Source organism: Struthio camelus, chromosome 1 (assembly GCF_040807025.1).
Source record: "Struthio camelus isolate bStrCam1 chromosome 1, bStrCam1.hap1, whole genome shotgun sequence".
NCBI classification, from domain to species: Eukaryota; Metazoa; Chordata; class Aves; order Struthioniformes; family Struthionidae; genus Struthio; species Struthio camelus.
The window spans coordinates 22,500,782-22,571,981 of record NC_090942.1 but is presented as its reverse complement, the minus strand read 5'-3'; the positions used below and the strand labels follow the sequence as shown (position 1 = coordinate 22,571,981).

Sequence of the window (71,200 nt, the reverse complement as noted above, 5' to 3'; positions counted from 1 at the left end):
TCAAGCCACAAGAGAGTAGAAAATTTTGCTTTATAATTATCTAGATTAAGATGCTGAAAAACAAAACAGCATATATTACAGTTGTAGCTTCTACTGAGAGGCAGGCCCCATGTCCCTAGGCATTCTACAGAACAGCTCTTTAGACAGACTGAGCAGCAACCAGCTTAACAATTAAGGCACCAAAATACAAGTATCTTCACGCTAGCTGAACTCTTAAACTCCTCCACAGTCAACGCAGAATTAGTATAGACCTTCGGAGGTCAGACAATAGCTAACAGTCAGCTGAAGAGTTAACCAGGCCTCCTGTGACTACCATGGGAGTTTCAACACTTGAATGTAGGGGTCAATGGGTCAATCTGCAGACTGAATTCCGTGCTCAGGAATTGCAGAATACATAAAATCTAAGTACACTGGGCAGATACGAGTGAAAGGATAAAGTCATGTCAGTCTCTGGTCTGTCTCACACTTCAACAATTTATGACAAATCTGAAAGTACCTAAACTTTCTCCCTCAAAGCTTAATGCGTCTTGCTGAAGACATTCTCCAGCAGCATAAGAAAAGCTCTACCTAAGCAATGACTAGCAAAGAACGTTTTCTATTAGACATAGTCTTGCCCAACCAAAAGTGGAATGAACATTGCTTTCTGTAGCAAACTTAACAATCCTCACCGGTATCAGATGAGATTTAAGATGTCATTTAAAAAAATGTCATCATTACTGGTAAGATTTGAAATAATTTTTACTGATAGCTTACAGGACAGGCCTTAAAAGAAGCCTGTCCTGCTAGCTCACTGCAATCTCCTCAGTTTTGTTTTTTTGGCGAGATGTTTAGAGGACAACATAGCATTTGGCCTCTATCAGCCTTAGTTTAGAAGTCCTTAAGAAGTTGGAAAAAGTAAAAGTGAGCGGCTGCAATGTTTGCTACTAAAAATCACAATATAATCCCTTGGAGAAAGAATCACTAATGTTTTTAGTAGACTTCCAGTTCTCTTATGTATTCTGAAATTGCTACACTTGCAGGAAGAACGTGAGCAAGCCGTGGTGCATTATATTTGAAGCTTTTAAAAAAAAAAAAAAATGGTTTCTGAGTAACCAGAAAAGAATCCTCTTTTACTTCTAAAATTTTAAAACTTCTCCTCCGTATCCTATGAAATAGAGTTACTAGACTACTGTTATGACACCAAACACCTTCTAGTGGTGCCTAAATAGTGGTAGTGAGAAGGAATCTTTGTTCAGTTTGCTGTAACATCCCTTTCCAGTATGCTTCCAAATCATTTTTGGTTTTCACGTTTACTCTTTTGCATTCACACAAACTTGGATTCTGTGACATACTAAAGCCCACTTAGGTTAAGGGATACAGATTAAAACCTTAACTTGCTTGATAAAATTACTACTTTAGCTTCCATTGCACTTAAGAGCTACACATTTTTGCAAAATTAATGCCAGCTTGAACATAAGAACTACATAAAAGAGGTTTTCTTACATAAACGTATATTTGCATACCTCTGCAAGGAGAGGTTGAAAAGTCAGTATGTCTAACTTCTGCTCCACACATTTTCTTAATCTGTCTGGTATGGTATAATATGGGAGAAAGCTTGGTAACTGCCTTCTGCAATTTCTAAAACAAACAAACAAAAAAGTATGTCATATCATTTAGTATTCTCAAATTATATGTGAAAGATAGCTAATTAACAAGACCTATCATCAAGGCTCTGAAAAAAACATGCCAAAACTAGTGATTGCTTCATAGTGACAATTAGAAACCTGCTACACTGGGAGGAAAACAAAGTGTGGAAATTACGGATTACTTTAAAACATCACGTACCCTGCTTCTATGCAGATAGCTATAAAAATATTCCCATAAAAATATCCCTAAGTAAATACTATTTGTAGGGATATTTTTACAATTAAGTACACGCTATATGTGTCATGGAAATTTACTTGCAAAAGGAAGAGTTCTTCCAAATAAAAGATGTTCCCATTCACACAAACTAATGAATCAGATACAGTTGTAAGATTGCTTGAGAAGTTCTACAAGGAGTTACTCTCGGAAAATGATTTCAGATTTTCCGTCCTGTTTTTTAACGACACTAACAACTGTTACTTTTAGTGCTGCAGAATAATCTAGCTCTAAAGTTTGTTTATCACCACATTATATAGTGGAAAGAGCTCCTATGAAGAGAGCTCTATACAGAAATATAATCAGCTGCAGTATAAGTATACAAAACAAAAAAACCTTGTCAGTAAAGTTCACAATTATTATCTTGTTTACAATGTACATATATAATGTACAAAAATGCCCAGTTTAACATTTCCTTTGTCAGTATTACAGAACAGAGATATTCATTACTATTGTGTTTGGCGCTGCTAAGGTTTTTATTTTTGCTCTAATTCACAGTACCTTCTGTATTTAGTTGCAACCACTGTTGTCTTCCTCTGCTGAGGTACTGAAATAATTTCAGGCTTTCTTGGAGAAAATGGTTCCACAGGTGCTATTATTGATTCTTCTTCATTAGTTACAGTTGTTTCAATATAGCGTCCAATAATAAAGTCAGAAAAATCAAGCAACAGGAGTTCTTTATTGTATCCAGGATTTCTTCAAGCAAGCAAAAGTTAGGTTCTTAAAACCATGATATTTTCCCTTCCTTTTCCCCAGCTGTAAGTATTTATTTTTTTTAATTAAAATGCAGTAACTCTTTTCTGTAACATATGAGAACCGATAATTTAGGGTAACTCCTCAACATTCACTCCCCACCTTGAGTGCAGTCCAGCCATCAGCTGTCTTACACAGCAAAAACAAACTTAAAAACCCCTTTTTCATCAAAAAGAGCCTAGATATCAAACAGCATCTCCTCCTTGACACGCTAGGTACAAAAATAATAATTCTGTCACTAGAAATATGTTGTATTTACTCTAACTGAAAGAGATAAGCCAAACATTTCCATTAAAGGAACCTGCAGTATATCCCTTCACTGTGTGCAGCAGCAGCAGCTTTCCCCCCCACTTTGCTCAAGGCTACTCAGAACTGAACTTAACTGCAAATATACCTAGTGAAGAAGGAAGAAGTGATTCTTTATCTTTTGAAGAACAACACTTCATATGTGCAAGCAAGGTTTGGGGAGTGACAGATGGAAAAGATCACAGGGAATCAGTTTCTTCAAGTCATGTTCTAAGGAACTTAAGACCAAAAGGTATTTGCACACACCACCTGCTTTGGAATCCCTTACTGAATTCATCCCAGCACAACCTAGAGCCAAATTCTCTCCTTAGCACTAAGGACACAGTCCAGTGCTGTCACTATGCACCTGAAATAAAAGTATCCTGAGAGGATTCCAGCTTATTTTTCTTTTGGCAGGAGTACCACCTTCCCTGCCAACTAACATGACCTACTCGGCGTAAAGGTAGCCCAGCTCAGTACGTAAACTAGACCAGTTGCAGACAGTTTAGATTTTTAGTCTCTATAGTCTAAGTGCAAAAGTCAGCAAATACTTGTTAAACCTTCATGCTGCATTCTATGGAGTTGTGTGGATGGTTTTTTACTATTACAAGTTTCTCAGAAGTTGTGACATTTAGAGTTCTACAGTGAAAAATACGTTGTTCATTATATGCATGCCTTTCTCTGCAAAGGCAGGCCCCACCTACAGATTACCTCTGAAACTGGAGCTAAATAATCCTCCTACATGAATTGCAACCCTCTGTGTCACCATTCAAAACGGAGCAGAAGAAATCTGAAAGTTGCTTTGCAGAATGGAAACACTTTGTTTTCCCCACCCAACTTTCATTTGATGATCACAAGGATCAACAGAGACGGTACACAGAATTCGTAGAGGCACGGCTCGAAATACCCAAAAAGTCTGTGAAAGTAAGCTTTCTAGCATGAGGCACCTTCTTGAATGCTGAAAGAGCTCATACAATCTGTGCAAAACTTTATTCTTAACCAACTTCAACATATACTTTTGCACAGCAAAGCACTCTTGTTTTTCAAGGGCTTTCTAAGATCTGAAAGCTATTTCCCCCTGTGAACAATACTTTGAGGGAAGGAATACGTTATTCCCCCAGCATAGCTGACCAGCATTCATTATCACAGGACAGAAGTTCAGAAATTTGGACAGGGGCTTGAAAATGATTTCAGGGTACTGAGACTGAAAGAAACATTACAGACAGAAATCTACAGGAAATCTGCACCAACTGTAGTGCTCATGGAGCAATCGAGTTTCCAAATAGAATATAACCAGCTGTAGGCGTTTTCTTCATCTTATTTCCATTTCTACTGAAGTTATCTACTCCCACTGTATTTCTTCATTCGCTATTACCACCGTTTTCTTCGGACAAAAATCAGAATCACGTGTTGAAAACGCTAACTACTTTCAAGCTCTAGTATAGAGATCTACATCATTTGCTAATATATACTGATTTCCTTTATACTACATCAAAGAGGAACTGTGCCAAAAATAAGGGAAGTATTAAGTTAGCTTTTAAGACTTGTTTCCGCTACGTTAGGTCAGAACAAAGAAATACTTACGTGGCAGTGCATACAATCACCATGAATTTTTTTCCACCCGGTGGTATGACAATTTCCCCAGTAATACTAGCCTCATTTATGGACTGTTCTTCCACTTCTTCTCTTTGCTCATTTGCTCCATTACGTGAATTTTCATTTTCTGCCATGGAAAAGTTTTCAGTTTTCCTTGATAAATTTAGATCCTGAGAATTAATTCCTGCTGTAGTAGATAGATTACAATAGGTTCTATTATCACAATTGCTATAGCTGGCATAGGCAAGTCCCAAAAACGCTCCAAGCCTCTGAGGAGTTAAACACTCAGTATTCAAACATTAAAATATCACTCTACCTGGAATGTCTCCATGCTTCATAATGGGTGTACTGTTCAATGACTCATATGTTGTTCCTCTGCTGTCACTACAGGAATTAACTGCAGCTTTTGAGACATTTTCTTCATTTATTGGAAGAGATGAGAAATACACTGCTGAATCGTTCTGGCATTTTTGAGGAATTTGAAAATGGAATTGCTTGTGTTTTACCCATCCAGCTAATCTGCAGCTGATTAAGGACTGTGGTACACTCCCTTTATTCCTATAAGCAGTTATGGAGTTAATTATATGATTAAATGCATAGTTAATGTTCTTGAGAAGCATAATTCTACCTGAAGTCAAACACAACAGTCTACAGTACGTCAGTTTACCATTATTTCATAACCACTATCAGAAACATATTGCTTGGCAAATTTTCACTCATGAGAACTAAAACCTCTCCTAGATGTTAATACTTACAGGTTAACACTCGTAAGAGAACCAGCAATAAGCATACGGAAATACTGTGCATTAAAAAAAGCTATTGTAACTTAAAATTCATCACAGGTAATTAACTTGTAGGAAAAAAAAAAAAATTAGCAACAAAATGGAGGCCGTTCAGGTCTGACCTCATTTAAGCCTCTAAGCCCAGAAGTAGAAAACAAAAATAAAAACCGAAACAAAAAACAACACACTGTAACACCACAAAACCCACAACCCATACCTCACTCCCAAACTCCCCCCCCCCCCCCCCCCCAAAAATCCCAAGGATACACCAAAATAGTTCTCCAGCATCCAAGCTTAAGGGAAGGGGGCGGGGTGGGGGGGAACCCAAAAGGGCTGCTTTTAGTGTGCAAGCATGCAGGAGTCTCCTTGTCCTAACATTCTGGGCAACACAGCATACCTGTAGCTTAATTTAAACATACCTACACAAAGGAAAGCATTTACTTTAGTCTTCATTCCAGGAAGGATTTTATTAGGATTGAAAAGAATCTCACAGGAGAGCCTCAGACCACTATCTGCAAGAGGTCTGCTCAATAAAAGACCATCCTAATGTCATTAAGCCCAATATAAAATCCTCTTTAATTCCATTACATGTGGGGGTTTCCTGAAGGCTATAAACCACAAGAACCAACTATGGGAGGCTTCTGTATGAAGGACAGGTGTACAGACTATGGAATGGTGGAAAGGAAGAAAGCTTAGAACAACTCAAAGGGCTTACTCTATCCAAATGATCATGCTTTTGGATTCCCCCTGCTTCAGAGTTCCAAAATTTGTCATTCTTGATACCTCCAACCCTCCTTTGTCTCTCATTAAGTCTTCATAAGGCTCATCCAGATTCACTCCATTAGACTGAGATAGTCTGTAAGAAGACAGAATTATATACAGTGAATCTGAAACAGACAGACTCAGGAAATAGCTTCAATTCAGCACAAGTTTAGGAATTACTAGACTAAAACATTGCCCCAGAATTTAAGAGGAAACACATGAGAGGGTACTTTCAGCTACTTATACTTGTAAAACCACCAGGTTACCTTTACTAGTTGAAGCAGCAATTCAAAAACAAGCCTTTACACAGCAACACAATACACCAGGGCAAAAAAATTTTGATTACAAGATTAAAACGATTCAGAAGCTAGCTGATCTTTGCTGAAGAGCTGAGACAAACGGCAACTGAAGCTAGTAGGTCCTGTGGATCTCTTTCAGAGCTGAACCAAGAGACAGCAACAAAGAGCCAAGTCCTTAGCAAGAGTCCTGCTTAGTACTGGAGCTTAGGAGAGAAGACGACTAGACTGGAGAACGCTGGCTGATTTCCTTTTTCTGTGATGTTTGAGCATGTACCCAAAGCACCTGCTTATCATGTCTTCTGCCTATGGCTACAATCTGAAGCAGGAAACTGAGGAAAAAATAATTGAAACAGGCTAAAAAAACCCACGAAGCATCCTTAAACACCACTGCACATACTACTGACAAAAAAGCCTATCAAATTGAAGTCACACACTTTTCTCTGAGGCAGCGACTGTAACCTCTCAGTCTCAGCTATGTGAAGAACAGAGTTTTAAAAGTGGTGTTTTTATCCTACGGTTAATAAGCTATTCAGTTAGAGAGCAGAATGGCACTAACACACTTGGAATTTATCTTAAAGACCTCTCCAATATTTACACGCCTTATGCACTCCTTAGTTACCTAAGGCATTAAAGTAGAACATTTCTGCAGCTACTCTTTATCAACTATGTCACAGTTTACTCTGAAAGCCCACGAGACGTCTCCCAGTGCAGTTGATCCTGCCTCAGTTTTTGATATACTAGAAAATAAGCCAAAATTGACAAAACAAGCATAAAGTCTACTTTTATAATTAGGCTTTAGTTCTAATTTTCTGGGGACAGTCCATCAGTGATTAAACACAGGTCCAACTGGAAAAACGGGTGAACAAACTGCAGTTGCGTTAAGGCAAAAAACAAACAAACAAAAACAAAATAAAACCCTGCGCTCCTGAAGCTACAATAAAGTTCTGCCACTGCAAGTGACCTTCATTAGTGAAGTACCATCTGTAACATGACGTACTGCTCAGGCACTTGACTCGAGATGTCTTTTACGTTTCTGAGAGGCCATCCGACTTCTGACTTGACATGAGGCAGAGAAAGGGATAGGCAACTATACCAAAATGACTGCTGACAAGATTGGTCTGACATGTTTCTAACCTTCAGAGGTAATTCCATAGCTCTCTTTCAATTCCAACACAACAGAACCTCTTTCAGTATTTCTCCTTCCTATGAGGAAAGGTCAGGTTAGACATTAAACATGCACACTTACAGCTAAGTATAACTGAAGCCTATTATATTGTACATTATCTTCAGTAAAACAGAGCTCCCTCCATTCTTCTTAACTGCTTTGAAGATCTATGTACTGCCTTTAGCCATCTTTCCTAGAGATGGAACAAGGCACGTTCCCCCAAAGACTATGGTTCCTAGATATGTGAATGAACGTCCTGCTCTCCTTTAGACTCTCCCACTGGTCCACGCTTTTTTTTTTTTTTTTTTTTGGGTCTCCCATATCAGACTCGACAATCTTGTCAAAGCTTATCAGCACCGAGAATGACAAATTTTACAGATAACATCCCGACTTCAGCACACTTGGGTGGTATTTGTGTTTTTCAAAGGACAGACACTTGAACTCATGAGCCACAAACTCTGGATCTTTCCTTCTAAACTGCTACCAAGCAGTTGTTTCTCATTCTACATTTGTGCAGTTGATTATTTCTGCTTGAGCACAAAGTTTGGCTTCTTCCTCATGCTGAATAACACCTATTTTTTCCAACCTCTTCTGCAATCTGCCTTGATCCTCCCTGGATCAAATTAGCCATCTGAAGTGCTTGCGGAACCTCTGAGTGTGATGATATTTGCAAACTTAACAAATCTCTATTATTTAAGGTCATTCAACTATTTTGTTTAGCATAGATCTGAAGAATTACTCAGTATGTTTCCTCCTGAAGATCTACATTTAAGCAAAAATAGATTAAAGGATACATCAATTTCACAGCAGTTTCACTGCAATAGTTTCATTCCGTTTTCAAGTAATGAGGTTCTCACTAGCAAAATAACACAGATTACAGGACGCACAACAAAGGATCACGGGCTTGGCATTTTTCTAATGAAACTGAAAAATTTCTTCCTTGCCTAGCTATATCACTGAGCTCCATTGCCACTGGTTTTCCTTTTCTAAGGAGTGTGGATGTTCCCACCTCCTCAAAGGAAGAGGAAAACAAACAGGTCAAAACATACTGCTCTATGATCTTCCCAATGATCTGTCATGCCTTCTAGCCAAACACTGGACAACACTAAACCACAGCATTACTTGTTTAACAGGCACTACAAAGTTTACATGTATAATTACAACTCACCTCTAGTTGTTAGCAAGTAGAAAGAGAATAAGAGAATGAACGTTACCCATTTTGGTCGACTGGAGCCAAACAGAGAGCTCTCCAAATATAACATGACTGATTACTCTCCACCACTATCACATTCACGAGATCATGTACACAAGGCGAATAACCATCAGGAAGTCTCACTGAATCCAAAGTGAAAAATATACTCTCATCTATTGCACCACTTCTTCCACACATGCTGGAAATACGAACCTGTAACAGTTTGTTATTTGGTCTTACTTGGTATTGTTTACTTAAGCTAACAGGTATACTAGCACTATGTTGTTTTCTGCAGCAGTCGTACTAGTATTACGCATTAACAGAACACAATCTAAATTTCAGTTATTCAAGGGAGCTCTAATCCCTCATCATTGTTTGTCTTTAGATTAAAAAAAAAAACCAACAACAAACAGAAGCATTTTAGATAAGCGTTAGGTTCCACTTAAGCATATGCTACAATATGTGCATTTGACTTCATTGTGATACCTATCTTGAAACTTAGATCTAATTTATACTTCAATTCTAACAATCACAAGAGGAAGGAAAAAAAAAACAAAGGTCATATGGTTGACAAGCAGATATTATTCAGGATATAAAATTGTCAGACACAGTAATTCATAAAAACAATATATGTATACACAGAGGGAATAAATATTTTCAGCAGAATAAAAAAATGGACAATTACCTTTTAAAGTGAAAAATATTTGGACAAACAAAACATAACATCTCATAGTCTTTAAGTAATAATATTCAATATTTATAAAAAATAAAATCTAACTTGAAAATGCATAACTAAAAACACAGTAAGCATCCAAAATAACAATCGATAGCCAGGAAGTGGCAGCTACTCATCCTGCTCTAACTAAAACAGGTATGCTTTTTCAAACAGCTTTGTTATTATAGAAGTACTCCTACAAATAGATGAGTCAGCATATTGGCTCTTTTAATTAAAGGTGTGATATGAGAGACGTACTAATATCAACAACTTAAGAATACCCCCAAAAACCTGCACATCACACAAGACTTCTCGCCAAAATCAACACACAAACACCTACTTTGTCCACTCGCTTATATCTCAAAGGTTTTACAGCAACTGCTTCACTGCTCCATGTTGTTGGGTTAATAAAATATTTAGCTTGCACCCAGTCACCTTTATAGGGCTCGAAACCTATATGAAACAGAACGTTTTTCAAGTGAATGCCTTCAGTAGCAATTAAACATTACTCCCATATGGAGCTACTTTAAGTTAAAAAGTCAGCCAGAACAATGCATTATTCAGACTGACTGAGATCTTAAACTTCTCTTTTCTACTCTTCCCATCCTCTGTAGGTTATGCCAAAGTACAAATGAGATGCCAGTGGAAAATATACTTGCTTACATCAGGACTATATGTAAATTACGCTCAGTGAGAATGAACAGGTATCTTTCTTCATCCAATCCTTACATTTCCTTCACTCATACGCTCTGTTAGAACTTTTTTGGGATGCAGACTACACATTTAGCAGAAGATACCTCCATATGTATTATATATATAGATGTGTGTGTGTGCATGCGCATATATATATATACATATATATATATATATATATATAAAAAAAATAAAGGAAAAGCACACAAACAAGAAAGCCTCTACATACCTTCACAAACATCTTCCATTGCAAAAAAAGTTTTCTGATTAATATAGCCACCATCCTTAGAGAGAAAGGTAATATTACCAATTAGTAGTTTTGTGTTCATTTCAGAAGCATGATAAGTAGGACTGGAATCTCCCCATGTGTTCTGGATTGCTTCTACCTAATAATACAAAAAAAAAAAAAATCCCAACATTCAAATAGCTGCTACTGTATAGGTTTATTCTATAAAGCACAAAGTAAAACATATTACTATTACAAATACCAGAATTTCAGCTGCTTCTGAAAGCCAAGCTTCTTATTAGACAATTTTACATTCATTTTAGCTGTTCATTCTGTAGACAAAGACACAGGCAGTAAACAGTAAATAACGTCCCTTTTAAGTATGCTATACGCTTCAGCACTGACAACTACTACAATTACATGTTGGTTTGTCAAATCTCTCTTCCTTCCTCTTGCCTTATGTCTATCCTAACATTTATCTTAACACTGACAGGGGGAACTTTCCTCTTGTCTTTCAGGTCTGAGTCTGTGTGTTTTGTTTCTGGCTTCCCCTTCTACTCGTTATCCCTTTTGCACTGAAGAAATCTTTGATCAGATAACCTTAATCAACCAGATGTTCTCACATTCCACATAACCTTACAGTCAGAAAACCAAATGTTTAAAAATTCACAATCAAAATAAGAAACTGAGTGCCGGGTTTGCCGTCCCCCCACTACTCCCCCCACCCCAGAAAAAACATCAGTCAACTGGAGCAAGTTCAGCAGAGGACCACTGCAACAGCCAGGCCAGAGCACTCGCCCTGTGAAGAAAGGCTGAGGGAGCTGGTCTTGTTCAGCCTGGAGAAGAGAAGTTTTCAGAAGGACTGAAAAGCAGCCCTGAGCACCTACAGGGAGGCCATTGAGAACACAGGGCCAAGCTCTTCAGAGCGCGGTCTGGCAGGAGGACAAGGGACAATAGACAAAGATTGAATCAAGAGCTGTTCAAACTAGATACAAGGAGAAATTTTTTCACTGTGAAAAATGCTGAGCATTGCAAGAAGCTGCTCAGAGAGGTTGTGCAGTCTCCCTCCATCCTTGGAGGTTTTCAAGACCTGGCCGGATAAAACCCTGAATCATCTGCATCTGACCTCAAGCTGACGCTGCTTTGAGCAAAAGGTTCAACTCGAGATAATCCAGAGGTCCCGTCCAATCCGAACTATCCTATGATCCTAAACGCTATATAGGATTTATTTAGTTTAACAAAGTAAATAATACCGCTCAAGACGGTAATAAATAGCATAAATGCACCTTTAATTCAGAGTTTGCAAACACTGAACTACATAGGTAACTATGTTTTTTTGTCAGTCAGTATTATATCGCATTGAAAAATGCAATTGTTTTATGGCACCTCTTTCAATCATCTGTTAAAAAGAAAACAAAAAACCCCCCTACCAGTTTGCTCTAGTCTGACAGACACGTCTTCAGATTCACCAAGAACACCCTAGAAGATGAAACTGCTTCAAGCAATTTGTTTTATATGAGTACAGTCTGGATAAGCAGTTACACAGAAAACCGCACATTAAACAAAAGAAAAATGAGGTTGGGAAGTTTTTTCACAACTTAATTTTGTCTATTAGTAAAACTGTAGTTATTCCAAGCACTAGCTCAAATGGCCTCCCTATCACCTCAGAGAAAGCCTGCTTGGGTCTGCAGCAGAATTGTTATCAGTTCAATGCAGAGACCTTTACACTTGATCTCAAATAAAGTAAAATGCAAAATCCTGAGCAAGGGTCTTTACAACACAGACAAGGCAAGTCAGCATCTCTGAACAGGACTCAAGGAGTACGCTGAACATGGGGCCACCTAAGATCGACATAGCCTTCCTGAAAGTAGACAACACGAAAACACCAGGCAGCAGAGAAGTTGAAATTGCACTTTCCTAGACTCTACTCAAGGCTGCTAGTTGGCAGCACTTTGGCTGTAGAGCTTGCATCCCTTTCCGAAAGCAGAGGAGTATCTTCTAGGTCACCTTTTTAATCAAAAGCACAAAACCAAAATAAGTAGGATCCACATGGTAGGATCTCAGTTTTGGAAGAAAGGCGATTGTGTTGGCGCCCATAAAACTTTTTGGTCATTTTGAATAATTGCACAAGATTTTCTTCCTCTGCCTAGGAGATTAAAAAATTACTTCCCTCCTCCCATTAAAGACTATGGTTGAAATACAGCTGGCTGTTCAAAGTATCACTCTTAGTGCACCTCAGATTTGTGCCACTGTATAGAAAACTATTCGAGATTTATTAGACTACAGAGCACAGAATGAGTTCAGCTTTTATCCAAGTAGTCAGAACATTCCCTTTGGAGAAGGCAGACCAGTGCTGTTCTCCTGAACTAGACTTTTTACATCATTAGAGAAAATAAAGAACTTTGGGAATCCTTATACAGCAAGTCAATTTAGTCATGATTATTCTTGCTCCAGAGTAATCTAGATTTATTTTATCCTCTTGTGTCTTCAAAAAGAAGCTATAGCATTTTCCCTTTATTTTCAAGGGCCCACAGACTACTGCTTACTCAGAAAGGAACTTTGTCTCTTTGCTTATTGAACTAAGTCTGCCTTGGGACTTAAGCTTTCTAGCCAGGCTTAGGTATAAACTTGGCTCCAAGCTGCTAAGCCCAATTAAAACCTAATCATTACCAGGAAACATCGTTTGGATGCCTACATGCCCTGTGGCTCTTCAAAAACAGGAAGAGGATGAATCATCGCGTTCATCCCTGCTACTCCTGAAAAGCCCCTCATCTAGTACATTCAGTGAAACATGCCACGCTTGCTAAAATATGCTACCTCTTTTGGAGATCCTTATGCGGTTCCTCAAGTAATCAGGTTTATGCATTTTGGGATGATAGCAATATTTCAATATTGGAAAAGCTGCCAGTCAGCAGGAAGGAGAACAAAGATTTAAATACTTAACTTTCAACTGCGTGTACAAGTATTGTTTTACTGACCAACACTGAAAATGCTTTCAAGATTTCCCCTGTTTAGTTTTCATGCAGGGAATTCATTCTGCTAAAACAATGACAAAATAAGAGGTTATCTCACGAGATGCTAGTTTTTTTTGGTAGCACTAAAACTTGTAATATATTAAAAGCGAGACTTTCACCTATATCTTCTTGAATGCTTCTTAGAAGATCACAAACTCTCCTCCCACCGACATTCTTCCCTTAGTTTCATTTAACCAAATAAAACTGTACTGGTTTCAAAATGAAATGGATTTGCTAAGAGAAACTCCCTCAAAATTCTGCATGTAAATGAAGTTCATTTTACTACTTAATGTTCCTCTCCTATGTAGTTTTAATTTTTAATTTGAAATATTTTATTTACTTCAGCCTTCAGGAATTGTTCTTGTTGCTATTTTGAGTAAAAGGAGGGACAGAGCACAACAAAAAAAAAATGGAAGCATGCAACATCTGAAATTCTCCTGAAATCAAATATATAAAACAGATGTCTAAAATTCAGATTAAAAATATAAGCAACCCTCAAACGATTGTTATGAACTGCTAATGTCTCAAAAATAGTTTTCATGAGATCAGTTGTTACTACCAAACCAGCAATGTGAGCTTGAAAAACATCTGTTCAAGCAACTTTACTGCATTTCCTCAATAGTCTATAGATTTATAAAGTCTATAATCACACAAAATCATAAAAGACTAACTCGATTTTTTTGTTGTTTTCTCCTCTATCTATTGCTACTTCAGAGGTCACAATACTAATCAAATTCATCTTATTAGACACAGTAGAATTACTTTCAACTCTACTATTAAAAATTTCTTGGAGACTTGCATTTATTTTAAGCTCACCCTCTAGGGAGGGATTTATCACATGCATTTCATGCAATGAATTTCATCCAGTCTGTTTGCCCCATCATCCTGGCGTTCATCTCACGCACAGAGAGACATCATTTTCAACTGAAAAGTAAGTTTATCATTAATGAACAATGATTACAAAACAGCTTTCAGCAGGTAGCCAGCATTTTGCACTGGTTTCTTATTTATACAATAAGCAGATATAGAACCTTTGCTAAGATTTACAGCTACAGCGATTGCTTGAAGTTACAGCTTTAAATCCCATGGATATTTTTAAAATCAAGGCAAAAAGATGAGATACATAAATCAAACAAAATGCACATCTGTTACAAACAAAATTAACATCTGTAGTCCTCAAATCACATCCGTTAAAGGGACAACACAGCAACCCAGGAGATTTTTGGAGTGCTCTAACAAATTTCTAACACAGGTGATCAAGGAGCCAATAAGGAGAGGAGCTCCTCCTGGACCTCATACTTACAAACAAGGAAGAACACGTTGGAGATACGAAGTTGGGGGCAGCCTTGGCTGTGGCCACAAGAGGGTGGAGTTCAGGATCCTGAGAGGAAGGAGCAAGGCAAAAAAGCAGGATCACAGCTCTGGACTTCAGGACAGCAGACTTCAACCTCTTCAGGAACCTGCTTGGAAGAATCCCATGGGACATGGCCCTGGAACAAAGAGGGGTCCAAGAGCGCTGGCTGATATTCAAGGATTATCTCCTCCAAGCTCATGAACAGTCCATCCCGACAAGAAGGGATCAAGTAAAGGCAGCAGGAGGCCTGCACGGATGAACAAACAAGGAGCTCCTGACTAAGCTCAGAAATAAAAATGAGCATACAAGACATGGAAGCAGGGACAGGTAACCTAGGAGGAATATAGAGACAGTGTCTGGGCATGCAGGGATGGGATTAGGAGAGCTAAAGCCCACCTGGAGTTGAAACAGACTAGGAATGTGAAGGGCAACAGGAAAGGCTTCTACAAGTACAACAGCAGCAAAAGGAAGGATAGCGAAAATGTGGGCCCACTGATAAATGGGGCAGAAGCCCTTTTGACAAAGGGCACAGAAAAGGCGGAAGCACTGAAAGCCTTCCTTGCCATGGTCTTCACCGGCAAGGCTGGCCATCAGGAATCCCTGTCTTGGCAGACAAGTCGAACATGGGAATCCTTGTGGCAAAGGCGGCCAACGATATCCTGGGATGCATCAACAGTAGCACTGCCAGCAGGTCAAGAGAGGTGAGCCCTCCCCTCTCCTCAGAACGGTGAGGCCACATCTGGAGTGCGGTGTCCTCTTCTGGGCTCCTCAACACAAGAGGCATTGATTTACTGGAACAAGTCCAGCGAAGGGCCACAAAGATGATTAATGGACTGGAGCACGTCTTGTACGAGCAGAGGTCAAGAGAGCACGGACTATTTAGCCTGGAGAAGGCCAGCAAGAAGCGCCAGTGTTGGTAAGTATCTGATGGGAGGGTGTCAAGAGGAGAGGGCTAGGCTCTTCTCAGGGGTGTCCAACGACCAGAGGCAACGGGCACAAACGGAAACACAGCAAATCCCACTTAAACACAAGAAAACAATTCTTTACTGTGAGGCTGGCTGAACACTGGAACAGGTTGCCCAGAGAATTTGTAGAGTCTCCGTCCTTAGAGATATTCAAAACCTGACTGCATACGGTCCTGGGCAACCTGCTGTAGCTGACCCTGCTTGAGCAGGGGAGTTGGATGAGATGATCTCCAGAGGTCCCTTCCAACCCCAACTACTCTGTGACAACATGTGATTCATAGGAGGCAACTTTTCCAGAGGGTAAATTCACTCATTTCCCTTTCATGCACACGATTCATGCAGAGTCATATTAAAGCATCCTTGTAGCAGCAGGAAGGGAAGACCTAATACAACACATTCTAGCCTCTCTAAGCTATTTGGGTTGTCACTCATAAGGCAGTCTACAGTGGTATTCGATCATTGCTTAAAGATATTCTGCTGGCTAAAACAGCAGCTCTTCAAAAACCAAGCATCAGCAACAGCTGGTGTTACCTTTTCCATTATAGTCACACAGTCATAGATGTGCATGTAAGCTCTATGTACATGTACAGCCTTCCACAATATTCATTGTTCTCTCCATTAGATGTTCATGCAGCAATGACACGAGAACAGTTACATGCCCTGCACATCACAGATGCACTGCAGGGGCCTCTTCACATGCATACATGCAACCCCCCAGATTTTCTAGTGTTCAGTAGTTTACAGTAGTTTTAGCTTGACTTCCAGACACCTAGCAAGTTAAAAGAGCTGAATCAAGTCCTCAAAGTTCGACGGGGGATAGGGTCGGAGGGAGAAGGAGAAGCAGCACTGTCCAACCTTGGATACGTCAACACCTCCCCTGACATTCAGACCCCGACTTACAAGCCTTCAAGCTATTTTCAAGAAGAACACGCACAGAAATCCAATCTAGCTTCATCTGCTCAAGCTTATCAAGGGAATATAAGAGCCAAGCCCAACAGGACATAAGCGAAAAGTAGTCCGAGAACGACAGGTGGAAGAGTATTTTAGAAAGATGTCTCTACTTATCATTAAAGTGAACAGCATCAGGACTCGTCAACAGACTAATTTTGAAAATTGTACAACGCGTAACTGAAACAGCTTGCATCACTGGGAGCAACGAACTGTAACTCACCCTACTGATACACTTCGCTCAACGTCAACAAAACTGCAATGTGTATCAACATAATACAAACTCACTTCTATAAAATAGATGGTTATGTCTGAAAACTGCTGACTAAAACATCTCTGAAGTTGAGATGAGACACAAAAGTGAGGCATGAAAAATTAGAAACGGTATATACTAATCTGTACAGGATTTTGACTTCCTTTCCCCAGTTTATATGGGACCATATACCCATAGAGTGTAGTAAAAAAATAGTAATAATGAACTCTTCCATCTAGTAACTTAAGTCATACTGTAACGGTGTATTAGAACTTTATTAGCAAGATCACCAGAAACATTAGAATAGCTTTCCTAATCATTATCTGAAATTTTAGGCCTGAAGCCATTCTGTTTGATTAAGTCCTTTACAAAACACATGAGTTAAAAAGATTCTTTATCATAAAATACTTACTACAAAATTAAAATGAACTTATAAACTACAGAAATATACTGAGATCAGCGCTGAACGGACAGCTTGAGTCCAGCTAGATCTACTTGCTTTGGTTTAAACTTTTGTTCAGGGAGAGTTTACTGCTAAGTACCCTAGTCCAGGCCTATACTCAAAGCATAATAGCTAAGCCCGCTGGACAGAAGCCAGAAAGGTGGGTTCTCTACTATGCAGCAGTTGGCAGCTGCTTCTGCGCTAATGTTAGCGTTTGAAATCCCAGAGTCTTATTTATGTAATACCCAAACTAGGAAGGGCAGATGGTGTACAAGAGCTAGACTGAGTAAGAGATGCTATTACAGCGACCTGAGAGTTCAGGCTGTATGATTTAAGAAAATTACAGCAGCTTCAAGTTGAAGCAACAGACTATCAAGCTTGAAGTAGGTTTACAGAAGTGTTGAGTAAAACCAGCACCAAAAATCTATACATCTTCTAAACAAGTCTCTGTGACATTCTTTAGTTCTTTTTTTTTTTCCTGCCCTAGACAACAAGAGGTTCAGAAACTTGTCTTCTTACTCCCTTTCATAAGCTTGCTTTTCTGCAGCGCCACTGTGCTTGTCTTCCTACCCGTTCACAGAGCAGCTTTATAAAATTGACTATGAATTAAAAAAAAAAAAAAAGTATATATAGATTTTTAACTAGGTATGATTAAACAAATTCTGATGTAGTTATTACAAACAATATTTTTTGAATTTGAGTCTGGATATGGTGAATATGAAACTAAGTATTAAAACAGGTAACACTTTAAGGGAAACACGTAAAAAAATCCACCCCAAAAACCCCCCACAAAAACACCCCACCTTTCCCCTATTAGGTGAGGGACTGGCAATTTCTGCTATTTTTGTACCATTCAGAAGTATAAGAACTATAGTAACTACCAGAAGAAAGTCTGAAAGAATTATTTCACAGCAAAAGTGAGACTATCACTTGTTTTCACCTCTTACCCTAATGGCCTTCAAGCCACTTGATATTTTGTCCTCTTCAACAGTAGCAGTAACCTTCTGTCCAACAGTCAACAGCATACTGTTCACGACAGCATCGTTTGTGAAGATTATCAAGTCATCTATCATCCCATAATCATGGCAAAATCTTGTCACTACTCCTTGTACAGTTTTTAAATCTTTATCACCTGAACCCAGAGAAAAAGCGTTAGCATGAAGACAGATTGGTTATTCACAGAACTACATAAAAAGTAAGGAATGCTATTAAAGTGCTATCACCGCCAGAAGTCATTCTCTTGTAAATCGTTGGGTTTTTTTTCAAGTTTGACAACTAATCAGTTTTGTGTTTAACTCTCTTATAAGTCATGCTTTCCACTAGTGAAAAGAGCTGGTTAAATCAAACAATTTTGTTTTCACAATGTTCTTTTCAAGCTCCATGAAAAACATACCTTTAAAAATTTAAGATTAAAAAGCGTGCAAGCTAAACAATTTCCCCCCAAAGCTAAGAGCCAACTATTTTCAATACTTTCCACAGCAAAAGAAACAGTTTGAAGCATTTTTTGCAATTTATTTATGGTTTCTATATCGCAGACAGTGGGAGAAGTAAACAAGCACTGACGCTAACAAACAGAACTCTTAAGAGTAGTTCATTTGATATCATCGTTAATACGCATCACAACTGAGAAGCAGTGCTGTTCCTTTGGAGACCCACGCGTTTCAAGCCTTACAGATTAAAAATACTAGCTATTTACGTATCACATAACTCAGCATTACTGTACTACTACTTCAGGCCTAAAGCGGGACTGAAATATGTTTATACCACTAACGGATGTTATTAATTACAGTCAAAGTCAAGGCTATTAATACAAGTTCTCTCTCTCGCTTTTAGTACTTCTAAGTAGTTTACTTTGAATAACGCAGTATTTGCAAGATACCTTTTCATTTATCCTAGTCAGTTTGTCTTACAGCTGACCAAAGAAACCTAGAGTTTATTTAGGTTGTCTGAAAAGCTCCTCTGAATTACTTAAAAATCCCCACATTCCCCGTCTCTCCTGATCCAATCCAAAAAAGGGCCACTATTATCCTACAACCTAAACATATTACCATTATAAATGTTAAAAATCCAAATGGTGAAAACTGTAATTTTAAAAATTTATAGTATTTAAAAAAAAAAAAAAAAACTAACAGCACTCTAGGAAACACTGCAAGTCTCCAGCCTTGTAAAAACCACAACCCTCCATATTTTTATGCACCTAATCGTAAAGACAGTGGTTTAGAAACAAACATTCCAGTGGGAGCTTGTGTAACAACAGCCATGTGATTCTAACAAAAATTCATATTTGAAAATAGCCAATAAGTTTATCACTGGACTTGTGATCAAGTGAACCATGCAACATGGAAACTTGCTCACAATTACACAGTAAGCAAAATCAGGCCCAGAACAGCATAAGTGACCTGAGGAAAAAGTGTTTTAGAAGTCTTTTTAGAACCAGATAGAGGAAAATAACAAAAAACAATGCCTTTTTCCTCATACACGTCTAATTATAGTGCTACTTTTAAAAGAATTATTCATGAATGTTCTTTTTAAAAAGTACCTTAAATGACCATCATTTTGGAACCCCAAAGCATGAGTTATACCATTTACAGTCCAACAGAAATGAGGTGAAAGAGGTTTATTTGTGAATACAGGATTCTAAGTGATCCAAGCCTGTCACCCACTATCACAACACTCCTTTTACACCTCACCCAACACTAACGAGTAACAGCAATAAGAACTACTCAGAAGATGTAATGAAAAACATCTTTTAGGAACACTGCCACGTGCTTTCAGGTCAAAAACTAGTCTTCTCCTGTTCCTCTACTCTCTTCCCTTAAGCAAGGACAGGCACAGACCAAGCCCTACACAGGCAGGCCACCAACACCCTCAGCACCAGAGCCACGCTCCACCGGCTTAAAGCTGCAAGTAGCTCCCACTCCCAGCACCACAAACCCACGCCGTGGCCGAACACTTCTACCCGAGATCGCCCACTTCCCATCTGGGCCTTCCTCGTCACTCGCACGCCTCCAAAAGTAGGAGAGCGTCTTCGACAGCAGCCGAAACATCGCGAAGCACAACAACCCCACCACCAAGACCGCCGCCAACGTGCGCCTAACGGCCGCGCTTCAGGCCACCACGAGGCCTCCAGCCAATCACCCGCCTCGCTCCTAGTCACGTGAGCGAGCCCGCCTCTACTCCCGGGCCACGGGGCGGGGGAGGGGGAAGGAAGAGGATAAAGGCTGATGTGGCCCTTCCCCCACCGCTGGCAACGCCTCTTTCCCGCCTCCGTCGCCGCTGGACGTGTCGGAGGCCGCTGGCAGGCGGGCCACGCGCCCCAAGGGCGAGCCCGGTGCGCTGTGGCGCAGGGCCCTTCCCCCCTCGCCGCAACGATGCCGCGCTGGGGTGGCGGCGCGCTCGGCCCCGCCGCAGGCCGCGCTGCCTTGTCCCTGCCCTCGGCAGCGGCGCCCGTCAACCTCTCTTCCCACCCACCCCCCCGGTCTTCCTCCCCCCCCTCCGCCCGCAGCCGGGGACCGTTTAAATGTTCAGTCTGTACCTAGTCAACGTTGTCCAATTCTGCGCAAGCCAATCTGGAGCAAATTAGGCTTTTCCAAAATATTTGTGACATTTAAAAGGCTTTGAAGGCTGTGTTCGTCTAACTTGCTGAGAACAGATTTGTCTTTAATCTCGGTGCCCCGGCTCTCTAGCTCCAAGGAGGAATGAAGGTTGTTCTGCAGGAGTGCCCCTGTAGAAGAAACTCTTACCAGGGAGAGTAGGTAGCTGCACATGGCAGCCGTTCTGTGTGAAAACCCTGTCCCTGAGCTCATTGTACATGACAGCCTTCCCAGCCTGGCTGCGCTCCTCAGAAAAACTTACTGAAAGCAAATGGTGTAGGCAGGAAAACCAAGTATTTACTATGGATGCCTTTTAAAATACTAAAATGATGCATTTGCTTATTACATCCATAAAATTAGAAATATTTAATATTTTTAATAGGATCAAATGGATAGGATGAATACTGACTGAACCTCTTGTGAACTCTTTGTAAATGGTGATTCCTGCAAAGGACAGTAAATCCAAAAAAAAGTTTATATTATACTAGGGATAGGAGACAAATCCGTTTGAAGCTACTGCGCCTCTCTTTTCCTCTTTGTTCAGTTCATGGCCCCCAGGCATAAGCTGGGAGCCAAGGGATTTTGAGGAATCAGCTCCAGAAAAAACGAAATACTTCAAAGAGCTGAGTTTTTAGAGAGTTGAAAATACTAAAAATGGAATACAGGTAATTAATTAGAATAGTGTAATATGCTATTGTGTGAAAGAATGCATTGGTAGTGCAACTATTAAAAGGTCAACAGAATAAGGAAGGAAATGTTAGTCAGCATGGTAAAAATAAACTCACTTGAGCTTCAGGTGCTGTGTGTTGTTGCATTTTAGATACAGGAACGTTGGCCTGCGCGTGGGCCTAACGCCAGGGGAGCTACTCCAGGACGGCGTGCTTTCTTTATTGTGTACTAATATAAACCTTACAAGTACAGCACGTTTATGTGCCTATTTTATCATGTTGTCCCTTGGCACATCAGATGTAATCTTCAGTTTTTATCTTCTGTGGTTACTGCAGGGGATGCTTGCTGGTATGGCCGAGCGCTAGCAGATGACCTACCTAGTGACTGCTACAGCTACTTCAGGCAGCCTGAGCTTGTTTGGTGGCCGGTTCTTGCCTAAAGGTAAGAAGTTCTTCATAGCCTCTCACGTTTGGTTGATTTGTCTTCCCTTGACATCTCCTTTGACCTAACTTAGAATAAAAACACTTCTTTTGTAAAGCCTTTTCAGAGGCCTATAGTATTCTGTTAGCATTACTACATTATTCACTGCATTCTTTGTGTAGGTTTTGTATGTGCCTTTTAGTATTAGAAAGAATCTTTGGACTGCTTGTATAGCACCTAGCGTTACAGGGTTTTGGCTTCTTCTTCTTTGGCTGCTGACTACCAAATCTTCCCTTGTGGTTGTGTATGCGCAAACATGACCAAGCCTTTTTATGGATTCAGAAACGGGAAAATTACGCAAAACTAAAAAAAGGGCCCCAGAGGAGTTTTTGAGTAGAGGCTGAACTGTGTGGTTTGAGTGGTTTCTACTGAAACTGGGGCCAAACGCAGCAGGTACAATAATCACACGGTGAACCTCTGTGCTAAAGGAAAATAGCACATCCTGAGAAGCGCAGAGGCAAAGGGGAAGAAAGAATCTCACCGTAGCCAGGGGAAACGCTGCAGTGTGACTCTTGAGAGAGGGCGCTTGCAGGTGCTGTGCCAGCTGAAGCGTGTTGGACCTGTGAGCAAAGATAACCTTGCGGTGTCTGAGCCCTGCTCTGTTCAGTGAAACAGGACTCTAGATTGTTTCTACTCAAAGAGGTGAGACCAAATAAATACCTGAATATATCACCAGGTTCTTCAAAAAATTTGACCTCCCTAAATTGACTAAAACAGTCATAAGGGATAAAATAGGATCCTGTTTTATATCTATTGTAATTCATGTTAGAGCACACCTAGCGTTCACTGAGAAAGATATGAAGCATGGATTACTCATATTCCATTAAAATATAATCTCTAAAAGGATACAGCTCATGAAGATACTTGGGTTATGTTTTTTCCATAAACAAAGAAGATGAGACTGACTTAATTACTTCAAGTTTTGCCAGGTTATACAGTCTCTTTTTAGTTTTTTGTACAGTCTATAGCTGTAGTAGTGTACGTGATTAACTTCTATGTTTCAGTCTATTCAAACAACTGTAACATTTTAATATTCTTTTAGTACTGGCTGATATTTTGAAAAGAACAAAATCTACAGTCAGTCCAGATTGAAAAGGTTTTCTAGCATACTTTAGAAGGTGATGCTCTTCAGAGTACTGAAGATTTAATTGTGTCTCAGTTACAACAGCCTTTAGAGTGTATACAAAAGACTGTGTCATTGCTGTAGTTGTCAAGGTGCCAACATCTTCAAGATACAAGCATTCTTTTATTTTTTTTATTGCCTAATAAGCAGCAGGGCTGGATCCAATGCACACTGGCCATTGCATGTCACTGCTGCCTGCTAGGTTTTTAGTACATTGTTTAATCATTATGGTGTTGTGTAACTGTCAGTACAATTCAAGTGTGCAGGGTTTATATGAATGCTCTAGAACGTGAGGATTAGTAGAAAAATACAAGTAAGAATTCTACAGTGAAGAAGGTGATTCTTGCTAGATTTCTCGCTTATTCGTTGGGACACTTGAAACTTTTTTATCTGTAGTTTACATACTGCATTTTTAAGTATTTTTTGCTCTTTTGAAACAAGGACGAGATTTTTGAGTATCGTCAGTGGCTGTTATAACTAAAACTGATGAGAAAGGTTTTATTTAAATAGCCAATGATAGGGTAGCACTCAATTAAAAGAGATTTGAAAATTTTTTCATGTATTGGTCTGATTTGGAAGCAGCCTTATGAGAATGTAGTACAGTCGTTTTCTAGTGTATTCTCTTAATTAAAATTCAGGAGGCATTTTCCTGTTCCCTGGCTTAAATGAAGTTTTTGCTGTGCTTTTGTCCAATATATGAATAGATGTTGTTGGAAGCCAAAGTGTAAGGGAGAACTTTTCAAAGACTGCATGGCTCACTGAACGGTGAGAAATATCACAAAGTGTACAGGCGGCTGTGTTCACAAGACTATTTTAAAGTGACAGTTAACTTTTCGGTTAAAGGTAAGCATGAAGGTTTTTGACTGTTGAAAAATGTTCAATACCTTACTCTAATATAACATATTCCTTAAGGTTTTTGAACAGATTAGCAAGCAGTGAGATGAATAAAAATAGAGCTAGGCGAACAAGTAAAATGGCTGATACTAGCCGATTTAGAAATTTACTGTAGCTGAGTTACTGTGAGTATAGTGGTTTATCTGAGTCATAGTGAAGTGTATCACTGCAGATGTCTGATAACAAGTGTTAAATCAAATACAAGTTAAAATTAAGTATATTTAAAAATCTGCGATCCTAACAAAAAAGAATACTTTGGTTATAGAATAATTCTCAAATTAAGCATTGTAGTTATAAGCACTAATTTTATATTTTTGTTTAAATATTCCTCCAAAGATTATTCTTAAATCTTTGTCTATTGAAATATTATATATAGAAAAGTTTCATTTTTTGGTTTTCATACTAAGTTATTATACACTGTGGCTATAGGATGTAATGTACTTGTGTGTAAGTCAACTGTGAGTAGGCTTACCTATTTTGAAATGTAAATACAGCTCAGTTATGAGTTATTACTTTTATTTACCGTATCCTAAATAGACTTAAAAACCAGTTTAGTATTGATCTAAGCATGTGAAGAAACTAAATTATATTTTTTATCTTTCTGCATCATTTGCTTTGCAATTACTATTTTCATGTAATTGCCTTTGTGAAGTGTTATGACCAGGGAAGACAGCTACAGAGAAGAATTTAGCTATGACAGGATGCCAACTTTGGAGCGTGGAAAACAAGAGAATGGAAACTATGTACCTGATATCAAATCTAGTGACCTTCATCTGTCCAAGCGGCTACATCCTTGTTTTAATTATAGAACGTGGATCTTTTCTTTGCTGATGGGAGTGAGTATTTTAAATCATGCTAAATTTTTTAAACGTGAGGGAGTTATCAGTACCCAGGAATCTGTCCTCTTTCAAATCGGATGGGGAATCACAATTTCATCATTGGTAGTATTGAATATAAATATTTATACAGAACAGAACATGTTTAGCAAATATAGCTTGTAACACCTCTTGGCTAAAGGTATTCTTTGGATACTTCTGTACTCATCAAAGAGTCTATATGAAGGCTGAATTTATCTTTACTATTCATCCTACAGCATAAACAGGGCATAAAGGTAGTAGTGGTAAAATATCACCACATACGTATATATGCACATAAAAGCAATGCTTTTTTGTACTAGCCTGATCATATACCTTCTTCTAAGATATTTTTAACTATCAAAGGTAGTTTACTTGCCCTAATAACGTTCTGGCATTAAAACTGTGTGTGATATTTAATTGCCACTTCTTTCTCTGTTTGATAGTCATGTGATTTTTTGGTAGGATCTTTATGTAGTGAGTTATTTACTTCTGTTTTTTTCCATGAACATAATAATAATTTAAATTTTTGTGTCACTGCTAGCGTCATGGAACACTATGAACTTGCACATGCACCGTGCTTCTTTATGTTCTGGCCCGTGATAATTAAAGTTCATTGCAGCGATTATGACTATCTTTTTTTTCTTCTTTCTAGCCTATGTGTTTTGCAGAGTAATTTTTACAAGAGCTGAAAAGTTTATTTCAGCATTAGTACAATAATTACTTGTTTTTGCATAATGAATGAAAGTAGTGTCTCACTTTGATGGAAACATCCGAACTCTTTTTCCTTTCTAACAATTTGATTTGCTTCAGAATCTGGAATTTCTTTTCAGACGTACCCGTACATAAAAAGAGTAAAAGCAGAGTTGGCTTTCTTTGCTTTACATCTTCTCAGAGACTGTCAAACTTAATTGTCAAAAAGGATAACTCTCTTTAATTAGATTTTTCTTCTTTACTGAGTTGTGCATGATTGGACATTACTTGTCATTAATGTTCATTTACTGAAATCATGTTGTCAGGAAGCATGAATGTTACGGTTAAATGAAAATGCAATTTTATTAGCAAACCAACCTGATAAATTCCGATTAGACTTCTTTTTTTTTTTTTTTTTTGTCCGAAATATTATAAGTGCTTAATCTCTCTCAACTCATCTGAAACACAGAGATCCGGAAAGGAAAGTCTGATCGCTAAGGAACAAAAGTTCCATACTGAACCAAACTATAATGGTTCAGGGAGCAGTTGGATACTATAGGGTGACATCGAAGTGTCTGCTGTTTGTATTCCATAACCAGTCTCAGCACAGACCGTTCTTGTGCGGGAACAGTTCAATATGCTTCAAGCCCAATTTCAAGTTGTGTCCTATAAATACCGTTTTTCCAGGGTGCCAGAATTCTGCATACGTATATGTGTGTTTTTGTGTGTGTTTATACACACATACACACTATCCTAATTTCTCTCATCCTTCTTTTGAAGAGACTTTTCAAAGACCCCTATAATGTTGCAACGTGAAAAAAAAGCCTAAATAAAACAAAAGAGCCATTCTATCTCTCATCTTCATTAACCCCTTGAAAGAATGTCTACTCAGAGAAAAAAACAAGCAAAAAGAAAAAATATTAGTAGAATATACTTGTCATTTAATATTGAGAATGTAGCTTTCTGATAATTATGGAATAAGCAGAATGGTTAGCAAAGGAAGCAGCAGGAGTTCAACATTTATGGGTGCACCACAGGACCCATAAGGCAATAAAGGCAATTTGAAGGGAGAAAAGAAAACAGGTGGAAGAATCTTCACCCATGTGTCCTAACATTATATTATTCCAGCTGTATTTCCAGCTGCCTATATGCATAACGAATATTGACAGAACCAAGCACAGAGTGTGAAGTAGAGACTTAGTTGAACTTTCTGAAGCTGTGATTTTGAAAGTTCATTTTTTCCACTGAACTGTCTGTAATTACCTTTTGAGCATTTCGTTAGCCGTTTGCCAAGTTGGTACACAATACTTAATTCAAACACACTTGTATTGTTCAATGTTAAGTCTTGGTAACCAGCAAACCATGTTCTTCAGAACTCTGCATTATTTTGATATTTTGCTTCAAAATTTTTCATGCAAAGGCAGCATTATTAAATATTCAAAAATAGCTCGATGTGAAAGAAATTATTGATTTCCATCAACTGGTTCCTCTTTTTAAAGCTGTTTTATTCATAATAATGTACATTATTTATTGCTTTGCAGACTTGCCTCCTTATTACTTCTGGATTTTCATTATATCTGGGAAATATTTTTCCATCTGAAATGGATTATTTACGTTGTGCAGCAGGTTCAGTAAGCATTCTTAATTATTTGCTGTGACTTTGACAGCAAAACCAGTAGTAAACATTTTTGTGGCTATATTTTCATTCTGTCTGTCCTTTTAATACTAACTTTCTTCATGGAAGATTCAATTTTATTTAACAGTTCATTAATGAATTTTCATCGCATCATTAAGGGAATAACAGTTGTCATAGACACTGGTTTCTGATACTGTTTTTGTTAGTCATCTCACAATAGGCAGCCATCTATCAGTAGCTTTCAGTAGTTTTTCTGTGCTTGTTTGTAAGAAAATTTGCATTGCTATTTATTTGTGGAATTTCTTAGCGAAATACTCTCAGAATGTGTTTCAAATTGTATTTCAAACATGTCTGCTGTTCACTGTGTTTTGCTGTAATATCCAAGTGTTCAATAAAACCAGAAGTTTTCTTAAATACGTTTTATTAGTACAATATGTATTAGAGATGTCTTACATTTTTCAAGGTGTCATAATTTTTACTATTTATTTAGTAAGTTATTTTTGTCTTACCGTATTATATATTTCTAACCCACACTTCAGGTTGCTGTGAGCAGGTCTGAGTTCCAAGTGAAGACGTGTACATTTGGGCGTCTGTCTGTGAGCAAGGTGTTCCACCTCCCACAAAAGATGGTGGAGTCAGTATAGTCAGAAGAGCCTAGAGAGCTGTTTGGCTGACTAACTACTTAGTGTCCAGTTACGATGGACTGAATTGCTGTCTAAGATTTTTGACTATCTTGACTGTCGGTAGGATTCAGTTGCCTAACATAGTCATGTTGTGTCTGAGAGACTCCAGGGTATCTAGGACATAAATACTAATTTTAGTGATGTTAAATGTAGGTCAGTTAGGTGTTAAGGAAGTGCTGCCAAGAATTGTGGATGTATACATTAATCTCATTACAGTGCTTCTAGTGTTAAGCTGTCAGTGCTTAGATGTACGAAAAGGTAATTGGTGAAGAAATGCAACGTTTGTTGCAGGATTTGTTCTTAAACATGGAAACGTTTTTCATATTTTTAGTATATTTTTGTTTTGCTTAAAAGTACGTTGGAACATTATATATTTGGGTAAGATAGAGTAGGGTATGTACAGTAAACTTGCTGAAGATCTAGCTCTGCCTGTAAGTATAAAGAAACATAGTTGTCAGTGAGGACCGTGGAGATCCTAGGCACAATTCTTGAAGCATAATTTGACTCAACAGATTAGTTTTACAAAGTTTTTCAGAGCTGTACCATTGTTGAAATTGACCAACCTTTAGCTTAAACAGCCCTGACATTGTCTTTTTAAAAGAGTGCGGAGGCCCAGTATGGTTGTAGTTGTGGTTTTTTTTTCCTGCTTTTGGATCACAGGCCTACTACAGTTGATTAAAACTAACAAAGGCATGAAATGCCTCTTGAAAGGCTTCTTTACTTGTCACATTGTACTAGATAGCTAGTCAAAACTGAGGGGTATGGAAAGCTGTTTTAAAACTCCTGTAATCTTCAGATATCAATTATAGTTAATGGGCTCAGACAGTAGTTACAGCTTTTTCTCAGAATTTCTGATCTTCTGCTTAAGTTGTTAAACTGCAGTATGTAACCATACCCAATAAAAAACATATCCGTAAATACTTAAAAAAAATTCTTTCTGCAGAATATTCCACTAATCTTCTCTTTTAATTTTTCTAGTGTGTTCCTTCAGCTGTTGTGAGCTTTGCTATAGCAAGGAATAAAATTAATGTGGTAAGTGTACGATTTTTATTGGCAATTACATCTTTTTTTCTGTGTTTAAAATGAGAAAGAAACTTATTCTGAAATTGTTTTTCAGATACCCAATTTTCAGATTCTGTTTGTCTCTACGTTTGCTGTTACAACAACGTGTTTAATTTGGTTTGGATGCAAACTTGTTCTCAATCCATCGGCTATAAATGTAAGTTACTGAAACAATTACTAACTAATGCTCCGTTTGTCTTTATAGAAAAAGGTGTAGATCATGTGTGATCACGTTGTTGTCAATACAGCAATGAGGAGAGCTTATCCAGTAGTAATTTTCTCTTCTGAGTAAGGCAAGACTGGAAAATTGAGATCAGAGATAAAGCCTTCTATGGGTAAAAGATGCACAGTACAGCAAACTTAGAGCAGATCAATATGGAAGTGATTTTCCTAGCTAGCTTAGAGGAGGTTAGTACAGAGATGATTTTCCTGCCTTCTCCTAGAAGTTGTCTGTAAATCCAAAAACATAAATTAGACCTGCACATGTGATCCAGTGTGATCAATTGGCTATTGACTGTAATAACTTTTGTTCTATTTTTTTTTTTTTTTGAAGGAGCAGGATCAGAAGAGAAAATCAAAAGTAAATTGGTGGCTCATCTGTAGATTGTTAGGGTGTAATTGTGCTGAAATGAGAAGGCATCCCAAACAATGCTACTTCTAGGACATTTCATTTTCAGATTAAGTATAATACTTTCTTAAATCTTGATAGTTTTGCTTTGGAGACCACCGATAAATAAACTTTTAACAAACGTTTTTCCCTTACATCAGCAACGATGCGAAAAAGGCTGTAATGTTACCTGAAGCACACATATTTCATGCTGGGAAAAGTTTTATGTTTTTCAGTTGCAACCTTCTAACATTTGTTTTTGGTAGTCTGAGCTAAACAGTAAAACTATAGCTTTGTTTTTGGCTATGATAACATTTTTTGAGGCCCCTATACAGACATGCTGCCCTGGGCTCTGTGTGTTTCTCAGTTTACACAAGCCAGAGTTCTTTGCACAGCCTTTGCTAGCTTATTGCTAGTATAGCAGCTTCCTCGTGCATTTTTCTTCCCGAGTGTCTTAGGCTGTTAGGACTCAATTAATTATATCCCAGACATAGGGATATTGGCTTTATCCCTTTTACTTTTCTTTGCTTGGTAGGGAGTTCAAATGTTAGAAATAGGTCCTTGATTCTGAGAGAGAATAGACGTATGACTGGAGAATAATCAATCTCTTTACGCTCCCTTCCCCTAGTAAGTGTGCGCATGATCACAGTGCTGTCAGGGTAATGGAGGGCCATGTCTGCCCAGGAAAGATAGGCCCAAGGGAGTCATTTTGCTGCTGCAATCAGTTATTTTATCGTTATCCCCTGTGTGACAAAATTAATTTTGCTTGTGCTCTGAAGAAGCTTTGAGCTGTTCCTTTATGTAAGAACTTTACTTTAGTTGCCTACTTTTGAAATGTTTTCCCTTCAGAGTAGTTTTTAGATTGCTTGAAGATTTGTATTATTGTATTGTTAAATATTAAAAGCTGTTGTATTTTCAAGGCAGATCAAACCATTTGGAAAAAGAGGTTATACTAGGACTAGGAAAGTGTAAGTGTCAGACATTAAATTTATAGTAAGGTGAATTAAATTCTGTATTTGTCAAGTGCTGGTGAAGTACAACAATATCCACAATACACCTTTGCTTTTTTTAGTTTTCATACTTTTCACATGCCTGTTGTATGTCACTACAATGTTCTAGATCACTGGATAAAGATAAGTCAGAATAACCAGGGATGGAAAGCTGGCTCTGAACCATTTTTGCACCTTCCTGTCATAAGAGTACCTCACGGTGCTGACTTGCTTTCCTTTTTGAAGGATACCATTATACTGAGACAGTCTCACTTTTTGGCAGCTCACTCGTTGTGGTCACCACATGGGTAATGGAAAATGGCTGTACATGTAGAATACCATCTCTTTAAATGTTCTTTCATCATCAATTTTTTCCCTTCCCATGGGAAACTACATAAGAAAACAAAATTGGCTCTGATGTGAAATCATTGCCAGTAATTTAGAAGCAGTAAGGCTCATTTAAAAAAAAAAAAGAAACAAAATGAAAAAGAAAAGATAAATCTATTTAAGGCAATTCATATTTTTTAAAAGCATACTATTAGAGAGGACATGGGTAATTCTTGGTCAGCACTACTCATGTCGATGGATAACTTTACAAAATTTCTTTAAATGGATAAATGGAATTCAAAATATAAGCCACATCCTAGACTGTCACTGTTGCACAATTCCAATAGTGTTGGATCAGTATACTAGCAACACAAAACTTTCAAAGCGTAAAGGATGTGAATTGCCGGCTGCTGCTACCCTGTTCCTTCCCAGCTCTCAGACTAAGAAACCTGCTGGACAGAAAAGAGGATGCCTGAACCTCGTGCAAGCTGGCAGCTGCAGCGAAAAGATTTCAGACCTTGAAGGGGATTCAAGTTAACTCCAAATTCAGTACATACATGTAAATGTCTCCTTGTGAGCTGAGTGTCTGTACTCCCACTGTAGTGGAGACAATCCTGTGACTGAGACCTTGAAACCCATGGTCTTGTTCACCTAAAAGTAGATGCCTAAGGCAAGATTCAGTGGCCGCAGACATCTTTTATCAGTTTATGTGGTGTGGAGTATTCTTTGTGCCTGCTGCAGCTGCTTTGGACATGTGAGGGTCTCCCATAAGTACCGTGTCATACGTGCCATATGTACTCAAGCATATTGTACATGCTTGCATGCTTGCATGTACAATATGTTTGAGTATCTCAAACGGCACTAGAAACCTGTGTTTGTAAAACTTAATCCTATCCCTAGAGACTAGTTGGCTGAAGAGCTTTTGGGGTTCCCTTCACTGGCTGTATTGTCTAGATCTCCATTGACCAGAATGGCAGCATATAGACACATTAGACACCTTGGCTGCATATGGATGCTGGAAGGTATGGGCCTGATATAGTTGCCTAACAGTGTCTGTTACCATTAGCTATGCCCTAGTTTATCCTACCGAGACTCCACCTACTGGTCCAGAAGGGCATCTGTCTCCTGTAGGTCCTCTGTCATTATTTGTCAGACTGATACAGATATCGTAGAACATCTCTAGCGTGTCTCAGATGGTACTAATGTACGTGTTTAAGCAGCTAAACTGAGCTTGGAGTGATTGAATCTTGAACTGAATTCCACCTTTCATACAGTTCCAAGGAACCACATTTGTAATACATGGTCTAGGTTCAGATCAAATTGGATTAAAGTAGTGATGATCCGCTGGGTGCTTTCTACGCAGTTACGCTCTGTGTTCATTAGTGAGGGAGGAGGATTAGGAACACAGCTTACTTGGTTCTCTTTATCCAGAGACAGAAGCAAGTGGTAGTTATAATGAGAATTTTCTTAACTGCTTAGAAATCTAACCTATTTTCCTCTGTTACGGATGGTTTAAAAAGGTGTTGACTTCTAGTGTTAGCTGTATTTCTCTTAAAAAAAAAAAATCCAAAACTGGAGATGATAATTTCACTTTGATTTAGGGCTATTGAAATAATTTTATGAGTGGAAGGGTCTATCTGATTTTCTCGATATGTCACATCAGAAAAAGATATTGTAAAGCTATCTGGACTCAAACTTGTATGTTTGCTTGGCACTGCACTGTACAGCACGGCCTTGCCAGCTCACGTCAGAACCAGCACTATGGGTCAAAACACATCCAAATCATGGGAATCTTCAGGCTAGATTAAGTTGTTCTGCAGGCCACATGTTTGACACCCGTTCTTTTGCCAAATAATATCTATTCTTCAGGGTAGCACTTTCCATAGAAACTTACCACTGTGATATTTATTGCTCTTGAGGGCTCTAGCATCGCTGTACAGTCTGTTGTGTACTGCAAGGTGTATAGTTCTAATTATGACTTCCTGAGAAGGACAAATTTCAGTGTCCCAAAAGACTCTCAAATCTACCACTTACAATCTTTTCCAAAAAACTTGTGGTGCAAGATGCATGTCAGAGAAGAACTGAAGATTTGATCTTCCCCAGGCAGGCCTGACATGAGGGAACAATATCATTCTGGTCCAAGTCATTGAGCAATGGCTTGCTATAATTGTATAGGCTCTGAAGGAGATCCAGTCTCCTTAAATTTTTGATACTTTGCCCAATAGCCTGACCTAACCACTAAATGTCTGCTTGTGCTGCCAGTGGAAAAACATGATGCTTTTGAAGGCTTATGATAGGAGATCCAGTCTGCCTGACTAACGTGCCTCTAGAAAATGATTCAGCCCACTTAAAGTAGCTATATCTTTGAGACAATAAGGAACTGAAAGGAAATGTTAAGTACTCCACTTAATCTTCTCTTGAAGATGAGCAATGGCAGGAAGAGTGGCAGGACCCGTATTTTTGCACGTTAATCTCTACAGACCTGTGAGAGTTGTGAAACTACAAAGTGTGTGCATCGGTGCTCTACTAGCACTATGTTAGTAGAGCACAGAACTAGGATTCTTGACCCAGTTTTTCTGAATGTGTTTGATTTCAGCAGTAGCCATCATCTTACACTATTGGGATTACGCTGTGGGGACTGGAAGCCTATGACCCTCCTTCCCTCCCAGTGGATTGCCTTAACCACTGGGCTTGATATGCTCCCTCTTGTTTGCCCTCTTTCTGGTCCTATGAATCGTTCATGATTTGCTGCTGTGCTGTGATTTCACATGGGATGTTCTGCTGCAAAATGCAAGAGAGTATTAGGCTAGAGAGTATTGTGCAAGAGAGTATTATGCAAGAGAGTAAGGCTTCTGAGTATTCATGTGCACAACTAAGGGTTGCTCTAGAGATTTACCAAGAACCAAGAAAACAGTTGAGCAATATACCTAATTAACAGAGGTGTCTAAATGTCATAGAAAGGAGATAGACTGCTGGATCCAGCTGGATCCCACCTCTTTCTATATTTTTAATATGGAAAATGTAACTCATTTATGTCTGGGATTCTGCTGACAGATAAATTTCAACTTGATTCTACTTATTCTGCTGGAAATCTTCATGGCAACTACTGTGATCATTTCAGCTAGGTCTACTGAAGACTGCTGTGTGAGGAAGAAAGTAGGTACCCTTAAGAATTAAGACATTCTTTGGTTTTTTAGTTGTTTTTCTAAGTAATCATTGTTAGATTTCTCCTTTATTCTGTAAGTTGACAAGTTAGTGGTTACTCCAGTATATAATTTCATGCTTCATAGTAAAACTAGGTTTGACCGATAGATAAAGGCACCATACTAAACAGTAATACTCTCTTTAGGGGTGAAGTGGGCCTTCTGCAAAGTGCAACTTTAGCAATTGTGCGGCACAGGGTTGTGTGAATATCTTACGAACAGTTGTGGCAACTGTTGTATTTGTATCTTGTAGAGCAAAACTTCATGAAATACTAGAATACTGTGACTTGTATGTATGCAAGTAATGCTGTTTTTAACCCTGTGGTGGAGAAAGTATTCTTCACATATTAAGATTTGCTGGTATCTGTACGATGAATATTAGTTTCAGGATTTGGGGCTATAAATAAAATGTTCTGTTTATCTTTAGTCAGAAGTGCTCTCCCAAATCCCACCCCCTATTTTCCACAACAGTACTTGCTTTACCTAATAATGAAGCAAATATCTGTGCTATGTCACTGCGTGTTCCAGTAAAAGTAAGTCTGCTAGACAAAATCGTGTAGAAAGCTGTGTCCTCTTTCAGTTACCGTTTATCTGTGCCAGCAAAAGCTGGAAGAACTTTGGAAAGCTGAGGGATACAGTGTGTGTTGAGATTTTGCAGGTGGAAAAGGGAGAGAAGATGAACATTTTTGTTCCTGAATAGTGGTTGTATAACAGCTGAACGGGGTCTACGCCGTTTGTTTTTAGTCTAATTGATGTGGTCTGACACTGAGGATCAGTGTGGTGTGTTGCTGTCAGCTCTGAAGAGCCAATTGGACATTGCATGCAATCAGAAGGAACTATAACAGATTGTACAGAATATTAGAAGAAATGTGTTGCTTTGCATACTTCTGATCGTGATTTTTTTCCCTCTAGAATACTGCATATGACAGTACCACCGTTTTGAGCAATGTCAGCTTTCCAACTCGAATCCTGAAGTCCTACTCTGTAAGAAAAGCATTGTTCCCGCCATTAAATCAATTGTTATCTCATTTTTCATCCTTTCAAGGACTAAACTAATTTTAAGCCAGGAAAAGATCAGTGTAGGTAACAACTGAAAGAACAGAGACAGAAATATAAGGTAGATCCTAAAATATTTCCTTTTAGAGTGTTGCAGGATAAATGATAACTACCATAGACGGGAAGAAAGAGACTACTTAATGACTTGAGGATAAATAGTTTAAACAGTATTGTTTTTCAGTGAAGCTAACAGATAGGAGCATACATATGTATAATGAAGCTGATCTTGTTTTCATTTATGCCAGCTGGGGTTTTGTCATATTTCACGTTTGCAAAACGTTGACTTTGTGCATATCTAATATCATAAATGCATTTTTCTTCTTCCAATAAGTGTCTTTCTATGTGCAGATAGAACGTTTGCTGTTCAAATGCACTGTTAATAATTTGTGTGTTCTACGTTGTTCCAGGTAATTGAGGTGATTATTGGAATTTCATCAGTATTTGGCGGAATAATTGCTTTGAATATGGATGTTCTAGTGTCAGGTCCATATCTTTCAGTAACATTCTTTTGGATCTTAGTTGCCGTAAGTAGTGTGAAGTGAACATAATCTTTTAGAAGAATGTCTTTGATTTTGTTTTTTTTTTTCCTCTCTAGCATGATGTTTATTTGGCCTTAATATGAATTGACAATTGCTGCTTAACAAATAAATTAACACTTGATTATGCTTAATATATTATGCAATATTCTTGTTCCATTTCAGTGCATAACGCTTTGGTCCTTATAACATATTCTGATAAATTTTCAGTCCTCGATTCAGTAAAATGGAGATGAATAAGGGTATTAGAAGTATTAAAAGTGAAGTGTTTTGTCAAACAAGTCCTAGTTATTAGAATATTTCTAGCTGCAAGATAAAAAGCTGTGTTTAGTTTCAGCATCACAGAATTCTTAGAAAATCACTTTCTGCCCGTTGGCCTTAACTATCTTACGAGCCTGAAACTGTGGTTGGTAATCCTTGTCACTAATAATAGCCTGTACTTTGGAGCTGTGGATTCACGAAGCATGATATGCTGCCCTGCTTCCCACAAATGGGACTGGCTGAGAAAGAAGGCAGTGAATACTAGGCTTTATATGGCTCCTACGTCTGGAAAATCCCTTAACATGAAGGGGACAAGATAACAGCAAAGTACTTCAGCATTCAGAACTCATCAAGTTCAGTAGGGTTCATGAAACTTTCATGCAGAAGTGTCAGGTTATGTGGATAATACTCCTATCTCAGTATGTGTAGGTTTAGTACATGATACTCACTAAATGCAAATTAAATGGAGATTCATTTTATCTCCATTTAACTAATTGATTCCTAATACTGTCATAAAAAACATATGGTTTTACCTTTTCAGGAAGTTCAGGATGTGGTCTGTGACTAGTGGGAATCAATGTAATTCTGTTGTAATTTGTGTAATTTTCAACTAGGTAAATATTCATTTTGTTTTTTTGTTTTTTTTGTCTTGTATTATATTTAGTGCTTTCCAAGTGCTATTGCAAGTCATGTAGCTGCTGAATATCCAAGTAAATGTTTGGTAAGTGGGTAAAACCTTGGATTTTGTCATTAGAGTGGAATAATACTAAGAAAGCCTTTCTCTGATAGTGAGCAGTACACATATTTGTCCATTTGATTCTGGTTTTACAAATTGTAAGCTGATATTCCTGAAAAGGAATCCAGCAGGTCCCTTGGAGACTTAGTTCCAATGATTCTAAAAAAGAAGTTAAAAGATTTTTTTTCTGTATTGGTTCCTTCATAAAGTTTTATATGTTACTGTATGGAATGGACATACTTCATATGGTACATCCAAACGTGCTTTCATGATCCTGAGCTGAGGTGCCTACCCTTCTAATATGAAGGTGCGTGCAAGGCTTCCAACATGGTATGAGAATGAGACTGAGGTATATGTCTAGTTTTTCCCTCTCCAGATCTTCTTCCCGTTCCTTTTCCCTTTCCCCTTTCCCTTCTGTTATGTGCCCTGGTTTACAAAAGAAGAAAATCAGGTGTGTAGGCTGCAGTGGACCTAGAACATATTCTGAACAAGTTCCTGGTGTGCATGACTGGCAACCAGGACTGAGAATGTTCAATATAGTGCATTTGTCCCTTGACTGTCCCGGATGTGTAATTAAGTCTCCTTAATACATCTGTTCTCAGTTACAGTCGTGCAACCATACTTAAGTCAGTAATGATGCATGACCACAACTGAAGTCAGAATTTTATCCTGTAGGATGATATTTGAATGAAAACTAGGCTGCTATTGTATTGCAATAAATTTGCCTCGAAGCACTCAAGTCTATTTGCCTCGTTATTTTAGGTTGTAAGCCTGTAATACCTGCTGTTAATTCTCATTATTTCATATGAACTAAAAAATGATCCTTCTGTACTAGGTCTCTACATTTATTATTGTTTCCTCTACGTGTGTGTGAAAGACACTTAAAATCAAATGAACAAAAAAACCTCATCCATCTTAAAAATGGAAAATGAATTACAAAACAACAGTGTTTTGGCTAGGAAACTTAATTTATTCAAAATTTTGCTTCTGTGTCTTCATACAATGTGGATAGCTCTTAAGATTTGTCTAGTGTAATTGTAGTCCCATATTTCTGTTATGTTTGCTTCAAGGACATACGGCTCACAGACAAAAAATATTACTTATTTTTTTCTTGTTTAACATTTATTATCTTATTTTAATTAGGTTGAGGTCCTGATCGCCATTAGCAGTGTCACCTCTCCGTTGTTGTTCACAGCTTCTGCATACTTATCCTTCAGTATCATGCAAGTTGTTGACATCTTTAAAAATTCCCCACCTGCTGTTAAAGTATGTATTTTTATGCAATTGCAAAATTAACATCTACCTATCAAAGTAGGATTACAGGGAGCAACTCAAGAATGAATTAGGGAATATAAGAAGATGAGGTACTGCATTAAAGAGACTGAATAAAACATTACAAAAATTATTCAAAACCTCTTATTTAACTGAAGATAACTGAAGAGATAGCAAGAACGCTAACTCTGCTACCACCCTAGATTTCTAGTGTAAAGACAATGGGATATTGGTCTAAAGAATCAGTAAAAATAATGTGTAATATTTTGGACTGCTCGAGGCTTTTATAAATTTGTATATATAAAAAAAATTATAAATTGAAGTATATAAATTCAAGATTCTAGCTTTACTTGAAGAATAAAGTTTCTGTATGCGTGATATTTACTAACAGGTGGCATAATGGGATTGTAAACTTACACCTGAAGTTATTCAAAGCCAAGACTGGGGCAGAGAAGAAAGGAGTTTGCCAAACTTAAGGCATTTCAATGTGAAATGTTACCAGTGCATCACTGAAGAGCTTTCTAGGGCTATAGCCTCAAACTGTTTAGAGACCAGAGATGATGTTAATAGGACCATGTACAGGGACTGAAATGCTGTTAGAAATAGTGTTAGAAGTCTACCCATTTGTACCCACCCCTCCTTAAGTTCTCTTGTAATTTGAGAACAAGAGAGTGAAACTGTTGATTAAATTGAGGTCTTAGGGACTGGAAATCCAGCTTTTGAGTATGTGGTCCTGTTCTGACAGTGGACAGTGTGTTATTGGACCTCGGGAGGTGGCCAAGGATTGTGTGCTCTTGTTGCAAGCGTTGGAGACAGAAGACCGAATTGTCTAGACTATTGGCATGACCCTGTAGAGCATTTCTTACGTTCTTGTGGCACTGCATGTCCAGGAGCAGCAAGAGTGGGCTGCTCTGCAAATGAAGATTCACACACAGGAGCTGAAGGTGACAGCAAGGCAAAGAGAGGCAGTGACCTCATTGACAAGAGACACAATCCCACAGTACCTGAAAAAGAAGAAAAAACAGGTCCAGCCACAGTAACTGGGTTCAGCCTGGTGGCCAGCCTGGCCAGTCATTTTGGCCAGTGATTGCCAAGCAAGTCCATAGTAATGACATAGGTTTGAGGTCATGTCATCAAGGCAAAATCAGAATCAGCACAGTACAAGGCCAGGCACAGGCACAGCTGCAGTGTCGCTCAGGCAGGGACCAACAGCAAGGGCCTAAACTTAAATGCAGCTCCTAAGCCAAAGGGTGGAGGCTCCAAACAAGGCTTCTAACAGTTTTCTTACAGTTCAGCTGTTTTCACAAGAGTCTGATTCCAGTTTACATTGTTCAGACCTGACCGTAAACACTAGCAGCAAAACCCCCAGGAAAGGGGGAAGATGTTGATGCATTCAGGACCCGGACACTGTGAGTGTTAGGATATGGAGGAAAAATGCAAATCCACAATAACAATTCTTTTGGTAGCAAAACTTTGATTGCGAAAGTATTGATACCACTTTGGCAAAATGGATACTTTGTTCAGTGATTCCCATTACAAAATGGAAAATTTCTGAATATAGCATGTCAGACTACGATGTTTAAGCATATTGAACAGTACCTTATTCTTTAAATAGGTATCTGATTTCTGTGAGGTTCTGTGGCTCTTTCTGTGGCATTGGTAGAGCTACAGCAAAACATTCCAGTGCTCAGTGCCCTTGATGTTTTCTCAGCTGTTTGGTGCTCGGTGCTGTAGCTCTGTCTTCCCAAGGCTCTTTCCAATAGCTACTGGCAGTCTGCATTCTCTTTTCTGGGGCAATGCCAGCAGTAACCTGTGAGATCTGAGTGTATTTGAACCAATCTGGGGGTACTTGCCACAGTGGGATAGGTAAGCCAGGCTTGCTTCTTACTTAGTCTTTGCTAAGGCTCTGATACATGATGTATTTGATCTGAGTAAGGCTACTGGAATCTAGCCTGGTCTGAAGCTTTTTCACATCAAATGAGTTGTTATCACATAGTGAACACTATTGGGCAGAGGAGAACCCTTTTTAGGATAAGCATTAGGCAGAGCGACTGAACGACATGAACGATTCTTCCAACTGGTACTAATTAGAAAACAGTGTATATTTTGGAGGCTTAATTACAGCTATAGTCAGAGGTAGTGAGCTGAACTACTTGCACAAAACAGGACAGAAGTATTTTTATTACAAATGCTTCAGCTAAATTTACTCTAATGTTCTTTTACCATAAATATTAACTAAATACCATGAAGTAGGAGTAGAACTACATGCAAAATTAAAGGAAGAAAATGTTATTTTTGAAATGAAATGTTATTTCATAAAATGAGACTGAACTTTTAGATTAGTCTTGGATCAATGAAGAAAACCCAAGAGGGCAGGTCTAGTCAACTCATAATTTTAGAACCCTAGATTTTTTCTTAAATGGGAGCAGGAGGAAAGATGTATCAGTAAGTTGTTCAAAGACCGGGTACAGGCCAAAGTGTGAAGTCTGTTGAAAGCTGTAGGGAGGAGATAGAGAACAAGTAATAAAGATTTTTACAGCCTTTTTATGTGAAGTCCTCTGACGGGAAAAGATAACCCAAATTTCTGGTTTAATTCAAACTCAAAATTCAGCCCAGATTTTTTGAAAAGCGTGTAGAAGTACGTAAATGTATCAGTGGTACTAACTGAAAGTTGTTCTTTGATTTCACATACCTTCTAGATTAAAGGAATGCTCCTTTGAACATTGAGAAAACAAGCTACTTTTTTGTTTTCTTGTTTTCTTAAAGAAAAGGACAGATACCCAGTTACATCCACCAGACTGTCCAGTAATCTAGGTGGTAGGACACCTGTCCAGGATGTGAGTGACTTCATGTTCTGATCAACAGGCTTTTGATTGTTTTAATGTAGATCTCTCTTTCTCTCCTCTTAGAATTATTCTACTTCTGTAAAATCAGGTTGAGACTTAAGTGTGGTCTCTTACATTCACAGTGAGCTTTCCGATCATTATGTTGAAAAGATGGTTTCTCTGTAACCTAGCGAATGCTTAATTATTTATTCAAAGAGGAGAGACTGAGTTCAATGGGATCCAATGGAAGGTAAGAGGTTCCGGTACAGTAGCAACTTGAATCTGAGTCTCATGTGTTCTAGGGAGTGTCCTGGTCCTTGAGGTATAGGAATCTCTGTGCTTTGAACAAAATTCTGTATTTTAGATGGTGATTTCCTTAATTCTGTTCTGTTTCTAGAGGAAAAGATCATTTGATAAATTAACATTTCGTTAAAAATTCCCACTCAGTTCTAGTCTGAGAAAAGGCAGGCACAGTTTCAAGTTAACTTTTAACTGAAGCTTCGTTTTGAAGTCAGGTTTAAATTATATTTTGAGGTAAAAAATGAAATCTGGATAACAAATCTCCAGAATGTGGTAGCGTGAAGGGCAAAAAAGTATTTTATTTGAGTGGTTAACAAGTATCTATGTATTTATTTGTAGCAATCTTATGATGTGCTCTTGTTGCTTCTGATGCTGATGCTGCTAATTCAGGCGTGCCTTACTATTGGCACTGTCATACAGTGTGTGAATTACAAGACGAAAATGAAATTGCATGATTCATCATGGACAACTTCACAGATTAAAAAACAGGAATACAGAACAACAGAGGTAACCGTTTTTTACCCTCTATAAAATGTAAAAAAATCTTGTTTAAAACACAATTTTTTGCAATGTTTTGTGTTACTTAAGTCAGATCGTAATTAAAAGCTGCCCTGTAAAAATGTAAAGGCGTTAATGTAGTGATGAATTTCATAATGAATAGAGTAATATTTTGTTTGTAAAATGATAACTGGGGCATAGCAGATTCAATATCTGGAAATACGTGACAAGTCTGTTACAAGAAAAAAACAGTTGTAAGGGTAAAGCTCCCTTTGTTCTGATTGTTTGTGTTATGGGCTCCTAATTATGGATGAGGACCATCCGTGTACTAAGATAAAGTGATAGTCCTGCCCCACAGGATGCAGATCCATAATGGCTATGTATTTATCAGTATGAAGTTATATAAAAGATGATGGGACCAGCACCTGTATGTTCTGATAACAAGGTAGGCATCTATCAAGAAAAGAATGGACTTAACCTTTTTAAATGCAAGCAGAAGTTTTGGGCTATGAAATGAGAGTGCTCGATCTAGTTGTACCGTTCTGAGAACTGCTGTGGGAGAGTGAGTTTACTAACCCAATTTAGTTCTGCAAGCTCCCTAAACTATGAATGGAAGAGTTGGGAACCCAGAGTGTAGGAACAACAACGCTCGGCATACTAACTGTGCCAGGTAGCATGAAATGGTGAGCAGAGGAGGGTTTATGCGCTCTCAGGTCTCTCCATGTCCTAACTACACTATTGAAGCTGGTGATCTTAAAAGATCAGAACTCATCCTCCATTTCCTTGCTGCACTTCAAGCTATTCATTCATATGTTCAAGCTATTCATTCAGATACAGCTTCAGCACATACTTTTCTTTAGAGCCTAGTGGTGCCAGTATTACTGATACTGCTTTTCATATAGTTGTTCGGGGCTAGAGTGTGCATTCAGAGACTGAGGAAACACATCTTCAATGCTTTCTTCAGCCTGTGTAGGTCAACTACATCCAACTCCTAGCACGGCACTGTAGCCCTTAGGCTTTCCTCATCTCTGCTGTACAGAACAAAATGCTGCTTAAAGCCTGGGAGAGAGTAAGTGAGCTGGAGGCTTACTGTATAGCCCAGCACTGGAAAGGCAGAGTACTGAATTCAGTTGCCCTTCTGGAGACAGCATCTCCATTAACATGATACTGGGTAAAAAGCTTTGAGAGCAGAGACTGAAATTCAGTCCAGTCATTTTATTGCTCGTAATGGAAAGTGGAAGCTGTGGATATAAGTCCCTTCAGGCTGCTAAGGGCGTTCGGTGTAGGTCGGTAATTTTCGGAATCTGTGCCCTAAGAATTATGTTTTGTATAAAAGGTGGAGCACAGCAGCACTTCCGCAGCTACCACTTAACGTTTTTGAGTATAGGTGGTGGCATGGCTGAATCGTCCTCTTCTGAGGATTTACATAAGCATGCCTAGCTTATGACTTGCTGAGGAGCTAGGTGGACAGTTTGTCCAGAAAGACAACAGCTTTCTAGCTTATTTGGTAACATTTAGACACATTAGTAATGTTAGGGGCGAAGGCTTCGGTTCCTACAGCTTCTTAGGCATCTATTGTTGCTAGGCAAGACTCTAGTTTGCTTCCATGTACATAAAAAAATCCTAATTGAGTTGCACTGTGGGTGATTACTTCTGATTTTGGATTTAGGGATATAGGTGCTAGGACTTTTGAGTCACGCTTTCACAAACATCTTGAAAAAATGTCCTAAGTAACATGTTTAAAACAGGGATTTGGGCAAATGTTATTGACCCAGATATCTGAATGCAAATTACATTATTACAGCTGTGTATTACAAGTGTGTACTGTACAATAGACAAAATTACAGACTTTACAATGTATAGAATATTTTAATAGCTCAGACTATAGGTATTCCTATTTATATTCCCGTGGATTCTCTCAGATATTTACTTGCTTAAACCTCAGTATTTGCATTGTTTCATGTTTCCGTTTGTCTGAAATATGTTTTCTTTTAGGTTTCCAATAATACCTTAAAGGATTTTGACAAAGACAAAGCCTGGAGAGCAGTTGTGGTGCAGATGGCTCAGTAGTATGGATTCTGCAAATGCAGCCAATACAATACAATTCAGTAAAACGACTGTTTAAATTAAGTCTTTGAAACTTTACAGTTTATAGACAGCAATATAGTTACAGCAGTAGGAGCCGATGAATAATGCAGTAAATAGTATATCTTTCTAATAATTTTGAAATACATTGATAATATTTTTAACAAATCTATCTTTTCTGTAAAGGACTTCATTGCTGTTGATACCTGTATCTTAGTGTTGCTTTATAAGATTCCTTTGGAAACATGGTAATGAATCGCATGGATTTATGCTGTTAGCAAAGTTTAAATAAATAAATATGACTATATGCAGTAGGTTTCATGTATTTGCAAGAGATTGTTATAACTGCAGTTGTGCAGTCAGAGTAACTGATAAATGCTTTTGTAAAGTTATGAGTACAAGTCATAATTGATATTTCTGCTTATACTTCACTTTTGTAGGAGTTGTAAAGTTGTTTTGCATCTCATTGCTTTTATATAAAATAAAAGACTTTGTTATGTGGACACTCAGAATGTGGATTGACATCATAATTGGGGAGGTAAAATCCGAAAATTCTCTCCCATTAAGCTTCCATTTCTGGACTGTTTAAAGGGGTAAGGGGCTTTTTCTTTCATCTGTTGTGAAGAGTTAATTGTAAAACCAAGTGGCCAGACAGAATCTGCCAGCCAAAGCGAAAAATAGCAGCAAAGAAAGAGGCGATACTACTGATCTGAAGAAAATATTTTCACACAGGAAAATGTGGTTTTAGGTATGTTACTTTTCAAATCCTTATTTTCCTCACTATCTTCAAAACTTAAAAATGTAGCTATCCTTAAACAAGGGATATCTCCTATACAGATTATCCTTTCCTCCTAGCTGAGTTACCTGTGTGAATGAGTAGATTTAGGACAACAAAAGGATTTCCATATTAATAGGCCTTTTAATTTAACTAAGGGTAGTTGCTGACAAGGTGGGTTTTTGTTGTGGTTGTTGTGTATCTTTGAAAGATTCTAGACTGTGAAGTTCACTCTTTAATCTGAAATAACCCAAACCATTTTTCAGGGCATACTGCAAAGCTCATTTGTTTTTGTAGCCTTTGAGCAGAAGTCGTCAAGTGAGAAAGAGGTATGTACAGCGCAGGTGGAGCACTTCAGGTACGCTAGGAGGTTTTGGTTTTGGAAAAGCTGACATTTTTTATGGCATTTTAATGTATGGTGAATACCCTTCCAAGTTTAGAGCAGTGCCTCTTAAGACCATTTATACAGCAGCCTCTCCATAAACCTAAAACATTGGGAAGTTTTGTCCAGGCTAATACATCGTCGACTACAGGATGCAACTGCTGTTTCCTTAAGTATTGACAGATCTCTTGCCTTTAGCGGTGATACTGGTGTGAACGTTCACAGAAGTACATTATTCTTTTGAAAGTCACAAAGAAATAGTGAGAGGTCTACCTAAAAATAAAAAATAACATCCAAACAGCTTTTTAAATCTCACAGATGGATTGAAGGCTGGAAAAGGGTGTAGATACTGTAAAGCTTCTTCATGGATCTTTTTAGAAGGAAGAGATTGGGAGTCATATTTAGAATATTTTGAATGCATTTTGACTGTTTGTTTTCCTTCATGTGATAACATACTTGCCTGTGTAAAACTGAATCTGTATCTGCATCTTTAAGAGGTATCTTTTGTGTCAAATAATGATTACTCTGGCTATCCAGAAGTTTGGATCTAAGTAGATACAACTTTTAATACGAGGTGAAGAGAAAAGAAACTACAACAGGATGCGACACATTCTTAAGGAATTTCCTTTCCACAAAAAGCCTACATTAACAAGGTGCTAAGAGTCTTTAAGGTCCTTTGACTCCAGTGGTTTGAGGTGTTCTCCAAGCAAGAAGAACAGGTACTGATTTTTGCTTTTTCTGTCAGGAACGGTCAGAAAGAAGCTAGTAACAGGGCATAGTAGGGAATATTTACCTTTCTTTTGGGAACCTCTAAAGGTTTTTTACTAAAGGGCCAGTTCACCCATCACTGTTGTAATGCAACAGCATTGCATCAGACTCCTGGATGTTTTAATAAGAGCTGAAGAAAACGACATTCATCGAAAAGGAAAAGAAAAATAGGCTAAACAGAATGATTAAGTTAGAATTTGAATTGAGCCTGAAGTAGCAGTTAGGTATGTCACTATACCCAAGGTTTTTCTATCATTTTAGACTCAAAAAGGGGAGGAATAGGTGAGAATAAGAAGAAGTCATTATAGAACTACCAGCCATAGGTTCTCCTTTCCTGTGGAGACACCCTCTCCGGGTTCCCAGCCTGGCCACAGGTCCTTCATTGCATAGTGGGGACTATGCAGCATGCCAGGTGCAAGGCCTCTTCCCCCCACCCCTGGTAATGAGGAGCCCTGCCATGGATACTGCTGCAGAGGTTAAACTTTCTAATCCAAAGCAAAAAAAGAAAACCTTGGAGGTAAGAGGCCTTTAAAGCAACAAAGTAGGGCTAGCAGCCCTACACGAAAAGCCTTTCTCAGCTGGAGAAGGCTTGGCTGTAAATCTGACTCTGCGGGCAAACGCTTTTGTAATTCAAAGTGACTGCCTTCATGCCCCCTGCTACTGCCCACCCTTCCTGGCCAAGTGATTTTATATGTTGGTGTTTGACACAGAGTAAATCTCTTGATTGCTCGTAACACTAATTACTGCATGCTGGTAGATGATGCACTTCCCCAGCACAGCTGGGAAGCCTGTGGTGTGCCACCTGCCCGGAGTGGCAGTCCGTGGAGGTCACAAAGGCAGCGCTGGCCTGGCGAGCCCCTCAGCCACAGGGGCAGGCTGCTGCAAGAAAGGTTGGTGGTGGTTAGGGACAAATCTGCTGAGGATCAGCAGATGTCAGGAAGCTACTGCACAGCATCTTAAGATTTCCATGTATAGGTAACTCCATAGGGCGCTTTGATTCAGCCCTCTTGAGAGGGGGGAAATAGCTGCACAGGAAGTGATTTTGAAGTAAGGACAAGGTAATGGTGTAATTTAAGGACTGGTTCTATTTGTGGAACTAAGGCCCTATTTCTTCTGGGTATATTGCAGAAGTGATGTGACCTGCCACGGTTAAAAATCTAGGACTCGGAACTGTAATTAAGATTACTGAAGTGGTCTCAGTGGGCTTAGGAGACTCAATCCTTGCCATAAGCCTAAAACGCTAGACTGAACAACTCTGTTAGTAGCTACAGACCGAAAATATGTTTATATTACATTTAAGACTGGGCAGGAACCTAAACCTGGGACAAAAATCACAGGCCCTTCAGGGGTCAATGTTGTGAGATAACAGTGCATGTGCCCCATTGTGAGTATTTCTGTTTGGAGTAGAGTGGAGAATGCCCTTTCCTGCCTTACTGGGTTTCAACAGAAAGATGGTTATATGCTACTGCTTAGCTAATACCAGGAGTTAGAGCCTTAGCTTAAAAAAAAAAAAGAAAAAAAAAAAAGGGCCTAGCTAAAATCTATAAATGAATAAATCTGGCTGAAGCATCTTCTGAAAAACAAAACGTGGTGATCCACTCCCTCCCAACAGGACAAGTAGGAACTGTTTCAGGTGATTTTGTGGATCCTAATCTAGGGAACATCTACACATCTTGAGACTATTGCACTACTGGGAACTGTTCGTACCCTGAATCCGGTGGGTGAATCCCTCCTCCGCTACCTAGCTAGGAAAGCAGAAGAGGAAAAAAATCCTCTTGAAGTGCAGAGGAATTTGTCCTTTGTGATGCAGCAGGCAGATTTCTTGTAGAAGCTCACCAGGGACAAGAACGTACAGTTGACTGTTTATATATATATTTTTAAATTTTGTTTTAACCTGCCTCGTAAGAACAGACAAGAGAGGAGGCAAACTCTGCAGTTAGGAGCCAGTTTATCGAATCTCACCTTCGGTGCTTCTATCTGCTATTTTTCTCTTAGGATGTGTGTCTAGTTATGGTTAAAAAGTGGCATATCTGTAATTTTGTTGGATCTAAGCTACTGTTGTAAACCTGGACTTAAAATGCCTTAGATGCTCAGTTAGAATGAGAGATCTGGAAGAAATAGTACATTGCCTACAGCACAATAGGAAAACAGACATCTTTTTGTACCCAAAAGGATCTTCCATGTAAAAGGATGGTGCATACATGCTTTTGGATGTACATATATTATATGTTATGGTGTGGGTAGTTTTGAGTTGTTATGAATTTTATAGATCTTTTCTAGCGTTCATCTGCAGCGGCTGAGAGGTGAGATTTTTGCAAGTCACCTGAGCTGCCCTAAAGAGCATGTCGAAAGGGATTGTGGGTTCTGGCCATGACGCTCCCCCTCTTCCCTTGTACAAGCTGTGACTGATATCTTATTAAACTGGCAGCAAATTAATATAAAAAATGAATGGGTTTCTGCTGATTGAGTTATCTGGCTTCGCACACGAAAAGCCCTCTTTAAGATCTTGGATATGATTTTATCGGAGGTAGATCAACAGAGTAGAATTTGACTTTTGTAGGTACTTCTTTCCTTTCTCCCTTTCCATTACATCCCTTACCTATGTGTTCCTTAGTCAGGTGTCCCTTCTCTTCTCCCTTCCCTATTCCAAAAATCAGACTTGTACATGATCCGTACCAGGAACTTTAGTGTTTAACTGGCCGTGTAATCAGTTGCTCTGCACAAAGTTCACTATCTGGTTGGAGTTAAAGGAATTTCTCAAATAAAGATTGCGTGGTTTGTGATCTGGGTTTTGTATTTCTGAAGAGACTCCATCAGATCACAATAAAAAATCCAAATTAGTTTCAGAAACTAGAGTAGTCCAGCTTCCCTGGCAACTGATTTGGTTTTATAATAATGTCCTGTTTTTTTCAAATGTTAGAAGTGTTTTTTGTTTGTTACTGAGTGGGAAGTCCCTCAGGGAGAAACTGTCCAAAGACAGTATTGCTATTATTCATAAAACGAATGATAAATGATTAGGCAAAATATCTTCAAAAGAATTTTGGATTCCTTTTCCTCGTAAGCTGGGGTTACCTATCGAATGCTAATATGAGATATTTTACGATAAACTCTTTTTCTGCCTCTAAATTTATAGGAAAAACGGCTAAAGAGTGAAGTAACAATGACAGAGCTAAACGTGTCATGATGAATCAGATTCATGCAGAAGGAAATCCATGCCTGCTAGCTTTAAGCGATGAAGAAAGAAGTGAAGATGAAAATAGTTTGTATTGGCCAATTAATTTCTAATCGATTTTGTTAATTTCAAGTTATGACCATGAACTATCACAAAAAATTGCTGTTCATGCTTCCTTTTTCAAGACGACAGAGGTCTCAGTATGAAATATCCCTATTTAATGATTCCTGGAGCTTTCCCCAGAGTATTTTTTCAGATTTTATTTTATACTTAAACTTTCTATTTACAGGTCAGTGTTTGCTCTGGCAAAAGTTTTATCCTCTTTAGTGAACAGGTTATAATTATTCTCTCTGTCATGTGAAGGTAAACAGTTTTAGAAGAAAAAAGACAAAACCAATACCTACGTTTTCTTAATTGAACTTAAGAAACGCCTGTCACAGAGAGAGCTGAAAGTGGCCATTTCCTCAAACACAGGGCAGAGCGTTAGGTTTAGACAAGCTGTGTTCTCTGCTCTGTTTTCTACGAACTGTGGAGACAGATATCCTGACATCCAGAGTTTGTAGGGATTCCTACCACCTGTATGCCTTGGAAAGGGAAAGCAAGAGTGTTAAAACAGTGTGTGCACAGGAGGATTGGCTGATATTGCATGGTTTTGTGCTCTAAACTATCAGACTTGGGGCATCCAAATCCTTTCCTGTGTTGGGAACTTGGAGCTCTGGTTCTCTATTGCCAGCTCACCTAGGTCTGCTTTCCAGCAGCTGCAACAGGCCACTGTGGCTTCTGCAGGGGTAAATTGCTAGAGGTTGCCCCAGCGGTGGCTGTTTTCAGAAATGTCGGCAGAGGGTATTTGCCCTCCCCCCCCCACCCCCCATCTCCATACTGTTTTGTATATTGTTTGTGGTAATATGTAGCCCTTCTTTCTTACTGGCCCTTATTGACAGGGCAGGGACTGTGACTTGTTCTGGATTGCTCCTGAGTTTGCCATTTATCCAGTATTAATTATCCAGGATTAGAATCAACTGCCCTGGAATGTGTTTTTCTGGACAGAGACCTTGACTGAGGCTCTATTCTGAAGATCTGTCCTCTTAGCCAGCAATCCTGGTTTAAATTATTCATGTTCTTCTGCTGTTCATTTACCCAGCCCCACTGAAGTCTATGGAAAGAGTCTCATTCAATTCAATGTAGTTCTGGGCCTCGGAGTCTTTGTGCTTATTTTTATGTTCTTTCCAACATCTGATTTATATAAAAAGTTAGATAAGGTCAGAGGGATTTTATCTGTATTATATAAGTACTGAAGTTCAAGACGGAATTGAGGAGAAAAAGATAGCATAAAAACTTTGATCTACCTCATACTCTCTGCTGTTACAGCTGGAGCTCCAGCAGCACACCTCTGATGCTTCAAACTGATCTGCCTTCGAAAAACAGCTATTCCCTCTGCCCTCACCCAACCCCAAATAAAAGCTTTGTTCTGAAGAAGTTTTTTTTAAATTGCATTGGTTTCCTTATCCAGACAGCAATTTGCCTCCACACCCTCAGTTCAACTGAGAGGATGAGATGCTACAGCACAGGACAGCAGATTTTAAGTCATTGTTGCTGCTGCTCACAATATTTTCAAACCCTGTCTATCCTTGGTCACTTTTAATCACAGATTCAGTGTGATGGGATTTGTCACCCAAATTCCTTCCTTCTGGTTGGTATCTTGTTGCTTGTGCAGACACAATGACTTCCAGCTGTCCAAAGAATGCAAACCCTAGCTTTCCATTAAATATGTGTCATCAGTTCTTAGTTTTGTGTCTTTTTGCTTATTCACCTCTCCCACTTTTAACTAATTACTTTAGATGCACTCAGATTTGAATTATCTGCATTATATTATATTATTGTATTTATCATTTGTATCTTTAAGCGCTAAACTTAAAAGTTGTCATGCTTACCTCTCTTTTGCAAAATTTTTAGGTTTTTAAAATAAACTTTTATGCAGTTTTTAGGTGTTGGCTAGTCTTCTAAAGCGTTGTGAACACCGTGCTTGTTACTTTATTGCATAGCTGCTTAACAGTGAAATTTCAGCCCTTTATCTCTTCGGCTGCAGAATTAGACTTCCCCTTTTCAGGCCTACAGAGCATTGCAGTTAATAGTTGCCACTCTGCCAGTCTTTCCAGACTTGCCCTCAGTACTATCATTTGCTGGTCCAGGCTTTTCAAGAAAGAACTTTTCCTAGATTTGGAGACAAAGGAGAACATGATGACAGAAAGCTTTCCTTCTTTCTGTAACTCAACTTTCATTTCTTATTTGGTCCTGGTGTTAATACAGTCTAAAATCTGAAATAATATCCTGCTGACCTCTGCTGAAATCTTGATAGCTGGGCAGGAGTTATCATTTAAACCCTTCCAGATGGTGAAGGGCTACTTTCTGTTCCAGAAGCTGCTGATTTCCTCACCTGAAGCATCTCTTCTGCATTAACCTCCATTTTTGGGGGGTTTATCAAGACCTAATGCTTCAATATGTATTCATAATACAATCTATAGATCTAGTATCTAATCACAAAGTGTCTAATTTCTCAGTATAAATTCTTGTCTGCCCGAATAATGATGTATTAGGACTTAAAAGGTGAGCCATAATCTTACTCTTGGGGATTTCACTGAGAACAAGAGAATTCTGGAGTTCAAACCACCTTTCTGTTCCGCCCCACCGCCCCCACACCCAAAAGCCTGATGATCACCAGAATGAAGCAGATATTATGGTAAATAATCCAATGACATTTTGGCAATGTATAAGTGTATAAATGTCATTTTGGCAACGTATAAGAGTAGCACAAGTGAACTGTTTTTAGTATGCAGTTGATAAGGAGAGATGAGAGCTTTTCCTACAGCTGCATATATCATTGTTCTCCACAGATAAAATTGGATCTGCTTTTTGTCACTCATTACAATTGCTCGAACTGAAGAGGGTTTACTATTTAAATTGTACTTCGGGCAACCGAGCCTCAGAGACAGGTGGGGTGTCTCTGCCCATTTCACAACAAATGGGCAGGACACTGGCTTCAGCCTGCATTCTTTCTCCTGTCTAGAGCCTAAACGTAATACAACTGTTTAGGTAAAGATGACTTCCAGTTCACTTGCTAGTTTTATTCCTTTAAGCAGTCGTATCTGGAAAATGTTGCAGGCAGTTGAACATGGACATAGTAGAAAAATGAATTAGATCAAATTAACCATATTTTATTGCTATAATCAAAGCAAAAAATTATTTCAAGCACTTAGTTGCAGTAATAACTGTGAGCTGTTGAAAACAAGATAAATGATATACACTGAAGTTCCTATGGGGGAAATTGGCTGCAAAGAACTTACCTTTAAATGGCCTTCTGTTTTCAGGTCATATCATTGTAATTGCATTTCATTTTCGCTAGGAAACTAAATAGGTTTATGTGAGCTCATAATAAACTCAGGATTCTATGCTGTATTTTTTCAATGTTGCTTCATTTACATTCCAATGTTCTTAATGTTGTAATGTCTATATGGTTGTGGGAATAATTGATGGTAACAAAATCAGTATATCTGTCTGAACTCAAGAAATTTAAGCATTTGTCAGATTTTGAGACAATTTAATCTAAACACAACCAGATCTTATGAAACTGATTGATCACAAGGTTTATCTTCCCTACCTAACAGTCAACAGCTTCAGAGTCCAGGCAAAAATATTTTGTATCAAATCTGAAAAATTCCAACTCTCTAAGCCTTTTCGTACAGAATCACAGAATCGTTTAGGTTGGAAGGGACCTCCGGAGATCTTCTAGTCCAACCTCCCTGCTCAAGCAGGGCCCTCTAGAGCACATTGCCCAGGATCACATCCGGACGGGTTTTGAATATCTCCAGCGAAGGAGACTCCACTACCTCTCTGGGCAACCTGTTCCAATGCTCTGTCACCCTCACAGTGAAGAAGTTTTTTCTCAGGTTCAGATGGAACTTCCTGTGGTTCAGTTTCTGCCCATTGCCTCTTGTCCTGTTGCTGGGCACCACAGAGAAGAGGCTGGCCTCATCCTCTTGACACTCCCCCTTCAGATACTTATACACGTTGATGAGATCCCCTCTCAGTCTTCTCTTCTCCAGGCTGAACAGGCCCAGCTCTCTCAGGCTTTCCTCACAGGAGAGATGCTCCAGTCCCCTCATCATCAGCGGAGTAGCCCTCCGCTGGACTCTCTCCAGGAGTGCCATGTCTCTCTTGTCCTGGGGAGCCCAGAATTGGGCACAGTAGTCCAGGTGAGGCCTCCGCAGGGCTGAGGAGAGGGGCAGGATCACCTCCCTCCACCTGCTGCCAACACTCTGCCTAATGCACTCCAGGATCCCATTGGCCTTCTTGGCCACAAGGGCACACTGCTGACTCATGTTTAACTTGTTGTCCACCAGGTCCTTCTTGGCAGAGCTACTTTCCAGCAGGTCAACCCCCAGCCTGTCCTGGTGCCTGGGATTATTCCTGCCTAGGTGCAGGACCCTGCACTTGCCTTTGTTGGACTTCAGGAGGTTCCTCTCCGCCCAGCTCTCCAGCCTGTCCAGGTCCCTCTGAATGGCAGCACAGCCTTCTGGTGTGTCAGCCACTCCTCCCAGTTTTGTATCCTCAGCAAACTTGCTGAGGGTGCACTCTCTGCCTTCCTCCAGGTGAATCCTCCATCCTCCAGATGAATATATTGAACAAGACTGGACCCAGGACTGACCCCTGGGGGGACACCACTAGCCACAGGCCTCCAACTAGACTTTATGCCACTGCCCACAACCCTCTGAGCTCGGCCATCCAGCCAGTTCTCCATCCACCTCACCGTCCACTCATCTAGCCCACACTTCCTGAGCTTACCTAGGAGGATGTGATGGGAGGCAGTGTCCAGAGCCTTGCTGAAGTCCAGGGAGACAACATCCACTGCTCTCCCCTCCTCTACCCAGCCAGTCATTCCATCAGAGAAGGCTATCAGGCTGGTCAAGCATGATTTCCCTTTGGGGAATCTGTGCTGACTACTCCTGGTCACCTTCTGGTCCTCCAGATGCTTAGTGAGGACCTCCAGGAGGAGCTGTTCCATCACCTTTCCAGGGATGGAGGTGAGGCTGACAGGCCTGTAGTTCCCTGGCTCCTCCTCCTTGCCCTTTTTGAAGACTGGGGTGACACTGGCTTTCTCCCAGTGCTCAGGCACCTCTCCTGATCTCCAGGACCTTTCCAAGATGATGGAGAGTGGCGTAGCGATAACATCCACCAGCTCCCTCAGCACTTGTGGGTGCATCACATTGGGGCCCATGGATTTATGGATGTCAAGTTTGGACAAACGATCTCTAACCTGATCCTCCTCCACCAAGGGAGAGTCTTCCTTTCTCCAGCCTTCCTCTCTTGTCCCCAGGCTCTGAAATTCCTGAGGGCTGGCCTTAGCAGTATCTCCGCCTTCTCTGCCTCCTTTGTTACCAGGGCACCCGCCCCATTCAGCAGCAGGCTGACATTTTCCCTAGCCTTCCTTTTGCTTCTGATATAGTTGAAGAAGCCCTTCTTGTTGTCCTTGACATCCCTTGCCAGATTTAATTCCAAATGGGCCTTAGCCTTCCTCGTCGCATCCCCGCACACTCTGACAGCGTCCCTGTATTCCTCCCAAGTGGCCTGTCCCCTTTTCCACATTCTGTAGACTTCCTTCTCCTGTTGGAGTTTTGCCAGGAGTTCCTTGCTCATCCGTGCAGGTCTCCTGCCCGCTTTGCTCGACTTCTTACTCAGAGGGATGCACCGCTCTTGAGCCTGGGGGAGGTGATGCTTGAAAATTAACCAGCTTTCTTGGACCCCTCTTCCTCCTAGGGCCCTACCCAGTGAGATTCCCCTAAGTAGGTCCCTGAAGAGGCCAAAGGTAGCTCTCCTGAAGTCCAGGGTTGCGATCCCACTTATTGCCCTGCTCCCTCCTCGTAGGATCCTGAACTCCACCATCTCATGGTCGCTGCAGCCAAGGCTGCCCCCAGCCTCCACTTCTCCAACCAGACCTTCTTTGTTTGTTAGTACAAGGTCTAGCAATGCACCTCTCCTTGTTGGCATCTCCACCACCTGAGTCAAGAAATTATCATGAGTGCTTTGCAGGAACCTCTTTGACTGTTTGTGCCTAGCTGTGCTGTCTTCCCAGCAGCTGTCAGGGTGGTTGAAGTCTCCCAGGAGAACCAGGGCCTGTGATCGTGAGGCTACTTCCAGCTGTGTGTAGAAGGCCTTGTTGACGACGACTTCTTGATCAGGTGGCCTGTAGTAAACCCCCACCACAGTGTCACACATATTAGCCTGTACATCACAATTAATTTAAGCAGTATGTCTCTGCACTGAAATAAAAAAAAATTTCCTATGCTGCTTTTTTTAATTGTTTCTTAGATTTTTACTTTTTATTTCTTTTCTTCTGTAGGGAGAACCCCCCAAAATATGCAAGAACTACTTCCCACCCCAAAACCAGACAAATATAAGTTGGCAAGAATTCTAGCTAAAAAGGCAATCAAGGTACATAATGTTTAGTAGCTGATTTACTTTAATTGCATAAAAATATGTATTTGTTCATATTGCCTATTTCTCTGAACTTAAGTTCTCAAAGGTATAGATTGTCTACCAGAAAGTCTGGAAAATTGAGTCTTTTTTTTTTTTTTTAACTTCAGAGATGATCATTAATTGCACACCTTAAAAAGGTAGTGATTGACATTATTAAGTAATGTATTTATATCTAGCTGTGTGTATATATAGTCCGACATTAAATGGGTGTAACAGACTAGCTTGTATTCCATTGAGTTATCCAACAGTTTTTTGGGGGAAGAAATTGATGCTGATTATCAGAGAATAATCAGCAGGATAGCCATCAGAATAAAGAATGCGTTTTTTATGTGTCTGTTCAGATGTAGGTATTGATGTCTCACAAATAAATCTTTAACCTTTTCTCTCTCGTTTCCAAAATATGCTTGCAATTTCGAAGTCTGTTGACTCTGAAGTTAATTCTGATTTGGGTTTAACTCTGATATAGGTGTTTCCATGCAAAAAAAATTCGTGTTTATCACTTTCTTGATATTTTTAGGAAAAGAAAATCTTTACCATCTGTGGATCATACCCAGTAGTTCGCGAAAGTCTGAGGAAAAAAGGTTGGGTGGAGAAAAGGCTTCCTCGTAGAAGTGGCTTGCAGGATGGTGAAGTTGACCAGTATTGTAGTTGTCATGAAGATGCTGGGAAGAATGGTAAGGTACTTCAGCAACATCTTTGATGTGGATGAGAAAATAGATTTGTATGGAAAGTGTTCTGTTCTCAGTATTGCTAGTTCTTACAGCAACATGAAATGATCAACATGAAATGATTAACTATAGCTTTCTTGTTTTGGCATTTCCTCCGTAATTGAAAGGACTTAATGTTGAGGGCTGATGAGAAATTCCAAATGATCCTGTTTAGAGAACAGAAGGTACAAATGATAGAAGGAGCAGAAGAGAGACAAAGTAGTTTAGCCCTTCATCACCATCCCATGGTAACTTCTGGGAAGCTAAACTGTGATGGTTTGGTGTGACGGGCTAGAAATAGGATGCATTTTCACCTATTTGGAAAGGTATCTAGGAAGATCTGTGAATACTGCTTTTAACATCTGCCTTACCTTAGAGAAAATTTTGAATTCTTTGTTCTGTGCAAAGAAATTCATCTGCATAAGTCTTCCTTAGGAAAAGCAGGAGAGATTGAGGACTATATGTATGTAAAATATATTCGTCCTATATTTTCTAACATAAAAATAGAACTTTGTGACTTGAGCCTCAAAAAGTTAAAAAACTCAAGCTTTTCTTTCAATGTGACTTCTTGTATTTTGATGTCGGGAGAAAGACTCTTAAGAAAAATAAAACATGAAATATTTCCTTCACAGCAAAATATTGCTAGTTCCAATCATAGGCAAAGTAGGCAGATGCATATGGCAACAGGTCTGTGTGCAGAAACTGGTCTGTGTGCTTCTTCCAGAGCCATGTAATGCCGTCCTTGTCCTCTTGAAAAGATTTAATGTATCTGGGCTCTTGCTTACAGGTGATGGTAGTTCATTCCAAAATAGTGGCTATTTTCTCTAACCTCTGGCAGCTGGAGCAATGACAAACCAGCCTGCCCATGGCTTTTGTATCACTATTCCATCTCCTCCTACAGCAAGCACAGCCCGGTTCTTTATATTCAGGGCAGTAAAACACAGTTTTGTCTGTGCTCCGAGATATTTTGAACTAACTTTGGGGGCATGTAGCTGCTGTTGTAAAATGCTTCAGGAACTGTCAGTCTCTTGTATGTTTCTTAATCCTCTGGGGATGCCCTTACTGTGCTCCCACATGTCTTTCATGGACTTTAAAGTAGTAAGATAATATCTGCTGTTGATACATGACTTTTTTTTTTTTAAGGAAACAAAAATACCTTGCGGGAAGAAGTGACTTGTGTTAACAATTCGGATGGCATTCATGATTTAATGGTAAGATAATATACCTGTCTATTGGTTTTATATTGAAGCATATTTTTAAATTACCTGTAAAATTTGTCATGACAACTGTTTATTTCATTTTCTCCCTGTTGTAAAAATTATTTTCTCTACTGTACAGTCACATTGGGCCAAATTTTGCTGACAGTCAGAAATGACACAGAACGTAACACGGGTATTTGCCTTGAGGCTAGCAGAAAGAGATGCCATTAACTTTATATTTACACTGGAAAGAGTTTGTCTCTCTATAAGTATAACATGCAATTTTGTAGTCCAGTAGTTACATATAAAAATAATTTTAGTAAGGGTGTGGAGCCTATGCTGAATCAGTTAGTACGTATCAGGTTTGAGCTGAATTCATAAGTATAGAGTTAATATTTGATGGTCAAATTTGTGCCTAATTTGTGTCTGTTAAGCAGTTCACTTATGTTATGTACCACCCAAAGCAACACCTGTGGCTCATGCTTTGTCTTATTACGTACTTGAAGAAGCCAGTGTCAGTCTCCCTGGTGTGCACAATGGGAGACAGAAATTGTTTGCATATCTTCTGGAAATGAAGACTTATTGTGCATGGAGATCAGGCAGAACTGACAGGGAGGGTTCTTTCGACAACACAGACAATATATAGACAGTACAATAGACTCTATTGTATTTCAAAAATGTGCCTGAGCTTGCTTTATAGTCACAATATATAAACTTAAACTGCTGCTCATGTGCAGGTTTTGGATGAGCTTCAGGGCATGTGAGGAGTAGGGAGGAGAGGTGGTTTGAGTCCTTCGTGTGTGTGTTTGGGCCTGCACTTAGCTCAGCTGATTACTGCTTTCAGTGTCTGCCTTTGTGAGAATATTGTGAGAACGATGATGATGACTTGACCTGATGGCATTTAGATCATCTTTTAGAGAGCACTTTAATGTTGTGTGGCTCAAAGGCAAGTGGAATTTGTATGTAGACTGGATGTGGACTGTCCTTATAAGCGTGTACTGATATGCGAGAAATCTGTGAACGTCCTACATCTAGCAAGGTGAGGATGTCTGCTGCCAACGTTGGTTTCTCTACAGCCTGGAGTGAGTCCCCCATATACCTCAGCTCTTAAGGTATAGTACAAAGTCAGATGGTCCATCAAAATACGTGTTCTTCTGACTAAGCGATTGCAGTAGCGTGAATTTCTGTGGCTTTGTAAAGAAATAGTGTATATAGCTCTTTGGAGTCCAGTATTGATATATCGTTAGCAATTTCCAAGGCCTTACGTCTATATGAACGTAGTACAAATTCTCTTTTTATACCAGTCTAGGATGGTGAGAAATGAAGAAGCCTCTTTGTTCTGGACTGTGAGAAGGGATGCTATTAATTGCCATGAGTTGCATTGTGACCAGATGTTGAATCATTATGCAAAAACTGGCTCCTTTACAACTAAAGTAAGTTGCTTGCTGAAGTCATCTGGTCCCCAGGTTGCAGGGGGCAGTTGCCTGTGCTTCTAGGTTTCATAGACGCATATGCAAGGATCCAATTTCTCTGCAAACTCAGTCACCAGTAAGTGAGGTAAGAAGTTAATGTTAAGGTTTTTCCATGAATATGGGATCATAGTCCACCTTGCCATCAATGAGGTTGATTTTATTTCTCTATAATTAGTGACTATTGTAAAGGAGTACTAGATTTTTGCAATTCCTTAAAGAAAAATCGATTTATTTAGATTTAGTATGTAGGACCCCAGTATATAATCAGATTTTTTTTATTGATATGGAGCCCATGCAGATATAATTACAAATCAGGTCCATGTTAAACTATACATTTTGCTAAGCTCATGACCTAGTCTTAATTAATCTTTGGAAAGAGGAGAGAGATTGAAAGAAAATTAGTTAACTGGTTACTCTTATTTATAAATGTAATCATCTGTCAAAGGCACTAGTGTTTTTTCAAATACTTATTCACATTCATGTTCAAATACAAAAAGGTGATATATTACAGAGTTATCCCAAATATTCCTAAACTAGATTCCCACCTACACAAAAATACTTTGAACAAAGCAAAGTACGTCAAAACATTTGGTGAGGCTTCACGTAGCTTACTTGGATTTAGCTTCAGAATTCAGTTGTGGTCTTAGAATTACATCTTGTTTAAAATGCAGAGGACTACGTTCCTGGTAGAACTGGTGCCTTAGCTCAGTATTAATAATTGAGAAAAGATTATATTATTATGTTTATGTGTTCTGTAAAGCAGAACACATGAATGGGCAGAAACTGAACCACAGGAAGTTCCATCTGAACCTGAGAAAAAAACTTCTTCACTGTGAGGGTGACAGAGCATTGGAACAGGTTGCCTAGAGAGGTGGGGGGGTCTCCTTCGCTGGAGATATTCAAAACCCGTCTGGATGTGATCCTGGGCAATGTGCTTTAGAGGGCCCTGCTTGAGCAGGGAGGTTGGACTAGATGATCTCCGGAGGTCCCTTCCAACCTAAACCATTCTGTGATTCTGTGTAATTCAAATTTGGCTCTATTGTTTGCCTCAAATAAAAGACAATCATTTAGGTGGTTAAGTAATTGAAATTTTAATACCTCAAGAATTGTTTATGTAACAACAGCAGAGAAATAAGACAAAATACGACAACTAGAAGAGAGCAGCTATAGTAAGATTAGTATAGAAGTATAGAATTCCTTTTTTTTTTTTTAAATCCTTTCTTGGTTTAGAATCTGGTTTCTTGAGGAAAGTATGTCAACCTTCAGCCAAACTGCTATGTTTTCAACCAGCAAACGTGCTTGAACTGATTCTCCTTCACTGTATAGGTGGTGGTTAAGTGGCAGGAGGTCTCTCCACAAACCTCCCAACTCTGCAGCTTGCCTGAGTGCTGCACTATGGCTTTTGGTCATATTGTCCAACTTGTTGGGTTACTTCTATCTCAGTAGCCAAGTTTGGAAATTAGGCTCTGTCTCTAGATAGTGAAATGGGAGAACAAAGAACAGGACCTTCAGATCTTATCTTCTTCCACTGACTACAGAGGGAGTCTAAGGAGATAGGGTCTATACTTAGACTGTTTCATGAGATGATTTGATCTTAATTAGCTGCTGGACTAATCCTTAAAGCTGTGTTCTACCTACCCGTCATCCTCTCCTTCTCCCTGATGTACGCTAATGCCATTTACCTTGAGCCGACTTAGGTAGTCCTCTGATTTCAGAGTAGATTGGTTTAACTCACTAAAGCAGCAAATAAAAAAAAAAAAATTCCCCTGCCTCCTTGGATTAATCAAAATGACTTGCTTTTAGCTGTGTGTTCCCGTCTTTTCCTGAAGGCTCTTGTACGTGACCTTTCTCTGAGCTAAACTAGTAGCTGACCCAAAGTTATTCACTTTTTTGTGTTGGATTAGTTTTCTGAGAGATCAGCATATGGAAATAGATTAGCAGGTAGTCTGATAAGCAAGACCGAGATTGAGGGAAGAAGGGGTAGCAGGATTACCCCTTTCTTTTGCAGCAGCAAGCAGTTAGAATTGGCTAATCCCTCTGATTATAATGGTATCATCAGAGCACCAAGTAGAATCCTTTCAGTGGAACTGCATGCTTTATACAAATGCCCATCTCAGTTTTGGTGAGCATCAAACAATTTTGTATATTCTGCTTCCTTCAGGAGTAGTATGGCATTATGGTGAAGTCACAGCAAATCTGTATAATTGAATATATGTGCATAGATATAACACATGTATATGTATATAATATTACTATTTTTTTTAAAGATTGGACTCTGCTTAAATTTGAGAAATTTACCATGGTATGCTCAAGCAAATCCTCATACCTTCTTTCCCCGTTGTTATGGTATTTGCATGGAAGATGAAAAGCAAGATTTTATAGGTAAGTTCCTTTTAATCATTTCAATGTTGAACCATGGATCTTTTTGTATACTTACTATTTAATCCAAGAAAGTACTGGACACTTGCCTATATCTAGTAAAACGCCTTAACATGTACTGTATTTCTGTAGCACCATTTAAGTCATATGCTTACCATTAAAACAAGTGTGAAAATATTGTGTTAAATTGGGTCCAGAACACTCGGCACCTTGCAACATCAAAAGTACTCAGCCAAATTCTGCTCTTCCACTGTGTGTGTATCCTCACTCCTGCAAGAGCTTCAGCATGGGAATATGTAAAGCAGTATCTATTGTTTTAGGTATGCTGGCGAAATCCAAAATAACGCTCCTACCGTGCAACTGCAGAGTACCAAAAAATTTGTCTTTCAGATACGTCACTTATCCGCAGAGTCTCTCATAAAAAGTGAAGTAGATTGATTAATCATTCAGCTATCTAATTCTAGCATTTAAGCATAATTTCTTTAACTAAAGTTTGGCTGTAAAGACATATTCCTTTAAAGTAGTCTTATCTTACTGCTATTTTGTGCCGTGGCAGATCCTGCTATTTGACTAGGAACAAGTAGTACACAGAGCAGTTATAAGGCATGCGTTGCACTGGCCGCCTATCTTACAGAATATGTTCTCTTGCCTTAGGTCTCTTTAACCTCACATGCTTCGTCAGTCAGCCCTCTGGATCAGTAAAGCACCGGGGGGTGTATTTTTTTTTTTTTTTTTAAAGCTTTAGCCAGAGACACTAGCGCTGATTTTGCACCACTAAAAGGCTTTGCTATGCAGGCAAAACATATTGTTGCTACATTTTTCACTGGTGGTGAGGTGGAAAGTGACCGCAGTAGGATGGTCTTAGAGGTGTATACAGTCTCTAATCTTTATACAAAACTTTTTTGTGAATGTTAAGGTTTAAGTGACAGATGAATTGTATTCTCTTTTTGATTGCATTTCAAATGAATGAATGGTTAGTGGTATGAGGAAAAGGAACTTTGCATGGTTTTAATTTTAGAGCTTGATATAGTTCAATAAATGCTTCAGACTAAGGAGGCCGGACAGTGTTCAACTGAACAGCCAAGTTCTGCCAGTCCCCTGTCCAAACTAATTTTTTTTTTTTTTTTCTATACTAGGTTGAGGGTTAGTCAGAAGATTATGAGATTTACCAGTGTTTCATTTCCAGAAGGAAGTTCACTGCTGATTTGCCTTTAGAATTATTAATGGATTTATTAGACTTAGTGAAATAAAACTGATAATAATGTGATTTATTTTAGAGGACTTCCGGAACACAGCAGCCTCTGGAATACTAAAATGGGTTGTTGGTCTAAATGCCGGCAGTAGAATAGAACAGAAGGCTGAAGAAAAAAGCAACAAGAGAGAGGTATACTCAGGTAAAGGTATTTCTCGAGCATCGTTATATTGGGTTTTATTTTTTAAAGTGGCCAGGGAATAGCTTGCAGAGTGTACATTTTTAAGGGATAGATACTGTTTTCTGTTTTTGGCTGACGTAACTAAGATAGTTGGAATGTGAAATGTATTATTTTCACAGCTGCTTGTACAGTTGTAGCAGAAGGGATCACATTTACTTATAATAATTATAAGTGATGGAGGAAGAAGTATTAAAAAAGCCTTCTAAGGGCCCTAAATTCTTAGTGTAATTCAAGCCACATTTTAAAAACAAACAAATTGAATATATTTACTGTTTAGAGCTTCTGTTCCATTCTGCTGCAATCCACAGTGTGATTTATTGATGGAGGGAAAAGGTGAGTGTTAAAGGAAAAATCTACCTCTTACCTACCTACAGTTAGCCTGCACTGGTATGGCATATGATCTCATGTCATGTAACGTGGTTGCATTTTCACAGCCCTTACCATCTAATGACCTCATCCTTTTTATGAGACGTTCATCTTCTTGACAGCTTATATATAAAAATGGCTTCTAAGTAAGCAAAGAAGTCTTTAAAAATTTGTGGGGGTTACACTTGCTTCCCTTGACAGCAGCAGAAATTCTTGCTGTCAACTACAGTTCAGTTAGATCAGGGATGATGGCTGGGTTTTCCAGAGCTGGATAAGCACAGAAACTTGGTATTTATGAACTTAATCAGCTGTCCATGATAGTGTATACCCTGGGACTCCCCCCACCCCACCCCAAAAGAAGAGCCAGTTACAAATGGCTGGGTACCACAAGATGAAGGTTTGTATTTTGGATACAACCAGGATATAACCATACAATTCAAGGATTTTTCAAGTCTGCTGTGGAAGTGGGAGCTGAGAAGGTAGTCATACCTGTGATAGGCTGAGTAGATGCTGGCGTGGGTTACTCCTTGGTGGCAGTTTACGGATAGAGAGGACTGTGGGGAAGCGCAGAAATAATTTAAGATCTACTCAAGAGGGAAGAATGTTGGCCCAAGGAAGGGCAGACCGAGATATGGAATTCTAAAGAGATATTGGTCAGAGGAAAACTATGAGAAAGACAAGTAAAAACCCACTCCTACCATGGTCAGGCACATACTGAGCTCCTGACTATTTGATTGCCTGGACACTGGCCAAATTTGTGTCAGTGTTTTTATGGTGCCAGCCACTGGAATCTGTCTTTCAGTGAATGGTTGGGAAAGGCTTGACAGATGTGAATATTGTCTTACACCAGGAGAGCTAGAAATTTGCACAGAGAATTTACTGTGCATTTAATCATGCTTCACTGAACCAGGAGGCACTGAGTGGATTTTCCATATTTACAAAATGTATTTTCATGGTGTTGATAAACTCCCGTACATGCCTCAAGACACCCACTATTTGAAGAATGGTAAAATATTGCCATATGCCAGATGTCATTTCCTGGCTGAAGGACAGGAGTATGAGTGTATTCTAAGGAAGTGGCAAGTTTATCTCAAATTTGGTGTTGATTCTGTTTTATATATGGAAGTTTCCTTGTGACTTTCACTGCATGATGTTACAAACACCAATATAAGTATTTTTTTAATTTTTTTTCTTTTAAAAAAGAAAATATCCTAACCTAAGCAAAGAAAGTATTTCTCAATCAAAATCCAATCCCCTCCTTAGTGTGAAGACAGCTGTCAGATATAAGGTAAGTTCTGACCGTTAATAAGTTCTTAAATTGTGGAAGATTTTCTGTTGTAATTATGTCTGTACTTACACAAAGTGTCGGGGATACCATTAACACCACTCAGCTTTTTCTGTGGTTGTTTTTTTAAGGTTCTCAATGCTATAACGAAATGGGGGTCAAACAGCTTCCTGGAAAACTAGTAGACATGGCTTGCCTTGTGTGTGAGACCTACCTGGAGCAGATGCAACATAAAGACATTGACAGAACAGCTGACTGTTCTGCCATACTCAGTGAAGAGAAATGGAATGAACTACTTGATGATTACTATTCTCTTGTTCAGTAAGTTTTCACTGCTGCAATTAACTACTTTAAATTCAAGTCCTGGCTAAAAGTTAGATTAGAACAATGAATAGGACTTCATGTGGCAAATAGCCCCTTGCTACTGTAAAGTGCTCTGTGATGTATCACAGTCTGATCCAAAGTGTTGAAACTAGTTGGTCAGAAAAGTATGTTCAGTTTATCTAAAAAGGAATTGTTTTGACCACTCAGAGCTTTATTCATCTCAGAGAAACTTGCAAAATAATGTAAGCTGAAAGTCTAATCCCATTAGATGGAACATATTTCCTTCTGTGGAACTAATAAGCGTACACGTAATGCACAGTGGAAGGACAAACTAAAACTAATTTTAGCAGTATGGAATTCTTCAGTAGTATGGATTGCTGTTGTGACGAGAGTGTCTTATCTATGGCTGCTGGAATTTTTTTTGATTTAACAGTTTGGGGTTTTTTTTCACAGAAGTGTTAGTTTGTGCGATGCAGTTGTCACTGAAGTTCTTTGGGAAGGCTGGAGAAGAGACCCAAAATACTAAATAGCCTTATGGCTACACATCAGCAGTATAATAGATGTGGGTTTAGACCATAGCCTTAGGACAAACTCAAATGTTGTACTTACTCCATTGCAGACAAAAATAATCCACTAGAATACGTACTCATTCATTTGCCTCAGCCTGGGCCTGCACAAAGCAGAAGGATTGGTGCTCTCAATAGGGAGAATGCCTAGTATGCTTGCTTGTTTTTCCTCTAGGTGTTACTATTAGTTTCTGGCCTGCTAGGTCTGATGTAAGGAATGATTCCCTTTCTCTTTCCAGTAGCTACCCTGACTCTGCTCCTACTTCATACGTTATCCTTATTGCAAATTTTCATGAGCCAGTTATTTGTAGTCAGGAGCTTTATTATTTGGAAAGAAGACTGACACTTACATTTTTTAATCCTTGGTTTAATGATAGCACTAAAAGTAAATTTTCCAATTCTTGGACACTTTGAAATTGCTCTTGAAATTAATTTTAAATTTGTATTTGAGGGAGACACCAAATAGCAAGAATAGCAATACGTTTGTCATGTGGCCATAACGCTATTTGAAATATGTGAGTGAGGGCTTGCTTCTTGAAATTAAACCTCCCCCACAGCGCTCCCAACTTTCACATGATTATTCTTCCAGTCCTTTTGGAATGAGGAAGGCATAAGGGTAGAAAAAAACCTAAATCCTTGCTCTTCTATGCTTGTTTCATTTTATGTGGTTTTATTTATTTGCAATACAAGAAGAAATATCTTTTTGTGGTGTTAGGAAAAAATGAAATATGACTAAGTCCTTATAAATTGCTGCTTTTAGCACAGTGATGTGTAAACTTGCACTATTTTGTTTGCAGTGAGGGTGCTGTTATTTGCAATGCATATAGTTATGTTGGGCAGTGTCAAACTATTCTGTCCAAAATCATGTCAGCAAATCCACAGCAAGCTATAGATGGCAATCGCAATATATGGATTATTAAACCAGGAGCAAAATCTCGTGGCAGAGGTAATAACTTCTTTGTCTTTAACTGGATAAGTTCATTAGCTGATGACAGAATGAACTTCTGGAGAATGTCAGCAAAGCAATATTTGTAGCTGTTATAAAAATCTACCCTTTTTCAAATAGGGTCTATGTATGATTCTTTCTACTTAGAATCTTCTCCTTTTCCATAATTAGAACCTGCTTAGTACCTTATGCTTACAGGATGCGGACAAGTCTGCGTTTTGGAGGAGAAAATTTGGTAAATAAATTGCCATTATCTTTTATTTGACATTTAAAGTAAAATTTTTACCTTTGTTTGTTTGTTCAAGGGTAATGAGAATTTCTTTAGTTTTCAGCAGAAGCTAGTTCTCTTACTCGTCAGATGGGGAGTGAAATGGGCTTGTTGTTATAAAACTCTCTCTCTCTCTTTTTTTTTTTTTTTTTCTTTTTTTTGTTGAAGTGTGCTAGGGCGCTTAAGCGGTAGAGGGGCTTCCCATACCAAGGGGAAGACTTTTTTCCAGCAGAAAATACAGTGTGTATGCGTAAGTGAAAACATGTAAGTTCTCGTTCGCTTCACTGTGTTAGCGTGGAGCCAACTGCGTGCTTGAGAGCCAGAGTGTACCTAAATGTTTAAGGATCAGAGTCAAAAGTTTGACTTCAAATAATGTAAACAATTTGTTTTCATTTTGTATTTGTTATTTCACCTAATTCATGTAAGCAGACAGGGCTGTTGTGTCCAGTTCGCCTGTGAGTCATATTTTTTCTGTAATCCCTAATATTGTTCTACTGTGCCGGTATTATTGTACAGTATATTACATGGAGTAAAATTAATGTAAATTTTTACATGTATGTTCCCCCCTTCATTCATCAGCTGTGAGTACAGTAGTGTTATGAGCTTACTTTTTTTTTTTTTCCCCTCTTTCAGATATTGTGTGCAAAGATAGACTGGATGATATCCTGAGGCTAGTAGAGGTGACGGAGAGATGTTCACTAAAGGAAAACGAATGGGTTGCTCAAAAATACATTGAGACACCATTGTTAATTTATGACACCAAATTTGACATCAGACAATGGTTTCTTGTTACTGACTGGAATCCTCTAACCATATGGTTTTATAAAGAGAGCTACCTGAGGTTTTCTACACAACATTTCTCCTTAGATGATCTGGACAGGTAACTACGGGAGGATAAGCAAAATTTATGCGCGCAAAAGTGAATGTAAGCAAAATTTATGCGCGCAAAAGTGAATGAGCAAGATTAGACTGAAATGTCTGCAATATATCAGATACAGCATTATGGTCATTTTCAGATTATTTACCTATTATAGAGTTTTACCTATTAATGTTTTACCTGTTATAGAGTTTCTGAAGCTGCATTTCAACACAATCTGTGCTGATATGCTGTGTAGTGCTAACTCAGTCTGAGGTTGTGTTTTATAACAAGTCACGTTAAGGATCTTTAGTTTTAATCTGATTTCAGTAATACAGGGAGTTTAGTTTAGTAGCATACTGTGACTTTAAAAAAACAGTGTTCTTTGATTCACTCTTGAATATATGACACCTAAAGTCAAATATTAAGGATAGGGATGGACACTGGTACAGTTCGGGAAAATTCTATGTGAATTCTATTAGAAATTTTGCATTATTCTCTAAATCAATATTTTGCTTAGCACTCTGTCTCATATGTGGTGCCTAATGACGTGAATCACTAATGTGTGTCCACAGTTAGTGTTTTCCACTGATTATCTGGTGTTGCTCAACAGATAGGAATTTTTTACAACCTTTAGTGGGTATCCTGATAACACTGTGGTGAGGGTGGAAGCATAGCCAGACTTAATTCACTGCGTAAGTTTTCTGTACCCCAGTTCCTTATCGAAGACCTAGGAAGTGAATTCAGTTCTCTTCAGCCTACTCTGACAGTTTAAATAAAAAGTTATCCTTCCTTTCACATGTGAAGACATGAAAGAACTTGAAAATAGGTTTACTATACAAACTCTATAGCTTTTAGTACAAAGACAGTTTTGCTTCCAGTGTGATCAGTTCTGTGTTTCTCCTTAACCTGCATTTTTCAAGGTTTGCATTGTTTGCAGCTGGGTAATAGCTTTGCATCTGCTTTCTTTACAGCTCAATTCATCTCTGCAATAACTCTATCCAGAAAAATTACAAAAATGCCTCAAATAGAAATAGTCTGCTGCCATTTCACAATATGTGGTCCAGTACTAAATTTCAGGAGTACTTAGAAAAGAAAGGTCATGGCACTGTGTGGAAAAACCTTATATGTCCATCAATGAAAAAAGCAATCATCTACACAATGAAGATGGCTCAAGAGAGTGTCGAACCCAGGAAGAACAGTTTTGAGTTATATGGGGCAGATTTTATCCTTGGGCAGGACTTTAAACCATGGCTGATTGAAATCAACACTAGCCCAACTATGCTTCCTTCAACCCCAGTCACGGCAGAACTATGTACTCAGGTACAAGAAGATACAATCAAGGTGGTTCTCACTAGCAAAAAAGTTGGCAAAAACAAGGATATAGGAAAATTTGAACTTCTCTGGAGAGAGGTATGGAGGATATAGCATTACATTTGATTCAAGGAATATTTATTCAGGAAATTGCTTTGAAGTCTAAGTAATGTTTAACTGATATAGTAAATCCAGTTTAAAATGGAATATTAAATCAATTGTATATGTAACAGAATACTCCTATGACTTTGTGCAAGACTTAAATATTCCTTCCTCTACTGTTAAACGAGTCTAAAGACAATGACTTCAAGCAGATCAGCTATTTGGAAATTCTGTAGTGTGCGGTTTAGCCCCCAAATCATTGTTAGAGTAGAAGAAATAATGTTCTGTGCTTTTGAATCTTACTGAAAATATCATTAGTTTTATTACAGTTTTAGTACTTGTTTTACGTCTGCACACATATAATTTAAATAATTTACAATGTGCAATTATAATTATTATTATAATTTTAATGTGGAATTTAGTTATATTCAATTTGTAAAACTGAATATACTATATGTAGCTCAGGAATCAATGTAATGCAGGAACAATCTGCCTTCATTTGGAGGAAATCAGATTGCATAATTGCTTGCTACATTTGTGTAGGTCCTGGGGGGGCTTAATGGTTTCACTGGACTCTTGTCTATAAAGCATTCAGCTATGTGTGAATTTAGGACTGAAGTTCTGATCTATACTGGCCACTCCCTCCAGTGAAGGTTGCAATAAATGGATAGAATCACCATACCCACCGTATCTTATCAATATAGGCTATATCATCCTATATCAAATGAGCAAAACAGAATTTGCCTTTTTGCTTTTCTTAAAATTTCCTTGCATATTTTTTCCCATAAGGTTTCAGAGGAAGGATCTTGTTGTAGACATGAGTTGTTTTTATTTATTTGTTACAGTTGTGCTTGGGAAGTCAAACAAAAGATCTAAGTCACATTGTGCTGGTGACAGTGTCAGACCGATAGCAAAGATGATAATCACTTGCTGAAAACTTACCTGCTAGCTGTAAGAAAAATGCAACAGACAGACAAATATACCCAGAGGGGTTAGAAGGAATAGTTACCAATAGTTTACCATGAAGGCTGATAATTCACCGCTTTTTTTCATCTTCATTTCTGTTTATTGTCTTAGAATAAGGCAAAACCTACAAACTTATGCATTTAGAATTAGTATATAAGACTGTAGGGTCTTTATCACTTAATATTTTTGAATCTGTTAGTGATATATATCTCTGTTTCTCTTAAGGCTCCTTTGGATCTGCCTCCGTTTAGTGTTACAGATCTTTTGATAGAAGGAGTTGCTATTAAAAAATCAAGCCAGAAGGCTACTCCCATCATGAATGTTAACTTTATAGAATCAAGGATGCCTCAAGAGAAAGCTAAGAATTCTTCAACCAGCTGCCGAAAGCAAGAAGAGTTAATGATACCTCTAGATTACAAACAAAATTTCAAAATTGAAAAAGAAAAAAATGTTCTTTGTAAGGCACCAGAGCTTCTCAAGACGCAACTAGAGAAAAAATGTAAAGTAAAAGATGTAAGGACAAAACCCTTTGGGCACACTCATTTTCCAAGCAGTCCTGTGCAATCTGAGCAAAGCGTTCCAGATCAAAGACTTTTGCCACCTATAAATAAAATCAAAGGGAAAAAAGATGCAAAATTCTGGAAAGTACATCAAGCAGATCTTTCCTTTCCGCACATGCATTCTTTCAACTGGCCTTTACATCAATCTTCTAAAATACCAGGTAGTATTTGTTTAAAAAATATTGAACTGTGTGTATTGAGTGTCATGAGTAACACAGTATAAATATTTAGTTGATTTGTCCGTTTTGTTGTACATCCGTATCATATTGACTCTTCTTTCAATGCAGTTTTCATTTGCAGTGATATTTTATTTGGTTTATTTCCCTTCTGGATTCCTGTTGTCTGTAAGGCAGAATTTTTCATTAGCTGGCAATATTTATTCCCAAATAATTCTTAAGGGCTTCTGATTGCATTATAGGAAAACAATAAATATACCTATTTCATCTCCTGTGTTACTATCTTGGAATGGCTCAAGAGATTTGATTAATTAGAGATAAAAATCGACATATTCTAATGATTATTGATTAAATTGTAGGCACTTAAAGTGGTTGGTGGCTATTTCTGACTACAGTCTGGTTTCTGCAGAATGATCACGATCTTCTTTCAGCACAGAATTGCAACATAGACAGTAGAGGTGGCAAAGATTAAGCCAGGCTGGATCGTGAGCTGAGCTCTCAGCTCTAGCGCTTGTTCCTTCTGTGCAGTTGGGAAGTCTGTGACTGGGGAAGAGGGAGGGAAACCTTTCCTATTCTCTGTAACTGTTCTGCAAATAAGAGGAGGCCTGTAGACTCTTCTGATAGGAGTCTTAGATAGGTTTGCAAAGAAATAGAAATAGTAAAGAGAGATTCCTATTGGTTTTTAAGGCGTGTTGAAGTTGTTACAGAAACATTACATTAAATTTGTATCACTATCGTTGTTCCCTGTGGATTAATAAGAGGGATCTTCCTACCAAGTACATTGTCAAGTATAGCATAAAAACGTGTTTTTCAGGATACTGTTTGCCAAGACCAGAAACAAACAAGCCATTTTGTTGCCATCTAAAATATGGTAGCTGAAGCTTTTTATGTGCTTACTGAGGCTCTCAGAGTGACTTATGATAGATGC

The 71,200-nt window shown here is 38.8% G+C and overlaps 3 protein-coding genes across 12 annotated transcripts in view; 2 read left to right on the top strand and 1 right to left on the bottom strand.

Moving 5' to 3' along the window:
• Positions 1-20,606, bottom strand: part of MOV10L1 (Mov10 like RNA helicase 1) — a 42,466-nt gene extending 21,860 nt beyond the window's left edge. For 2 of the 5 annotated variants that reach the window (XM_068931294.1, XM_068931310.1), the window contains exons 1-11: positions 20,303-20,588; positions 18,291-18,475; positions 10,371-10,527; positions 9,789-9,901; positions 8,756-8,946; positions 6,031-6,171; positions 4,850-5,091; positions 4,522-4,720; positions 2,401-2,595; positions 1,503-1,617; positions 1-53 (exon numbers count right to left, since the gene is read on the bottom strand). The exon at positions 1-53 is cut by the window's left edge and continues 125 nt beyond it. In XM_068931294.1, the coding sequence (XP_068787395.1) occupies positions 1-53; positions 1,503-1,617; positions 2,401-2,595; positions 4,522-4,720; positions 4,850-5,091; positions 6,031-6,171; positions 8,756-8,946; positions 9,789-9,901; positions 10,371-10,527; positions 18,291-18,475; positions 20,303-20,390 (1,679 nt within the window). In that variant the 5' untranslated portion in view covers positions 20,391-20,588. Of the gene's footprint in view, positions 54-1,502; positions 1,618-2,400; positions 2,596-4,521; positions 4,721-4,849; positions 5,092-6,030; positions 6,172-8,755; positions 8,947-9,788; positions 9,902-10,370; positions 10,528-18,290; positions 18,476-20,302 lie in introns of all 5 variants that reach the window. The other 3 variants (XM_068931329.1, XM_068931303.1, XM_068931320.1) reach the window with 3 other exon arrangements.
• A 1,123-nt stretch (positions 20,607-21,729) lies between these two features.
• Positions 21,730-44,228, top strand: MLC1 (modulator of VRAC current 1). 6 transcript variants are annotated; one of them, XM_068931287.1, is made up of 14 exons: positions 21,730-21,830; positions 21,941-22,046; positions 23,913-24,051; positions 24,755-24,938; positions 27,191-27,280; positions 28,947-29,000; positions 29,086-29,187; positions 34,008-34,109; positions 35,069-35,140; positions 35,620-35,736; positions 36,674-36,730; positions 37,889-38,011; positions 41,482-41,649; positions 43,636-44,228. In XM_068931287.1, the coding sequence occupies exons 4-14, from the start codon at positions 24,759-24,761 to the stop codon at positions 43,708-43,710; spliced, it is 1,140 nt and encodes a 379-aa protein (XP_068787388.1). In that variant the 5' UTR covers positions 21,730-21,830; positions 21,941-22,046; positions 23,913-24,051; positions 24,755-24,758; the 3' UTR covers positions 43,711-44,228. The 6 variants fall into 6 exon arrangements, with proteins under 6 accessions (XP_068787388.1, XP_068787390.1, XP_068787392.1 ...); XM_068931289.1 differs by lacking the exon at positions 23,913-24,051; XM_068931291.1 differs by lacking the exon at positions 27,191-27,280.
• Positions 44,229-48,830: 4,602 nt separating this feature from the next.
• Positions 48,831-70,661, top strand: TTLL8 (tubulin tyrosine ligase like 8). The gene is made up of 13 exons (XM_068931256.1): positions 48,831-48,909; positions 55,217-55,308; positions 55,871-56,027; positions 57,204-57,271; positions 58,564-58,692; positions 60,999-61,113; positions 62,388-62,510; positions 64,326-64,515; positions 65,882-66,030; positions 66,932-67,178; positions 68,129-68,567; positions 69,762-70,049; positions 70,632-70,661. The coding sequence occupies exons 1-13, from the start codon at positions 48,831-48,833 to the stop codon at positions 70,659-70,661; spliced, it is 2,106 nt and encodes a 701-aa protein (XP_068787357.1).
• The last annotated feature ends 539 nt before the right edge of the window (positions 70,662-71,200 follow it).

Excerpts from the sequence above, each read along its gene's own strand:
- MLC1 (XM_068931289.1), top strand. The coding sequence starts at position 24,759 with ATGACCAGGGAAGACAGCTACAGAGAAGAATTTAGCTATGACAGGATG. Across the intron at positions 29,188-34,007 it reads TCAATCCATCGGCTATAAAT|ATAAATTTCAACTTGATTCT; the intron begins GTAAGTTACTGA and ends TTCTGCTGACAG. Across the intron at positions 34,110-35,068 it reads ACTGCTGTGTGAGGAAGAAA|AATACTGCATATGACAGTAC; the intron begins GTAGGTACCCTT and ends TTTTCCCTCTAG.
- TTLL8 (XM_068931256.1), top strand. The coding sequence starts at position 48,831 with ATGATGAATCAGATTCATGCAGAAGGAAATCCATGCCTGCTAGCTTTA. Across the intron at positions 66,031-66,931 it reads AGCAAAATCTCGTGGCAGAG|ATATTGTGTGCAAAGATAGA; the intron begins GTAATAACTTCT and ends CCCCTCTTTCAG. Across the intron at positions 70,050-70,631 it reads AAAAATGTAAAGTAAAAGAT|GCACTTAAAGTGGTTGGTGG; the intron begins GTAAGGACAAAA and ends ATTAAATTGTAG.